Source organism: Furipterus horrens, unplaced genomic scaffold, assembly GCF_987537825.1.
Source record: "Furipterus horrens unplaced genomic scaffold, mFurHor1.1.pri manual_scaffold_17, whole genome shotgun sequence".
NCBI lineage: Eukaryota > Metazoa > Chordata > Mammalia > Chiroptera > Furipteridae > Furipterus > Furipterus horrens.
The window spans coordinates 42,996,437-43,068,525 of NW_028327187.1; the positions used below are offsets into that span (position 1 = coordinate 42,996,437).

Consider the following 72,089-nt stretch of genomic DNA (forward strand, 5'->3'; position numbering starts at 1 on the left):
AGGAAATAGACATACATATCCAGGAAGCAAAGAGAGTCCCAAACAAGTTGAACCCAAAGAGGACCACATCAAGACACATCATAATTAAAATGCTAGGGGTTAAAGATAAAGGGAGAATCTTAAAAGCAGCAAGAGAAAAGCAGAGTTATCTACAAAGGAGTTCTCATAAGACTGTCAGCGGATTTCTCAAAAGAAACTTTGCAGGCAAGAAGGGGCTGGAAAGAAGTATTTAAAGTGATGAAAAGCAAAGACCTACAACCAAGATGGTTCTATTCAGCAAAGCTATCATTTAGAATGGAAGGGCAGATAAAGTGCTTTCCAGACAAGGTAATGCTAAAGGAGTTCATCACCCCCAAGCCATTATTACATAAAATGTTAAAGGGACTTATTTAAGAAAAAGAAGATAAAAACTAAGAACATTAAAATGGCAACAAATTAACAACTATCAACAACTGAATCTAAAACAAAGAAATGAACTAAGAAAACAACCTGAACAAGAACAGAATCATAGATATGAAGATCATTTGGAGGGTTATCAGCTTGGAGTGGGAAGGAGGCGAATGGGGGAAAAGTTACAGAGATTAAGAAGCATAATTGGTAGGTACAAAATAGACAGGAGGATGTTAAGAATAGTATAGGAAATGGAGAAGCCAAACAACTTACATGCATGACCCATGGACATGAACTAAGGAGGGGGGTTGCTGGAGGGAGTGTGGTGCCAGGTGGGAGGGGACAAAGGGGAAAATTGGGAGAACTGTACTAGCATAATCAATAAAATATACTTAAAAAACATGAAGAGATAACTTATGGGTCCTCAAGCGGTTTGATCTTACTATCATCAGGGCTAACACCAATACTTTGGGCTCAGGAAGTTCATGGATTTTTGAGAGCTTTGATAATTATAATTTTAGAATTCTATTCATTTTCTTAATTTTTTTTGAATCGGAATATGGTAATATGACAATTAAAAGTTATAAAAACTTATTCTTATTGTCCTTTCTTTTGTAAGATTGAATTGCAAATCTTTATATTTCTTAATGTCTATTTCAGGAAACCTAGATAGTTTAGGCATAAAAGACACCTTAATATTGGGTTGGCCAAAAATCTGTATGGTTTTTTTCTGTAAAATAAAAAGCACATTTTCCATTTTCACCAATAACTTTATTGATTTGGATATTTTGAGTACGTCAGCTCTCTCCAGTGTGGTATAATGCTGATTGTTCTCAATTGATGTCTCATTTGGATCGCTATCAACTTCAACTGGTCTACCCAACTGTGGAGCATCATCCAGTGAGAAATCTCCAGCAGGAAACTTTGCAAACTATGCTTGACACATTTGATTAGTCACAGCACTCTCTCCATACACTGCACAAATCTTTTTCCATCTCAATTGCATTTTTCCCTTTCTTGAAATAATAAAGCATAATGTGCTGAAAATGTGGCTCATTTTCTTCCATGTTCAATATTAAAATGGCAACATGAAAATTCACCAATTTTGGTTTTTTTAAATGCATGCTGAATGACAGCTGTCATAATACAATCTAACAAAATTGTTTCCAGTGAAGTTAAAGACAACTAAGTGCTGCTACTAGAGCCGTCTTATGGGAAAAACCAAACACACTTTTTAGTCAATCCAATAGTTTTATTCTGAATTTGTAGCCTGGGGTTGGGATAGGCAAAATCAAGAATAGTTATTAAAGGAGAGAGCATATAAGTTATAATATCTAAAGGTGAGATGCATTTACAATCAACACTGCAAAACTATGCTAGATAACACTGGGAAGGCAGCAGCGGTACCTCATCTTAACCAGTAGAGGGGGATATTTGTTCATGTCTGAGACTTGGACAACATTTATGCTTTGTATTCACACAAGACAAGGCACTGACCTTGTTTTTGTCTTAACTTTATCACTATCACAGAGGAGCCTTGTTGGATGTTGGTGTTCTGTGAATGTGTTTATGTTCACAGGAGAAGTAGAACTGATAGGGAAAGTAATTGCCATGTTCTTGTTACAGAGTAGGGGGTCTCCAAAAACCCCCAGAGCCTGTGGGTTAGGGGATGGGGCAAAGGGAACAGTTTTTAAGATGCCTTTGCATAACTATGGCTAGTGCCTTAGTTATGCAAATGTCCTTGGTTCTTCCAAGGCCCCAAGGAGATGGGAGGGTTTTGACCATGGAGTGGTGCAGAGAGAGCATACAGAGGCTGCACAAGGTTCTGTGAATGGCCAGAACCGGTTACCACACCCACTGCATCACAGGATGCAGTTAGGTCAGATATTTAAAAATAAGGTGGCAACCATTTTAGAGGAAGAGAGGAGATCCATGCGGTTTGCAAGGAGGGCAGAGGAGAACTCCATGCGGCTTGGAAAGGAAAGAGAGAACTCCATGCTGCTTTGAAAGGGAGAATACCTTGTGGCTTTGAAAGGGCAAAGCACATGTTTTCCTAGACTGTTATATGGAGACTGATGACATCGTACCCCAGATCCTGAAGGAGACAGCTGACAGATAAGAGATGGGGAACTTCTGGGCATGTTCTTGGCTTATAGTCTTTGGGGGTGCAAGGAAGTGCTGGGTCCTGTGGGAGAACAGGGCTCTGAGCTGAAGTGCTCAGTGCCTTCCCCAGGTTGGAATGCTGTAAATAAAGAACTGTTTTCCTCAACACTAGTTTTTGGGTTTTACACCAAGGCGCCACGTGAAAGAACCCTCTTTTCATCTGTAACATTCTGTTTCTGAAACTGCTTGTATATTTGCATCAGAGAAAGGCATAGCCGCCATATTCTCTCTCTGTAACTGTGCTTGTGTATTTGCATCAGAAAAAGGCATAATCACCATGTTCCGTTTCTGTAACTGTGCTTGTATTTGCATCAGAAAAACTTTTTCAACAGTTTGCCTGCGAACAACTCGCCAATGCACAGTTTGCCCTTGAACGATCTGCCAATGAGTATTGATTCCCACGCTTGCTGGCAAAATGCCATAAAAACCTGTAAAATGTGCAGCCTGGGGCTCAGACCTTTGGAGACTACTCCTCTGGGCCCACATGCGTGAATAAAATTTGTTCCTCCGCCTCTCCCAGTGCCGCTTGAGTTTCTCGCCACCGGTGATTTGCTGCAACAGAACTAGCTGTGAGTGCCAGGCTAACTCTCATGTCGGGCTAGTTTCTTCTTTCTCACCAGTAATATTGGACTGTGAGAGGGGAAATTGGTGATGCTGTTTAAATGTCTTACATATATTTTATTTATTTATATCACCTGAGGACATATTCTGCATTGCTTTTTACAGAGAGAGGGAGGGAGAGAAACATCAATGTGAGAGAGAAGCATTGATCTGTTGCCTCACATACGAGCCCTGACCAGGTATTGTACATATATGGATCACGGACTGAATCTGCAACCCTTTGGTTACTGGAGCATGCTCCAACCAACTGAGCCACAAAGGCTAGGGTGAATGTCTTAATGTATTTTAAGTCTAAGCTGTAGTGTTGAATATGACCGTGGACACTGAGATAAATTCAGCAAGCAGGATGACTGGCCAGAAATGAACAGAGGACTGTGGCTCACTTTTGTCCAACAGCAAAGCGCGGGAAACCTCACTGTCCTTTTATTAGGATTTCAAAAGTTACTAGAACAGGGGGTGTGACATTCCAGCCAACAATAGAAGAATTTTACAAGTGAAAGAATTCTTACAAAGTATCATTAATATATAAAATACAGCCAGGGTAACTCATGGTTTAGCTAGCACCTATCGGGGAAGCAAAGCAGACCCACTAATCCTTAAGGCCAGCTCCATTTTAAGACTTTATTAACAAGGAGGCAGATGGAGTACACAACAGAACTCGCTGTTTCCAGGATTCCATGACCCAGTGGCCTGAACGGCTTAAGGCCACAGACGGAGACAAGATTAGCTCATCATCTCCTGGGTCATGGGACGACACCTGGGCGGAGGAGCATGAGAATGCCCCTACCCAGAGATCTGTGTTCCTGCAACACTAAGCTGTCAAGCTTTACAGGGAACCCCTTCTATGAAATCTAATGAGCATAGCACAGTTTTGGAATAGGAATAAGAGAGCAGGTATAGGTCAAATCTGGATCTCAAGAAGACTCCTGCAAGATTTAAAAATATCTGCCTGGGCTCTTTTATCTCCAGTCACACTTGTAAGAAACTATTCACTAGCTAAAGCATCACTTCACATTGATGGTTTTGCTGACCATGTTCCATCAACTAACACACATTCTGCCTACCACTGTTGAATTTACCCTTTGTGACTGTGCCCCTCCATGATACAAATTCCCACTATTACACTCTATTTTATGACTGTTTGTGTCCCAAATACACAACCATAGAGCTTGAGGAAAATGATGCCTCACACATCTTATTCAGGACTTAAACAAAAGCCAGGGATAAAGCAGGTACTCAATATGGTTTATGGTTTAATTGATTAATTAATTATTAATGGAAACCATTTCAACAGAAGACTCAACAGAAAATCTAATTTGAAAACTTCATCCAAAGGAAGTATGTTGAATAAAAAGTGACTAGAGGAAGACTAAAGTCCTAAGCTTTACTGAGGGACATTTTACAAAGTGAGCAAAATCTGATAACGTCCTCATCGTGAGTCACTGCAAGTCCCTGTAGCTATTTTTACATAAAAATGTTTGACAAATACTAGTTGTTTCCCAGTAAGTCGTTGCCATCTCCACTTTGTTGGGTCTTTGAGTATACGTTCCCATGCAGTGTTCCAAGGGAGGTATACACAGATGTATAAAGGACAGAGGCCCACTTTCCATTAAATTCACAATGATTATTTTTGTCTTTTAAAAAAAAATTACTTTAGTGTGATAAGAACATTTAACATGAACTCTAACAACTTAAAAAAATTTTTTAACGTTACTTTTATTTTTATTTTTATTTTATTTCTCTGTTTTTAGAGAGAGGGGAAAGGAGAAAGAGAGGGAGAGAAGTATCAATGTGCGGTTGCCTCTCACATGCCTCCAGCTGGGAACCTGGCATGCAACATAGTTATGTGCCCTGATTGGGAATTGAACCAGTGACACTTGGTTCACAGGCTGAGAGCTCTAACTTCTTAATAAGTTTTAGATTGGAAGAGAAGAAAAAAATTCCCTGTTTGGAGATGACTTAACTGTGCAGACAGTCCCAAGGAATTTACAAACAAAACAAAACAAAACAACCCTACAAATAAAATGAAATACTTAGGTATAAACTTAAAAATATATACAGACTCTACTTAAAAGTTTAAAATCCAGATTAAAGAAATCAAAGATCTAAGTAAATGGAAAGATATACCATACTCATGTACTAGAAGAGTTAACATAGTAATGATGTCAATTCTTCCCAAATTGATCTATATATAGATTTGACACAATTCCTATAAAAATTTCCACAAAAAGTTTTGTAGACATAGAAAAGATTAAGGACCTAGGACATCTAAAACAATTTTGAAAAAGAAAAATAAAGTGGGAGGAAGCTCTCAATCTGATGTTAAGGCTTATTAAGTAGTTACAGTGATAAAGAGAGTGTGCTATTGGCATAGGGATCGTTGGATTCATAGAACAATGGAACATAATCAAGAACCCATAAACAGACCCAGGGGTTCAGAATTAAGGGTGGTAGCTGTGGCTATAAGCAGAGCCACTAAGGAGCATTGATTGTGGTTGTTCCATGAAGCTACACATTATAGTTGCACAGAAATACACACAAATGAGTGCAGAGCGCATGTAAAACTAGTGAAATATGAATATGCACTATGGCTTGTACCAGTCTATTTCCTGGTTTTTTGAAAGTAAAAGTATATTTTTTTCTCAGAGGTTCAGTTTTTAATTTTCATTTTTTAATTACAGTTTACATTTAGTATTATTTTGTATTAGTTTCAGGTGTACTGCATAGTGGTTAGACAATCATATACTTTGCAAAGTGTTCCCCTGGAATTTCCAGTACCCACCTGGCACCACACATAGTTATTACAGTATTACTGACTATTCCTTGTGCTGTATTTTACACCCTGTGACTGTTTTATAACTACCAATCTGTACTTCTCAATCATTTCAACTTTTCACCCAGTCACTCATCCTTCCTGGCAACTATCAGTCTGTTCTCTGTATCTATGAGTCTGTTTATATTGTTCTTCAGATTCCACGTTAAGTGAAATCATGGTATTTGCCTTTCTTTGACTGACTTATTTCACTTAATATAATACCCTCTAGGTCCATTCATATTGTCACTAATGGTAAAATTTCATTCTTTTTTTATGGCCGAGTAATATGCACTGTATATATCTTCACTTTTTTAATCCACTCATCTATTAATGGGCACTTGGGTTACTTCCATATCTATTTTAAGTAACACGTGATGAACCCAGGGGTGCATATATTCTTTTAAATTAAGTGTTTTGGGTTTCTTCAGATATATATCCAGAAGTGGAATCTCTAAGTCATTAGGCAGGTCCATTTTTAATTTTTTGAAGACCCTTCATACTGTTTTCCACAGTGGCTGCACCAACAGTTCATGAGGGTTCCCTTTTCTCCACATCCTCTCCAGCAGTTTGTAATTTCCAGAGTTTTAAAAATCACATTTCTCACTGTTTACACTTTTTTATCTTGTTTCTTAAACAGAGGTATAATTGACATATAACATATTAGTTTCTGATGTACAATATGATTCAGTATTTGCATATATTGTGAAATGATCACAGTAAGACCAGTCAGCAGTTACAAATTTTCTTCTTGTGATGAGAACTTCTAAGATTTACTGTCTTACCAACTTTCAAATATGCTATACAGTATTATATAGAAAAGGCGAAACTATGTAGACAGCAAAAAGATCAGTGGTTTTCAGGTGTTAGGGAATAGGGAGGGATCAATAGGCTGAACACAGAGGATTTTCAGGGCAGCGAAACTATTCCCTTTGATGCATACATTTGTCAAAACTCGGAATGTACAACACCAAGCATGAATCCTAATATAATTATGGACTTTGGCCCTGACTGGTGTGGCTCAGTAGATTGAGTGCTGGCTTGTGAACCAAAGGGTCACTGGTTCAATTCCCAGTCAGGGCACATGCCTGGGTTAGCGGGCCAGGTCCCTCATTGAGTGCGCATGAGAAGCAACCATAGTGATGTTTCTCTCCTTCCCTTCCCGTCTCTAAACATAAATAAAATCTTTTAAAAAATTATGTACTTCGGGCAATAATGATATATAAACATAGGATTATCAATTGTAACAAATGTATCACTCTAGAGCCAGATTTTGATAGTGAGAGAGGCTATGCATAGGTGGGAGCAGAATTTATATGGCAATCTCCATACCTTGATTTTCCTGTGAACCTAAAACTGTTCTAAAAATAAAATCTACTTGCCCTGGCTCCACTGGTTAGAGCGTTGTTCCGTAAACTGAAAGGTTGTGGGTTCAATTCCCGGTCAGGGCACATACATAGGTTGTGGGTTTGGTTCCGTAAGGGCATGTGTGAGAGGCAACTGATCAATGTTCCTTTCTCTCCCTCCCTTCCGTCTTCTCTAAAATCAATAAGCATGTCCTCAAGTGAGAATTTAAAAAAATTAAAATAAAATAAATAAAGTCTACTAAGAAAAGAAGGGCAGCTGTTCTTGGTTGGTTTAAATTCATAACCCTCATTACTTTTGACAATCAGCATTCCAATTTTATGTTATTGGTTAATTATAAGTTTTTTGCATTGGATATTCATCACCTTTGCCCATTTTTATAATGGAACTTTCTCTTTTACAGATTTGTTAGACCTCTTAATATATTAGTAATTTTAGTCAATTATTTGGAAGAAGGAAGAAACGGTGTGTTTTATACAAACACTTAATTATCCTTTACACAAACATTTAAAGTATAGCTCTATAGACTGCAGGCCTTGTACAGTGAATCACCCAAGAAATCAGCTCCCTTTTTGAAGGGGAAGATGGAATAAACCTGTTGTATCTTGCTTCAAAGCCATTAGCTTGAAAGCAACAAATGAACAAGACAAACAAAACTTATGGACACAGACAAAAGTATGGTGGTTACTAGAGGAAAAGGGGTGGGGTCGGAGAGGCAGCAAAGGGTAAAGGGGATCAAATATATGGTGAAGGAAGATTTGACTTTGAGTGGTAAACACAGAATGCAATATACAGGTGATATAGAATTATACTTGAAACCCATATAATTTTGTCAACCAATATCACCCCAATATATGTAATTAAAATTTTTTAAAAAAGGCATTAGGACCATAGTTAGTTGTAGAGAAGTGCTTTTGTACTTGGAAAGAGACAAATGTGGATAAGCTTAAACAATACAAGGTAGAAGACAGGTCATAAGATGTGATTGTCCTTTCCTCATCAGTTTCCCTAGTACATGTATCTGTGCAGAAAGACTTGTCTTTTATTTATTTATAAACTTTCTTTTGTATTATTAAGAAAATTAGTCCATTATATGGGTACTACAGACCAAATGCTTCCATCTCCCCCCAAATTCCTATGCTGAAACTTAATTTCCCATGTGATGGTGTTAGGAGGTGGGGCCTTTAGGTGATTAGGTCATGAGGATGGAACCTTCATGAATGGGGTTAGTGATCTTATTCAAGAGACCCGAGTTCCCCTGCCCTTCTGCTATATTGGGTTACACTTAGAAGACAGCCATTTATGACTCAGGAAGCAGGCCCTCATCACACACTGAACCTGCCAGCACCTTGGTATTAGACTTTCCAGACTGCACAACTGTGAGAAATAAGTTTTTCTTGTTTATAAGCTACCTATTCAATATTTTGTTATAGCAGCCCAAATGGACTTAGACAATGGGACTAAACTTTTTGTCTTGGCCATCTATATTTTTATTTATTTATTTATTTATATACATCTTTGCAAAAGCAGAATTGTCCAATTTATTATTCTTTTATTTTATATCTTTGGGGTTTGTATCATACTTAGAAAGGTCTTTCTTACTCAGATTATAAATACAAAATATTTTATAACATTACCATGCAGTTCCTCAGAGGACTGCATTTCATATTACTCATTCACACAAAGCTGTAAAATGGTATCATAAACCACCAGATGTCAACTAGGGATGCTTTTGCCCACCATGGAACATTTGGCCATGTCTGGAGACTTATTTGTTTTCACTCTGGGAGTGGCCTACTGACATCTAGTGGGTCTAGAGGCCAGGGATACAGCTAAATCTTCTGCAATGCACAGAATCACCCCCTGCCCCCATTAACAAAAAAATTATCTGGCTCAAAATGTCAGTAGTGATAAGGTTGAACAAACCTCCTATACACCATCTCTCTTTCCTGGTGTTTCAGCATTGTTTTGGTCTTCTGAATATCATAGAACATTGAAAAGGTTGAGTGAGATGGGAAAGAAAGAAAAAGGGAGGAACTGGATAAATACATTTTTGTAAGCTGGAAAAAACCATCTTTCCTCATTGGTATTATCCTTCATCCAGTCCCTGTAATTCAGCTTCAAAAGCTTAAATTTAACAAACATTATTTTATATAGCACTCCAGAAAAAGTCAAACTATTAGAGGAAAAAAAGCCTGGCAAATAGTATTGGCATAGTACTAAGGGACAGAAGCATGAAGGGACTAATTATTGCGTAAATGCCTTTATTTGAAGTAATACACTGCTATCAGATTACATAATTTTTCAGAGTTAGAGTAACATTACGTTCTTGAAAGCTATAGCAAACAGCTTGACAAAGCAAGAGTACATAAGTCTTACATACATATTTTTATTTTTTAGTGACCTTATTTCCTTGTCTTAGGTGTAAAATTAGAAAATCTATTATACACTTAGCATACTTGGCCTACTGTATCCCACCTAAGTTCTGAGCACACTCTCTCTTTGAAAGTGTCATATGCAACAGCATTTTAAATCTAAAAAGAGAGTTTGATGATACAGGTTTTAAAACAAATAAGCAGATACTGAACCAAGTGTTTTAAGATAAAATATGTCAACTGTTTACAGCTTGGGTATGAGAGGGAAGATGCAAATTTAAGGTATATTTTGCTCTACCTATAATGTAAGTTTTTTACTTACTCTTGAAGACCCCTTTAAAAAAGTAGCAAAATCAGCATTCTTATTTACTGTAATCAAAATATTCTTGAATGTACAAAAAAGAATTATGTAGAAAGAATACTGTAAAAAGATACTGATTTTAAGAATAAAAGAATATGAAAAGCTTCTATTACTTTCTGCACAGCCAGTTACTTCTGCAAACTTCTAGTACTATAAAGATAAGCAAAGGATACTCATAACCAAATACCCTCTGACCACAGTTCTTAACTACGAACTATCATACTGGATGGAAAGCAAAATTATTGCTTAAGAATATTCATATCCAATCATCTCTGCAAGTCCCAAGAAGTGGACATTCTAAGAGGGAAAAAGTATACATAGAGAGAAATAACATACAGGAATGAGAAATGTCAAGGGCAGCAATCTAGAAGGAGAGTAAATGATTTGGCTATGAGCACATTTTAGGTGTGCCTGATAAATCCAACTATGACTATGGGAAAGAGTTGTTTTTATGAAAACTCTTTCCCCTGAGGGCTCTCATGAGGAGCTAGTCTTGTTAATCAATCAAAACTGAAAGTCCTTTAAATGACCAACAGTTCCTTAAGCAATGAGCACTTCCCTTGGAAATAGCTGACCTGCTTGCTAATCCTGCACCTGGGAGCAAGGCTTTTTGAATTCAAATTGGTTCTTTTACACTCTCTTCATTCCCCTGCCCATCAAGCATGCAAACACGGTCATGACCATCTTGGGCTTTACTTCCACAAGATCTTCAGGGAGAGCGTACACCCTGGCTCCAATTCTTCTAGCCATTGACACTGCATACCTATTTTTTTTAGGAAACAAAAATAAATATGAAAGTCTTGTCAGTTAAGCATACAACACAAGACATCTCTTTTATATATAATCATTTGGCTGGGATGTAAAGTTTCCATATTGTAAGTTCAAATTGGAACAATTTCACTTTTTGCTGTTTTATTTTGCTTTTTCAAGTTACTCTTTTTTTTTCCACATTTCATTTTTATTCATTTTTATTTTTTTAAATTTATTTTTATTGTTTCTCTATTACAGTTGTCCCATTTTTCCCCCTTTGCTCTCCCTTGCTCCACCTATCTCCCCCCTCTCCCTGAGGTTACTGTTAAGTGATACTAGGTTTTTAAGCTCTACTTTGGGACTGATAATATCTATTCACTCCTTTTATCCAGTATGACATGAAAATTCATTTTGGAGCACTGACTTGATATGAAAATGAAAAAAGTAAAATAAAATGACCCTCATTGGCTCTATAATCAATGTTGATATTCTTGTTGCGCATATAATAAGACACAAGACAGTCTCATGTGATCGTAAGAGATATGGAGTGGAAAATTATGCCAGATGCAAAATCTAAGTTGCTTTGGTAGATGTGATGAATACTTCCAAATATTTAAGGGAAGGGAGAGAGCCTACATGGCACATGGCCAGAGTGGCCAGAGCAAGGAACAGAAAGGGTACACAAAGGAAGGCAAGAAAGAACTGACATGCCCAGCTAGGGAAGTTTGCAGGAGCACACCTCAGTTAATACATGAAGCATTTCTAGGTGTTTTATTAACATGTTTTTTCTTGCAGTAATGCTTCTTAGTTATCTTATGAAGTCCGTTCTGGACTGTTTTTCAGTGTGTACTAGGCTGCCCATGAAATCAGATCACAGTCAAAGTCTTCGGTGAAGAAGAGAAGAGATGGGTGGAAAAGACCTACTCAATATTGTTGAAATGCAAGAAACTTACAAAGAATATTTTCAGTTGAGGGATAAGCATCTTGCCCATTTAGGGACCAAGGTGATAAAGCTCAACATATATAGTCAGGGCAGTCTACAGTAAAAAAGACATCAGAGAATAGTGTGTTTTAAAAAAGTGAGACAGAAGAATGCTCTTATCCTTAGCTCATTTTCCCCTTGTTGTAAGTTTGTAGCTGAGTTGCATGAAAACATACACTACATTATTTCTGTAACCCACTAAAGCAACAACTGATTGAGCACCTACTAGATCAGGCACAACCCTAAGCTCTTATATATTATGCATTTCAAAATCTGTAAGGTAATTAATATTGTTCCCATTTAACTGATGAGGACTCTCAGGATCAAAGAGATTTCCCACAGGTGACACAATTCTTAAGTGGTAGAGTCTGAATAAGAATGATCTGCTTGACTCTTGCTCAGATATCATGCAGTATCCCTTACTTGGCATTATTGTGCTTGTCATCTTCTGTTAGATTGCCGCTCTTAACAAGGTCATAATTTATGCAGCCTGGCTGGATGGCGTCAATTAAATCCACAACTGCCAAACTAGAGCTGATCGTCTTGTCCTAGAGCAAAAGGGGAACAATCTGAGAATTTTAATACAGTATGTACAAACTTCAATATATAAAACACGTGATTATGTACTTACATAAAGTTGCCACAACAAAAGCCCAGAGAATTGAGAAAATCTTGCCATTAGTGCAATGATAATTCTCACTCACAAAGAAACCAAAGGTTGTCCTTCCAAAATTCTAGGTACTGTCTAGCAAATGTCGTCGTCGGCAGCCGTCCGTCTCGAGAGACGATGGCGTAGCTTCCTGAGAGTCTATCTGCACCGCCGAGAATGGCTGTGCAGTCCGACTCGGGAGTGACAATCCCTGCCACACTTGTTACAGGTGAAGGCAGATGGCCGTTGTTGCTGCTGTTGACGCTGCTTCCGCCTCGATCTTTTCTGGACCGCCTCCTCGTTGCGCGCAGCCTCTGCACGTGACGTACCTTGCCTGACCGCGAGCCTCCAGGCTAGGCGGTCGTCTGCTTGAACTTCCCATGTGTTGAGATTGATGGAGCATTGTGTCATGTCCTTTTTGCAGATGTCTTTGAACCGCAGTTTTGGGCGCCCTCTCATCCTCTGGCCTTCTGCTAGCTCGCCGTAGAGGAGGTCTTTGGGAATACGGCCTGCATCCATTCTTTTGACATGGCCGAGCCACCTGAGGCGTCTCTCACTAAGAACTGCATGCAAACTGCTCATATTGGCTCGCTTCAGCACCTCGGTGTTGGGGACCTTATCCTGCCAGGCGACATGCAGGACGCGTCGCAGGCACCTCATGTGGAAGCTGTTGAGTTTCCTTTTGTGCCTTGCGTAGGTGGTCCACGTCTCGCTGCCATAGAGGAGAGTGCTGAGTACGCAGGCTTGGTAGATGCGCAGTCTGGTTTTCTCAGTGAGGCTGGAATTGTTCCACGCTCGCCGGTTCAGTCTGGCCATAACTGTGGCTGCCCTGGCGATTCTCCGGTTGACCTCCAGGTCGACTGACAGAGAGCTCGAGATGGTGGACCCGAGGTAAGTGAAGTCGTTGACAACCTCCAGGGTGTATCCGTCGATGGTGATGCATGGGGGAGTCCCCGTGCCTTGAGCCATAACGTTCGTCTTCGTCAGGCTGATGGCTAGTCCGAACTCCTTGCATGCGTGGGAAAGGCAAGTGACTAGCTGCTGGAGTCCCTCTTCGGAGTGCGATGTCAAAGCTGCGTCGTCGGCGAAGAGCATCTCACGGATGAGCACCTCTTTGACTTTGGTCTTGGCTCGTAGACGGGCCAGGTTGTAGAGCTTGCCATCGGATCTGGTGTGAATGAAGACACCCTCGCTGCAGTCCTTAAAGGCGTATTGGAGGAGCATGGAGAAGAAGATTCCGAACAGCGTAGGCGCGAGGACGCAGCCCTGCTTTACTCCGCTGCTGACTGGGAAGGCCTCAGAGGTTGCGCCGTTGTAGGACACCGTGCTGTGCATGTTGTCGTGAAAGGACATGACCACAGCAAGCAGATGTGGTGGACAGTCAATCTTCCGTAGCAAGCTGAAGAGACCGCTTCGACTGACCAGATCAAACGCCTTCGTGAGGTCGATAAAGGCGAGGTAGAGTGGTTTATGCTGCTCGTGACACTTCTCCTGCAGCTGGCGTAGGGAGAAGATCATGTCCACTGTTGATCGGCCAGCTCTGAAGCCACACTGGGACTCTGGGTAGACGCGGGAAGCAAGGGTCTGCAGGCGGGCAAGAGCGACCCGGGCGAATACTTTGCCGACGACGCTGAGGAGAGAGATGCCCCGGTAGTTGTTGCAGTCGCTGCGGTCTCCTTTGTTCTTGTACATGGTGATAATGTTGGCATCTCTCATATCCTGGGGGATGTAACCCTCCTTCCAGCAGCGACAGAGTAGATGGTGGAGCGGCTGTAGCAGGACTGGTTTCCCGCTCTTTAGGATTTCTGGAGGGATTCCGTCGCTTCCTGGTGCTTTCCCGCAAGCGAGGCGGTCGATGGCTTTGCCGAGCTCTGCCGCAGTAGGTGGGGTGTCTAGCTCCTCCATGACTGGTAGATCTGGGATGGTGTTAAGAGCAGTGTCTGTTACGGTGTTCCTCGTTGCGTACAGCTCGAGGTAGTGCTCGGTCCACCGCCGCATTTGCTGTTCCTGGTCAGTGATGACCTCACCTGTCTTGGACTTAAGGGGGGCGATCTTGGAGGGGATTGGGCCTGTTGCCTTCTTGATACCCTCATACATTCCTCGTGCGTTGCCTATATCGGCGGCTTCCTGAATGCTTCTGCACAGGTTTAGCCAATAGGTGTTGGCACAGTGGCGGGCGGTCTTCTGGACTTTGTTCCTGGCAGCCCGTAGAGCTTGAAGTGTACTGGGAGTGGGCGTGACCTTGTAAGCCAGTAGGGCCTTCCTCTTAGCCTCGATCACGGGTTCCATTTCTTCCCAGTGAGCCTCGTACCAGTCAGCGTTCTTCCGCTCTTTCTTCCCGTAAGCAATAATGGCGGAGTTGTATATGGCGTCGCGGAGACGAGGCCAATTGGATTCGATAATGTCATCTGCCGCCACTCCCTCGCCGAGTGCATCTTCCATCTTGTTGATGAATTGCTGGGTCTTAACTGGGTTGCTGGCACAACTGGTGTTGATGCGTGGGCGACCCTTCATCTTGGAGTGGTGCAACCTCTTCGGCATTATGTGCACCTTGCTTACCACGAGGGCATGGTCCGTGTCGCAGTCTGCACTGTGGTAGCTGCGGGTGAGGAGGGTGCTGCCAATATCCGTTCTTCTGGTGATGACGAGGTCAAGCTGGTGCCAATGGCAGGAGCGGGGGTGCCTCCATGACACCTGGTGGATCTCTTTGCACTTGAAGAATGTGTTTGTCACGCACAGGCCGTGGTGACACGAAAGCTCAAGCAGTCGCTGACCATTCTCATTGATCTTTCCTCTCCCAAAGTTTCCGAGGCAGGTGGGCCAGGCCATGTGGTCGGCTCCTACTCTTGCGTTGAAGTCTCCAAGGAGATAGAGAGCGTTACTTCTGGGGATCTTGGATAACGCTTCGTCCAGTGCATGGTAGAACTGTTCTTTCTCTTCGATGGTGGCGCAGAGGGTTGGGGCGTATGCGCTAAGAATGCTGACTGGGCCGAAAGTTGTTGACAATCGGAGGGTAAGTAATCTCTCTGTGCCTCCTGTGGGTGGTTCTATGGAGTTAACAAGCGTGTTCTTCACAGCGAACCCAACACCGTGCTGTCTTGGTTGGTCCGGAGACTTCCCTTGCCAGTAGAAGGTGTAGTTGGTTTCTCTGATAGTTCCGTTGTCGGCCAACCGGGTCTCCTGTAGAGCCGCAATGTCGATGTTTAGTCGTGCCAGTTCCCTATCGATGACAGCGGTTTTCCTGGCACCATTGATCCACGGAAGGTCTGCAGTAAGTCCGGGGCACATGGTCCTGATGTTCCAGCTAGCGAGACGAAGAGCTGGAGGCTTCTTTCTTGTTGTTTGCTTGGAATTAACTGGTGCGGGTGTTTTGTGGCCCACTTTTCGAGAGGCGCCTCTCTGATCCCCACGCACCCAGTGGGGCAGGCGAGCCATGGCGAGACGGCACCTAATTGGCTGGGGCTGCCCAGCTTGAGGCGGGCGGTAGCTGTCCAGTGAGGTGCGATGACCTCTCCCACCGTCAGAGGAGACCCCTGACGCTCGTTTCCTTCGCCAATCGGATGAGCTTATAACCCGTATCTGTCTCCTCCCGTGTTGAGTCGACATCTTGCGATGACGCTGGAGTGTCCTCTCCAGTGAAACTGAAGCTACAGAGCCTGGGCAGGGTGATATGGAGGGTCTGCTGTTGCCCATGCAGCAGACCCCCCCTCTCTTCGCAGCTGAAGGGTCCAAGGGAAAGACGAAGTCAATACAGCTTGGCTTCAGGTGCGCCACAGGAGTTGCTGGTGTTGACTACAACGTCAAACCGCCTTAGGGACTCCGGCTCCGGATTTTCTGTCGGAGTTTACTCCCTTAGCCTTTCCCCTGAAGAGGTATGCCGCAAGGCAGCGGAGGTTTTTTGGAGTCAGAGTTTTCCTTCTCTGATTTTAGAGATGTCCTTCCTCTTTCCTGATTTACAGGAGTAGATTAGAATTATAATTTGAATATTAAGAGATTAGAATATAAAGTGTAATAGGGAGAGAGAGAGATTATGTATAGGGAGAGAAGGAAAATAAAGACATGAGATGAGAGAAAAATGAATGTAGACTGAAGGGGGACAAAATAAAGAAAGAAATTTAATAAAGTTGAAGGTGCGTAGCGCAGAGAAAGGAGAGGGTGAGAAAGGGAGAGAACTTAAAATTATAAAATTAACTGAGAATAGGATGCAGGGGAGAATGCTAAGGGGAGAGAAGGGAGGGAAGGGGAGGGGAGAAAAGGAGCGAGAATAAGAAGGGACTGACGGTAGGGGTAGGGGTAGTTAGAGAGAGAGTGAGAGATAAAAGAATGAGGATTTTAACTCAATTCAACTTTTATGCACAGTCTCTGGGTATTTTTGGTTTGTTTGTTTTTTGGTTTTTCCTTGCTTCCTTCCTGAGTCCGCTCCTATTCAAAATTCCATGAGTTTCAAATCTTTTCTGGTTGGTTGGCTGGCTGTGGGAGGGTTCTGCTTGATTCTGGGGTTGCTAGTCTTTTTTTCGTGGGCCTACCACCGCTCTGCTGTGAGCTGCGTTTAGTTGTCCCCTCCTGAGGCAGCCTCAGCCCTCCTCAGGCTTGTCCAGCTACTCCTTCCCACTGTTGGTCCAGCCTGTGCCTGCCAGCAATCCCCGCCCTGCCTCCAGTCCTGTCTCTATTCCCAGGCTACAGCTTCTGCTCTCTTCCCTGTCTATATGCCTGCGCACCCTACCTCTCTCCCTGTCTCAAGACCGTCCCTTTGTTCTACAGGACTCTGGCACCGTCGGTCAAAGCGCAGGGCCCAGTGGCACTTTCCTGCCCAGGGCCTCTCCCCTAGTCTGGAGCTTTGCAGTGGCTTTCCTGCGTGTGCTCTTCTCCTTGCCCCAAAACTTTCTCTATTCCAAGCTACAGCTTCCGCTGGCTTCCCTGTCTATGGGCCTGCGCGCTCTATCTTTCTTCCCGCCACAGCACCGTCCCTTTGTTCTGTGGGACTCTAGTGTGGTCGGTCAGCGCAGCACTCTCCTTCCCCGGAGCTCTCTGCCGGTCTGGAGCTCCGCAGCAGCCCTTCCCTGCGGGCCCTTCTCCTTGCCCTAAAACCGTCTCCCCTCCAGAACCTCCGCCTCCGCTCTCTTCCCTACTTACACACCCTGCACGTCCTATTTCTCTCTTAGCCCCAAACCTGCCTTTTGTTCTGTGGGATTCTAGCGCGACTAAAGAGCAAACACTGATTTCAAGAACACAGTTCTCCCCCGGTCCGGAGTTCCGTAGCAGCTTTTCTGTGCGGCCCGTCTCCTAGCCCCAAAACTGCTCCTTTGTTCTGTAGGGCCCTAGCGCAAGTGCTGGGCGTGCCCCGGATGCCGAGCTTTCCGTCGGAGGTTGCAGCTGAGGATGTTTCTCTCTAGACACAGGTCACACAGTTTTTCCCAGTCCTGGTTGTTCACTGTTCTCTCCCTCCTCTGGCTTTTTCGGCCAAATCCTCTCCCTAGCTCCCTACAAGAATTCACTCCCAGCTAGTGAGCTCTCCGGCTTGATACTGCAAATGCACGGAGTCTCAGAATGACTCAGCCTGCAGCTAGCAAATGTAATGTTTAGTAATCACACAAATGGAAATTGTTACCTTAAAACTCTGAATGGAAGTTGATTTCCCAGCTTCACTCAGTGTTCTGTTCACCCAGCTGACAATGATGTCATCATTAGCTTTCTGACCATCTCCAAGATCTTCCAGGACATTGAGGGTATATCTAAAAGAAGAACAGAAGAAAAGGTCCCAGTGTACTTCATGAGAAAAATTTAAACATTAGGAAAATGTTTTATCTTTCATTTCTTTCATTGCTTAGGTTTGAAAAACTGAAGATTTCATGGAAGAGAATCATACTATATGAAAAAAAAATTCAAGTAGAAGTGGCTCACTACTAATTTATCCTCTGTAGTAGTGGTGGTGGTCATCGTGTTGGGGTTTGAGATTTTCAGCACTTTAATGAACAAGCCCAAAAGTATAGAGCAGGCACATTTTGTACTAGTTCAATAGTGGTAATGTCTTAAAATAAACTATGCTTTGGCTGGTACCCAGTCACATAATAAATGCTTTTTAGCATTATAGTTAAAGAGATCTTTTTCAAATGGATACATGAGATGGTCATAATTTTTGCTGATTATTTTTTATTCACTGACACTAAATGATGCTCAAGTCTATGGGTCAGGTTTCATATGAGAAAAGTAAATATTCACAGTTCTGTTGCCTAACTTTCAAGAAGGCATCATCTCCCACAGGACATCCAACACATATTCATTACTTAAGCTCATTTCAGAGTCTAAATACAAAAATTTCAAAAGTGTAGTCATTGAGGCCCTGGCTGGTGTGGCTCAGTGGATTGAGCACCAGCCTGAGAACCAAAGGGTCACTGCTTCAATTCCCAGTCAGGGCACGTGCCTGGGTTGTGGGCCAGGTCTCCAGCCAGGTCCCCAGTTGGGGGCATGCAAGAAGCAACCATATATTGATGTTTCTCTCCTTCCCTTCCCCTCTCTCTAAAAATAATAAATAAAAAAAAATTTTTTTAAAGTACAGTCATTGACATATTCGCTTAAAAATAATAAGGATGAGATCACAGACCTGTACTAGAGTGGAGCTTAAACAGGAAAATTGTGTATCATACCTTCTCATCAGCTGCCAGACTAAAGCTAACGTCAGGGTTTGGTTCCCATCATTCAGGTCCTGCCCTCCAATGCCAACCAGGGAGAATTTGGCAGGATGCTTCCCTAATTCAACAGCATAGTTGCAGTTTTCTAGCTGCAAACACACAAAAGTAAATGGCAAAAGATTTTCATTTGTTTAATCTATATATATGTGTGTGATGCCAGATGCTTAGCACCCAAGAATAAATAAGACAGAGCTCCCGTCCACAGGAAGCTCAGAGTGAAGGGATTTCCAAAGAAAAGAAACAAATTCAGTAGGACAGTCTGTGGCAACTGAATTATCTACCTTTTTCATGTTGGCTCCAAGTTTCGGGTATGGAGGTTTATTAACCTTACTCCAGTCAACAGGAACTTTAATTCGTTCATACAACTGTAAGATTACCAGGGCATCTTGCAGGTCGCTAATGATTTAAAAATAATTTAATTTTAGCGCTTTCAGACAGTTTGGCTTTTGCTTCCTTCAAAACAATAATGTGACACTGTCAAACAAGAGTATAAAACCATAGACAATACCCAAAACATGTATTTACTCAATCTTTGCTGAAAACGGAGCTAAGACCATCTGATTCACTTAAAAGTATTTATTGAGAGCTTACTGTTTGCAAGGTACTGTTTAGAAGCTGGAGAAGAATCCCTGGCTTTACATTAGAGTAAGAGAGAGAGAATTTAAACAAGTATATGGACAAATGGAAATGATTTGGGGACACATGTAAGTATTATGAAGAAAAAAAGAGCTAGCGTTACGGGTTAGAGAGTGGCAGGTGGTGGATAACACCTGAATCAGTGTTGATTTGAATCTGTGGTTTGAATACAGTAAGGGAGTGAGGCATCAAATGTGGAAAAGAACAGTCTAGGCTAAGAGCACAGTGAGCACAAAAGCCCCCAGGCATCATGGGTGGTCTGCTTAAAGAATTTCCTGATCTTTGTCTCAAATTATAGTGTCTGCTCCCCAGAAAGACATTTATGTATTCTTATCCCTTATAGTTGATGATTGTGTAAAGAAATAATCTAGGTTTTTGTGTATTTGGAAATGGTAACGGAAGTCATGACTCAACATTTTGCAATAAAAATAATAACCACAAGCTAACATTTAGAAAATGTTTAGAGCTGTAAGTACAGTATTCCTTCACTTATCGCAGGTATTATGTTCTAGACCGCCCCCGCCTCCCCCCCCGCGATAGGTGAAAATCCGTGAAGTAGGAATCTTACATTTATTTTAGTATTTACATATATTTTAGGGCTTTATAAACCCTTCCCACACACTTATAAACCGTTCCCAGTCCCTTATTAACCTTTTCCACACTTTTATAAACACTACTTATGTTCTTAAACATATTCTATACTCTTAAACCTATGTAACTAACATATATGTGGTACATATACAGTACTGCAAAATCCTATGATATAGTGGAAAATCCACGATAAATAATTAAGTATAATATTTTTTAAAATCCTGCGATACAGTGAGGCCGCGATAAGTGAACCGCGATATAGAGAGGAACTACTGTATTTGTGTAGCACCCATTCATGATGTTCATTACTGTTTACAACAGTAGTAGGAAGACTTACGCATAGAGATGGTTTACATGGGGATTAACACCAAGAGAGTTCATCCAGTTACGGAAGGTTCTTTCTTCACGAGTTTCTCCTATTAAGAATATTTACAAATTTTATATGTTCTTTAAACACCTTGTAAATGTGCATACAATGTCAACCAATATATAAGATTATTTCCTCTCTACAGATCTAGAGGATTTTTCCAATATGGATCTCCAAGCAGTCTGTCTAAATACATCTTCTCTAGACACATGCTTATTTTTTAAAGTTGTTAATTTATTTTATAATTAAAGAATATAACCTTATTATAACCAGTTAAGCAATTTAGACATTTAGTAACTTTTTATAATCTCTTACCTGCCTCTAATTCTTCTCCAGGACCTCCCCAAGTACTCATACTTCAAAGTAACTGATATTAGCAAGTTTAGTTTGTATTTTTAAAAAATTTCTCTGGTCATACAAACCTATACTCATATTAATTGACACATTCCCTCTACCCATTTTTCATTTTTTATTGAATTTATTGGCATGACATTAGTTAATAAAATTATATAGGTTTCAGGTATAGAATTCTGTAATACATTACCTATATGTTGTATTGTGTATTTACTAAACTACATGAGTTCTTCTTTTACATGCATATATTAGAGCAACACATTACTTGAAACTTCAAAAACATACAATTGAAAGATTTTATAGTAATGCTAATGGATATTCTACAACTACTATTTATAGCTGTTAATTTTTAAATACTATACTTTATACATATACAACCTGGAAAGGATAAACTGCCTTCCCCAAACTTAAATAAATAATTATCACACATTATTACTACTGTTTGAGTAAGTAAGTGTGAAAGGAATGAGGGGCTAGTTCCATTTAGTCTGACTGTGGAAGAATGAAACAAATACTGTAAATTTATAGGTCAAATTTTATGCAGATGTGCATTTTTCTGGTGAAAGGTTGAAAAAGTGACCTAAGATAAAATATTAAAACAAAACATTGATTTACTAAGGGGCCTTAAACTTAAAAAGTTCCCCCGTATCATCTCTTTCTTTAGCTGCCATTTTTTACTCAGTCCTTGAATCTATCTCTGGAAGATATTTGCTAAAGGAAAGTGGATAAGGAAACCTACCCAGTGAGGATTATGAAACCATCATGGCCTGTATATTTCTTCTCTGTAGCCTTACTCAATAGAATTTGAAAAATCTTTAGTTACCTTCTAATAGCGTCCAGTCAATATCCTGGTTCTGTGGTTTAGTTAGTGCGGGATACTTATTAAACAGGTTAGCCACAAAGGCTAAATTCAGTTTGGGGTTTCCACTGACAACATCAGCGGGAGTAACAAACTGTCTGCAACCTAATTTGTCTGCTTGTTGAAGCATACTCTCAGCTCTCTTCAAATCATCTGTTTCCTATTGAAGTAAAAGAAGACATTTTTAAAGAGACCATACTAAGAATATAGAAATGCTTCCTTACAATGATAGGCTGGCTATATAATTCTACTTTCTCTTAGCCAACATACAGTACTTATAAAATTGTGTTGAATGAAAAAAAAAGTTGGCTGTGCTGAACTTGCAGTACCTTGAAAATACCCTAGATGGCACCAGATCATAACTCTAAGGAACTCAATTGGCATGCTAAACCCCATCAAGTGAAAGTTAAAAATGTTTAGATTTTGAAATTAGGTCCTAAAGAAGGTGTAAAGCTGAAAGATGAAGGACACTGAAGAACAAGGGAAAAGTGTGAGAAAAGGCTTCAAGGTAAATAAAATGAGTGTTTGAGGGATACAGACTAGTGTGAAATAACGCTGGCTGGTAGAGACAGCAGCCTTAAAATGGTCTAAGCAGAACATTTCAGACAGAACTCTAGAGTCGATGGGAATCCTAGAAGGATTCTGAGGACGAAAGAGACAAAGGAGTGGTTTAGGAGCATCAATCAGGGAGGACTGACAGAAGAGCTTTATTAGAATCAGAATTAGTTGGTTTACTGGTGCTGTTTACCCAGACACCTGGCTCCCTTAGTGCACAGGACGACGATGACTCATTTGTACCAAGAGTGACCTGAACTGAAGAGTTTCACATTTAACATACAGACAGAAATGTAAGCCAACAAGTTAGTTACAAATTCATTTCTAGTAAGGGCAGTGTAAACGGTTTAGCTAGTGTAATCCACTCATTCCTATTGCATAATAGGCTAGAAATATCAATTATTAAGGTTAGTAGAATGTATTCCATATCTTATAGATATGAAGAACGACGGGATCCTAGAAAGTTGACGTTGATCAGTCTAGTCCAACTCCTTACTTTGTGAATGAACAAAGTGAGATCCGATTTTGGGAAGGAAATAGTCCTAGATAATTGAACAGATTAATAATGTAACTAGGGAACATAGTGCATGAGAGTAATTCCCCAGACTTATTTCATGGATCATGAGTTTGTGTAAACACAGTCACATTATTCTCAAAACAGGAGTAACAGATACATATATAAATAAGTAGCCATTAAGTCTATCACTGTGATTACAATCTAAGTATTCAAAGGTCAGTCTCTAGTACTTATTTCCCTGTACTTTCTTTGAATATTTTATGACATCCATTATCACCATAACTATGGAACTCAATAATGAATTCTGAAAATAAATCAAAGCTAGTCTTTCCGCCTCTGAATGACAACTATAGCAATTTTAAAATATTTTTAAATACTTAAAACTGTCAATACCACTACATATAATTGTGAAGATCCTCGTATATATAAGAACTTGATAATAATTTTGTAAGATTGTAAAACTTAAAAGAAACTCCTGTACGTACATTGAAACCTGACATGTTAATATCTATCCGTGGTTCACCTTCCTTTTGTCCTTTTGGTGCAATTTGATGTAGAAGATGGAAATAAGCTTTGGAATCCTACAAATGAATTGAAAATGTCAGTGAGATCACATTTACAAAGAATGAATGTATCTTATTGTCCTATTTTTGGAAGGATATTTGCACTGAATTTTATGAGGATATATGGCACAAATCTCTATCTTCTAATTTAACAGATCCTTTCCCCAGAAAAGTTCATCTATTTGGTTTTATGTCTGCCTTGAAAATGAATATATTGGATTTTGTCATAATTTTACAAAGTTATCAAGACAATAATGTTAGTAAACACATAACTAGTTCTGTACCTTCACTGAATTACTGAAGTCAATAAGCTTGGTAGATAAAACGAACAAGAAAAATCAGTGGGAGAGGAGAAATCCAGGAAGCAAAAGGAAAAGAGAAAATAAACAGGTTATATCATTACACAACACAATACATACCATACACTATAGAGAAGAGATTAGCTGTGTTAAAGATGTATGTCATTGTAAATTTAAACGAAAAACATTTTTTAAATGAGCAGCACTTCAGCTGGTGAAATCACATTTAACCCTTTATGATCTGAATATACTTAACCAAAAACAAGCTTCTCTTTTTGTTTTGAGCTCCTGAACTCTTTCAGCACTTGAATATCTTTACTTGAAATCCCAATTCTTAAAACAAAGTGACATTGCTCATATTGGAGGTAGGCTGGATGAATTCAGGCTGTGTGGACACTCCACAGAACATAGCTTAAAAACTATTATACTAGCACCAACACTTATTAGGGGTCTTCAACACACATATCAAGTAAATTCTGCCTCCCTGGCATACCAGAGGACAGGAACTAGAGTCAAGATGTCTTAATCTTGCTATGTCTGAATAGTACCTTCCCAGCTATGATAGTTTGCAGTTACTGGGCCTTGACAGTCCAGACAGGCTATGCAGGACTGTTCCTCACAGTAAACTCTACAGATTATGTACATCCTGATTCTCTGGGATGTTGTTTAAAATGCCGATTATTGGATACAACCCCATCCCTACAAAATAGAATGACTCTCTGGGAGCTACCCAGAAAAGCTGCATCTTAAACAAGTTGCACAAGTGATTTCGATACCCAGGTTCTCTAAATTATCCTAAGCATGGGGATAATCAGGTGAGTCAAAGTGATTTCAAAGCAATTCATGAAATGCGAACCCAGATCCTACCATTAGTGGGCACAGGATTTTCCTCCTTCTAGTAGTGTACGACAGCTGTGATAGTGCTTTCATTTATAGTTACCTACTAAAAGCGCAGGAAGAATAGAGAATCTAATCCTATGTATTTGAGAAGAACAGGTAAAGAACAGATCCAGCAGAGTCTGTATTTACTACACTGAAAAGTGCTTTGCAGGTGAAGACAGATAAATTGGAAATCCATTTTCACGTTTCACTTTAAAAATATTCAAAGCAAGCTTCATTTTTAAATAAGATTTCCTTAGTACATTTAAAATGCATTTACAAGAGGTCTTTAGAAATACATCTAATGCATAAAGCATAATATACTGGGCCAAACACATTGTGTGAGTTAAAAGAAGGGGTGGGGCCAACTGGTCTCATAATTTGGGGGCCATCTGTAATTTTCACTTATGAAATCAGTAGTGCAAATAGCCTATTACTTCCTCTCACCACTGAACAAATTGATATGATCACCGCATATTGGTCAGTGATACATGGTCAAGATTCTTGAGTTTGTTCCCTGTGTCCCAACATCTGGATTTGGAAGAGAGTCCAGTCAGTTAATGAGAACTCCATGATATTTCCTATGATAATTCTGGCCCTCTCTCCTTGAGAAGCCAAGGACACCATGCTACCAATGTCTCCTTCCCTTGCTAGTTTTCCCTTACTTCTCATGATGAGCAGTGAGCTCCAGGATTCTATTCAACACAAGGCATCTTTGTGGGTCATTTATGTGGCAGGTGTTATGTCAGAGGTAGACTTAATAGGAGGGCACTGGGGCAGGGGTTGAGGTAGGAGACACAGGTATATATAATAGCTCATCAGTACACTCAAGGACTAAATGTCTAAAGGTGGGAGCAGATAATAGGAGATGAGGCAAATAAGAAAGGAGAAGGGGAATCTTGAGGCCTTCTTTCTCTTCTAGGTCTTTACTAACATGTACACTGTGGCGTGGGAAAGGCAGTTAGGAATAGAATCGTCATGGCCCACTTTTTTTTTTATACTCAATGTTTAACAGTAAGCAAACTATAAAATACTAGGAATGTAATACTTTTACCTTTTTCCACAAAAGAGAAGTTAGACTTGGTGTTCATGCTTCTTACTTGGCTCCACCTCTTTACTGAAATCTCCCATTGAGGCCAAGAGGCAACAAAGCTTGGTGATAAACCAGTGGGATTTTCCCTCTGTTAAGGTGGGTTGAAATCTCTCAAGTCATTACATCCCCCCAAAATGTTACGGTTCTTGGTACATTACCTTGATGTCAGCACTAAAGTTGTTGATTTTTTGCCAGCCCGAGTTTTCCAAATGAAAGTTTGCCCATCTAAGCAGAAGCTCTTCTGGAGACAATTTCATAAGCTCCTCCAAAGTCTCACCATCACGAAGTAAAGCAGCTAAGGCTGTAAGAAAAAAGAAAACAAACACATGACCAATATATTATATGGCAATGATCATTACAAGGTCATTCTGTTAAATAATAGAGGTCCAAATACCAGCATGACCTACTTCCAGGTTTACAGGTATTCAGTCTAATAGAAGATAAATATATAAGTAGATAATTATAAGATGATACAGATAAAAAATTGTCTTATGAGAATACGCAGCAAATATACAATATAATTTTCCTTTCCTTATTATTTTTTCACATTCCAAATACCAAATAAATTATAGCTTTTAGGATGAGTATTTTCACATTATATTACATATTTACATAAATTGTCTTTGTTTAATGATAGTAAAATCACAGATTTGGGGGATAATGTTTAAAACAGTGGAGACTTTTACTTAACTTTGTGTTTAAAGGAACATAGAAACATTATGGTATTTACATTTAAGTATAATTAATTAGCTCTTGAAGTGTTAAACCTATTTTTAATGGAATATAATTCAACTGTACATTTTCTATAGCATCTAACATGTAAAGGCTGCTCACTAGTTTTTGTTGTTGAATGTATGGCAGAAGCAGAGGGGTGGTTTTTGGTAAATATTCCTACAGAAAATAAAGAGCTTGGATGTTTGCATAGACCAGTGATTTTTAACCTTTTTCATTTCGTGGCACACATCAACTACTTACTGAAATTCTGCAGCACACCAAAAAAATTTTTTTTGCTGATCTGACCAAAAAAATAGGCATAATTTTAATTCATTCACACCAGACAGCTATTGTTGTGTTGGCTGTTGTCATTTTTTAATCTGACAATCTAAGGGGAAAGCGGCCAGTCCCCTGACTAAATAGTCAGGTATTGCATACTTTAAAAATTCTTGCTGCAGAGAGGACTTGAAAATTGCTGGCGTAGAGGACTGTCTAAATTTAAGCATTGTTTTATGAAGAAGTCATGCAATCCTTATGCAATATTAACTTCCCATAAAATAAGAGATTTATATTGAACAAGACTGGAAGTGCCTGATTTCTGAAGAGGTATAAATAATATGTATATCAGGCAGATTTCATCTTTCATGGACTCCACTTCATGCCATGTCATTTTGGCACTGAGATTTAAGCAAGAGAGACAGCATGATCATTTGTACAAAACCCTCCTTCTGCTCCTCATCTCTGCTAAGTCAAAGACTAGAAAGGATCAAACAGCCTGACAGCTATGCAGCTATGACCTCGTCAAAGATAAATCACTTGATTTATTACATGAGCCAATGTAATTTTATCTTGTGGTCTCCTTTTCCTTTCCCAATGGACTTCTAACTCCTTTAACAAGACAAAACATCACTGTGGAGGAGAAAGCCAACAATTAGAAAAACTGCATTTGTTCAAATATAGGCACCTCTTAGTGGATTGAAAGTGTAAGTACAATAAATTCTTGAAGTGCAAAAGTCTTATAATGGATAAAAATTGTGCAAAATAAGACTCTTGACAGACATTATGAGACCTTGAAATACTGAGAACCCCAAATATATATTCTTTCCCAAAAGTAGCTGAGGATTGAAATGGTGATTTCTGGAATAAAATATGAATATTTGCAGTGGTGTTTACAGGGAAAGAACAATGTAGTACTTCCTAGGACCCCATGACAATTGCATTGCATATGCTTATACATTCTACAAATCCATGATGTGATTTAAAAATCTATGCTCTAAGAAGGATGATGCTTCTGCTGGTTCAGGAAATATGAGACCATAAAGGGCAGGATAGAATATTTTTAAGAGGTTTAAATCTGTGAAAGAATATAAAAAGAATTAAAGATGATAGGAGATGGCGCGCAGCAGTAGAGTGTGAAGGGGTGGGGTTTGTGTGGGCAAAGGAGAAAATCATAGATATCAAGTTTGGGGACCTTAAGAGAGTTCCTTAAACTCTCTGCTTTTGTGTCTTTATGGCAAAATAAATTCTAAAGTGCCAGACAAATGTTAAGGAAGAAAGTTATAATTAGGCTGCTTTCCTGAATGACATTATAGCATTACTTATGTTAATTTTAGTTATCAACTAATCACCTCAATTAAGTGAAAGCATGACAGTCTGCATGACTAGCAAAAAAAAAATTAAACAATTTTCAAAATAACAAGTGTGTTCTGTTACCTTCATTCCTGCTTAATTCAATGTCGGCGAACAAACCGATCTTAATGATCTGCCAAAGCAGTCCCAAAACCAGGTGAGGTTTCCCAGCCCGCAAATCCTCTGCACCAATGTTTACAACGTGACACCCAATGGCAGAAGCGGAGTTCAGTGCCAAGTTCAAGTTTTCCTGCAAGACAGCCAATTTACACATTTGCTTTTTGACCTTTCCATTTTTTAGGAGTTGACTTCTCCTTTCACTAAAAATAGCACTCAACACAGAAATTAAAACCCTATATTAGTTTCAGCCACGCATGATCGACAGAAAACAAATTGCAGACACTGGTATTAAAAGCATAGCTGAAACAAATCTCAGCCTTATTGCTATTGTCTTTTCTAGAATTTCACGGGAAGTTAACCTGGCATTTTTATTTGGTCATTTTGGAAATACTAAATAAAAAGGCTGTGACTAGGGTAGTGTATCCATGTACGTTAAGTGTTGTGTTTCTAAAACCGTCTAATGGGAGGTCTATCGCATGTAGATGAAAGAGTTCTAGAAGTTCTCAATCTCCACATCCTAAGAGGTGTTCATGCTTGAGGAAACTTTGCTATCTAATAGTCTAATACCCATTTAAGGAAACAGACAAATGTTCTATTCCTTAAATATACTAAGTAAGTGTTTAAACACAGGGTGGGACAAAAGTAGACTTACAGTTGTGAGTACACTTAAATTTCTCCTTGTATTATTTTCCATAAGGGCAACCATAAACCTACCTTTGCACCATCTTGTATATTTGCTTATTTTTGCATGTTTGAACCACAATACGTAATGAAAAGAACATAGGGCTTTGGAATTAGACCTGGATTTGAACTTCAGTTCCAATATCAACCTCCGGCAAGCTCAAAAACCTTTCTGAGTCCCAGCTCTCTTCTCTGTAAAATCTGCATAACAATCCTGAACTCAGAGTTGTTGTAAGAATTACATGAGAAGATACAAGTACAGAGCCTATGGTCTGTAGCACAGATCCTCAAATAGTTTCACAGAAGACAGTGGGGAGAACAATGCAAACCTGAATGATGAAGGGTGTCAGTTTCTTCTTGTTGATTGCTCTTTCATCAATTGTATCAGGAACTGAAAGGTTGATCATTTTGCTGAAACAAAATTTTAAAATGAGTGGATTTACTTTTTCTTTTTTTAAATTTAATTTATTGGGGTGACACTGGTTAACAAAATAACATAGGTTTCAAGTGTACAATTCTATGATATAGAGCTGTTTTATTTTTAAAGAATGTAAATATTCACAAATATTTTAAGGTTTATTATATCATTCATGTAATCTGAAAAATGCAATATATGGCTTTTATCATGTTGATCACACACACGCACACACAGCAAATTTTAAAAAGACCAAAATATTTACAGTAGTTGGGTACTTCTGAGTTGGGGATTGGGGTACATTCTCTCATTTTATTTTGTATTTTCCACATTCTTTTATAAAAATGAACATGGATATTGAAAAAAACTATTGAATAAATGTTAAAATCAGAACACTCCCACACTGAAATTGAATCTCTTCTAGATTATATAGTTCACAATTAAAAATGCCATTTATCCACAAAGAGGTAAAATTAGTTGAGCATGAGATTCTTTCATATACCAAATATTTAATGAGTGCCTAAATGATGAGCTAAGAGCACTATATTTGATGCCGGTAATACAGCAGCAAGAGAAAGAAAGGCTATGTTGATTAGGCTAGAATCTGTAATATATCAGGAAAAATCTCATTTGGTAAAATTTGGAGTTAAAATTTAAAATTTTAGATGTTTATAATATTGCCCTAAAACATGTTCTTCTGCATAGGAAAAATGATGCTTCTTTCCATGCAAAATTGAAATATTAAATAAGTAGTACCACATTATTATTTCTCTCTATTAAAACACATGGGGAATTATTTTTTTTAGCACTCATAAAACACAAAATAGGGAATATTTTACATTTTTAAAATCAGTTTTTCAAACAAGCAAAATGACCTTATTACAAAAAAGTTTTATGTATTGTATAATGTCATATTAAATATATCCATTGCACTATTCTAAGCACTCTATATGTATGTAATCACTTAACACTCACAACACCCCTGTGAGGAAAGTACAATAATAGAGATCATAATAGATGGAAAGTGAAATGCAAAGCAGTTGGAATCTTGATTATAGCTCCACAGCTATTGAGTGGCAGAGCCTGAATATGAATCCAGGTAGACTGATTACAGGGCATGCTTTTAACCCTGTGCCACACTGCCTTTATAAATAAGAGTGTCAACTGGCAAGGTGTTGATAATCTCATGTCATGTCTGCCAAGATACTGTTGGCTCAGGGGCAGCAGCAGTGGCAAACGTATTTTTTTTCAGAAATAAGTAATTGGAGAGTGAGAATTGAAGAGTTTTTACTTTTTCTTTTGGAAACTATGGTACTTTAGAATAAAAAGATACTGGCATACTGAAATTAAACAAAGTTGTCATGTTCTATTTGCTCAATGATGAGAAGAAATCTGAAGTTGAGGGCTCCCTTATAAAGAGACTCCCAGGCTAAATGAGACTGCATTTTTGATTCAGGTCTTGGTAGTACTTTCATGGTTAGACCTAGAGATGAAATGGGCAGAACTGAGATAATTTTCAGTTCCAACTATTTCTCAAGATGATGCTGTCAAGCATCCAGAACCAAATACATCAATTACATGGAAAATAACTTAGGAAACTTGTATATAAAATAAGCCAACATCTTACCAAAGCACAATTCCATCACCAACAGCTTTGAACAGGTCATCAGTATTTGGGTTCATTGGTATAACATGTCGGCAATCAGGATCATTTTCTAAAGCTTTGTTTATCCAGTTAACAAAAGCATATTTTTCTTCCTCTAAAATTATGTTGAATAACAAGAAATTAGTTCATACTCTAGGTTAAATATAACTCTAAAGCCTAACAGAGTTTTTTAGTAATGCTGAACATTAATGCATCACAAACATGTAGTTATCCTCTCTGGAAACCCAGACACTTGACTACAACCCAGTGGCTACTAGGAATTACAAAGTTAACCACAACAACTACAACAAACAAACAAACAAACAAACAAACAAAAAACAACCAAGGAGAGTTAACTGATCCTTAGAGAATTTAGTTAAAAAATTTTTTAAAAAAGTATATTGTTGGAGAACTCTATTATAATAAAGCTTGTCATTGCACATATTATATCACATCTCTTGCAAAATAACAAAGCCATACAATAAATACTTACAAATGCTTTTAAGGCAAATATTAGTTGTAAGTCCAAATACATGTCACAAAGGACTTCTGTGTTTTTAATTAAGAGGTAATGTTTTTCTAGAGACCCTCCTTGACATTATAGCATGCAGTCTACTTAGTTCATTGTGTTAACTTGATGCACACGAAACTATTACCTGAGTAAGAATGCTGTGTTCCTTCACTGGAGAGCTCTGAAGTTCCTCCCAGAGCACAAATCCCTTCTTTCCTGTTGATTGCTTTGCGGAAGGTTTTAGCAATATCACTGCTTTTCACCTCTGCAAAAATCTATTAATTAAAATATGTTGTTGACTCACAATTAATTTTGTATCAAGTAGAACAATAAGCATGTTTATTTCCTTTTATACTTTGATCACTTAAATTTTAGCCCATATAAGATGAGCGTTAAAAAAATATGGAGAACTGGGCTTCAGTTTTTAAAATGGCAATCAAGTGCTACAATACTGCTACTGAAAATGAAGTGCCGGAAAGTAACCTGCACACACTTGTCAAAAACATTAAGTGTCACATGCAGTGAGTGAATCTGCTTTAAGCCGAAAACTAGTGTGGTTCAAAGGCATAGGTAGATTTGTTAATATTCTATGAACAAGAGAGGCTTTGTTCTTTTTCTGAAGAGAAGTTGAAGGATTTCCCCTTCTTTAACCACAATTCTTAGTGCAAAGAAAGAGGAAAATTTATGACTGAACCCAAAATCCCATTTATTGGTGTCATAGGAGTTGCTCAGTAAGAGTTTGTTCAATCAAAATGTATAGGATAATAAGGTGAAAAAATGTGTTAAGTTGGCAGTAATAGATGACTATTGAGAATAAACACAGAAGAGGCTTTTCAGAGATTGTCTTGTTTTTGCATATACAATGTCCAGTCTCTCTGCACAACACACAACATGGCCAACTAAATTAACTTGCAAATTCTAATCGTCCAAGAGCAGGTTGTAGCAAAGCGAATGTCACACCCTACTTGAACCACTTGGTTGAATGAACTGACATTGTAAAGGGCTGTCTGTATATTTCTTAAATACTAGAATTTGCTTAAACCTAAATTTGTTCCTGATCTGCCAATTTGATGGCTAAATTAACCACTGCCAGTAAAACGAGAGCAAGAGGTAGCACCTCCATAAAAATTTCTTTAAAAGGTGTTGAGAACATGTAAGTGCACTTATCAAAAGAAACTTAGGGCCCTAATGAAAAAGTTGCTGAACACATTAGAAAATAACTTGAAGGTCTTTAGCATTACTGGTAAGTACATACTCTCTCACACACACACTCATTTCAGGAAGTGCAGCCTGCGTTTGAAATTCATAGAACAGGGTCAGTTCAGGCTGTATCTAGGAAAGCAAGCACGCCAGTAGAAGCTGAAATACAGGTCATGCTCCACTAAACCTGGCCTGCCTTGCGTTTTGCACCTGACTGTGGAAGGCAGAAGCAGGCGTGCCTTTTCACATTTAGCCTCTCTTATGGGGGCACCTTTTTGTAATTAATCCACTTAGGGAGCAACTTTTTATAACAGAAAAGTTGCTATTGGTGTTATCAGTGGCCCTATCACAGAGACTTCTTTTCCTGTTACCTTTCTTATATCCTGATTTTCCTTGGATTTATAAAGCCAGTTTTATATAGAAAAATAGTAAGCAATAAGTTTTACAAAACCAAGCTTACTAAATTTCTATAGCTGAGATTTTGTGCTATACCTGTAATTTCAAAGTAGAATTTTAGAATGGATGTGGATGTGTGTGTATACAGATATAGACACCCCCATACACACTGACTACTCTCGATACTGCACACAGCCAGTGAAAGCACCCTCCTTTCTCTCTGGCTTCCTCGACTCCTGTAGTGTGAAGCTGCCCCATGCACCCTGGGTGATTTTCAAATTATTAAAATTATTTTTACTTATACTCTGATTTGTTTTAGTACAACTTTAATTTCATTCTATTTACCTTAACTTACAAGATTATAAAATAAAATGGTTACCTGGGAATGTAGCAGTCTTAACTGATGCATTTTATTCCCATAACACCTCCTTTGAAAACTATTACTTAGGCTCAGTGAAAAAACAATGTTCAGCCCCGACTGATGTGGTTCAGTGGTTGAGCATCATTCTATGAACTGAAAGGTCCGTGGCTCAATTCGTGGTCAGGGCACATGCCTGGATTGGGGCCCAAGCCCCCCACCCCCCAGTTTGGGGGCACGTGAGAGACAACCAATCAGTGTTTCTTTTCCTGTCTTTCTTCCTCCCTTCCCCTCTAAGAATAAATAAAATCTTAAAATATATATTAAAAAAAAAGAAAAAACAATGTTCACTATTCTACCTTATTCTGAACTCTAGTAAACACATTGTCCAGTAAATTAAAATCTAAAATGTGTACATTTCCTCATGACTAACATACCATCAATCACTGGAATGACAAAAATGTCCAAAATATTACTGCTTCAGAATGACAAATAAAGTTATTTTTCTTACTACAAATACTTTTGAATGAGGATCACTTTCACAATTTCCGCTGAAAAATAAATCTAAATTTATATACATTATGGAAAAGAGGAACGATACAAATAGTAATAATAATAAAGAATGCTGTGCAATATTGTAATGCAATTACACAGGTCTAGTTAAACTCCCAATGCTCAGGAATGACATTCAAACTTGCAATTAAATTAGTTAATTTTTAATTGTCTTAGAAAAGTTACATGACCTCCATTTTCTAAATATTTTAAAAAAATTATTACAACCAAGCTGAATTTTCAACTCTTTAATATTTTCCTGTTCTTTAGGTTTAAAACATTAAAATATAATTAGAGATTTATGTATATGTCAAATTGATTCACTATACGAGAATCTATTTTATTTGCTACTTCAGAAAAGAAAATTGTTGGAGCAGATGACAAAGCTATTTGAATATAAGCCTCTGCTAACAAGGATCTCTGAAATCAGAGATAATACAAGGCCAGCTACTGTGCTAGAGACTTCTCAATGAATATTTTCAAAGCTGCCCATTGTGATACTAATGAGCTCACTGTTTTGTGCTATTTTCCCTAAGAGGAAGAACTTGTTTTAGCATGTGTGAACAAACTTCTGGTGTGCACTGCTCACTCCGGGTCTATATATCTTTTCCAGTCTCTTTTGCGGAATATATATATGTTTCTTATTCCTTTTAAAATTTCCATCTCCTTTCTAGCTCAGCACAGAACTTAGTGGCCAAACCAAAAAAAATCCAGAGAGGTAAAGAATTTAAGAAGGAAGTATTTCCGAAAGAATTGCAAAAAAATATTGACCGGCTTCCAGTGTTTGAGGCTTGTTTTCAAAATAGCAGGTTTAAATGTTTACATTTTTTGGAAGGCGGGGGGGAATCTGTTGTAGGCCTAAACTTAGTAATAACATGAAAAGAACACTGCTGTAAAAAAAAAAAAAAAAGGCAATTCCTATGGGCCCTTATGGGTGACTGGGAGTCTCCATTCTCCCTTCCTTCCCCCAATAAAAATAAATAAATAAATAGATAAGTAAATAAATAATAAAAATTAAAAAACAAAAATAAAAAGAAAGAAAGAACTACCAACAACCAACACCTTATATAGGTGTTATATATATGCATTTGATATATGCCTGGCACTGTTCCAAGCACTTTATTTGGTGGTGTTGCTATTAGTAAAAGTTCTCAAACAGGTCAACAACTTGTTACCATTATGCAAAAGCAAGCATCTCATTGTGAAAATAAAAGTTTAATGCACACATCTCTGCTGAAAGACCTTATTGCCTTACCAGTCTTTTTACAGATGCAAGGAAATAAAACCATTATTACCTTAAAAAAATAACTTGTTAAGTATAAAAGCCCAGTAATTTAATTCTGAAGTACAGGAAACAAAATCAGTGTATCAAATTTAATTTTAATATTTGAAGTTTACATATAATTTGGGGACTCTGCCTCATATATGTTCTCCAAAATAACAAAGAGCTATTGTTTGTAGCTTGGTTTGCAATTAACACCCCTTAAATGAAAAACAAAATGCTAACATGCAACAGCAAGTTTATTTCTATTTCGTTATGTTAATACCTGACAGGAATAGCTTCATCTTTCTCAGGTATAACTGAAATTTAGCCATATGACAACCCGTAAGCTGTTTTATTGATGACAAATCAGATGGGAGTGAACAAACATTTGGTTAAACGCCCATCTTTCCTTCAGTACAGTCATGGTGGTATCATTCTGAAACTTCAGGCAGGTTATTTTTACTGTCCTTCATATTTCAGATTTCTTGAATGGAAGGAAGACAATTGGAAAAAAATCACCAATTCCCTGTGTAATGTTGGGCATGTCACTTCCTTCAGGAACGCAGGTTATTTTTTTCAATTTGAAAAATGAAGTATAAATGTTTTGATTCCTTCTTATTCTAAAATGGACATTTAAACAAAAATGTCCTTATTACTATTTTACTTTAAAAATCCCTGGTGATTAGGAATATATTAAGGTAATCACACATCCTCTCTTAAAGACCACAAACAGCTGTGCAGAATCTGCAGCATTTCAAAGTCTATAAAATTGTTTCCTTAAGATCGTTTTTCTCAAAGACACTTCCTTAATAGTACTGGCACACTGCAAGTCTTAATGATTTAAGTCTGTTCTTTCTAGATTCAAAAATTCTAAGCAGCAAATTATATTAAAAAAAACTCAATCACAATTAACTACTGCTTTAAGCTGCTTTAAATTCACAATTAAACATGCAGTTACAAGGTGAGCAAGTTATATATCAAAGGACATGCAAGTGCTCATATTGCAAGTCAACCGCAACTTACTATTGAACACAGAATTCAAAACAAAGGCTTTGGCAATAACTGGAGACAAAAACTGTGGGGAGGAAATCAGTATTTCAAAAGAAGATGGCAAGAACTATATCATTATATTTATGACACATGTTTGCATTTTTAAAATAGTAACACCTTTCCCCAAAATGCTAGCAGCTGAGTACACATCATTCCTTAGTGTATTTGTTTCTTGAACTCTTACGGTGCTCTTAAAGGGGTTAATTCTGACTGTAGAGAACAGAGAATTTCAGTTGCTGCGGTTACTGATGGGGTATATGTTATCATTTCAGGTGTCTCAGGGCAAAAATAAACCATGAAAAAAGGAGGATAAGAAGGCTAGGAAGTTTGTGACAAATATTCGGCACTAATTAGCTATTTGCAAATATTGAAAGGAATGCCCAATTAGATCTAGTCAAACTTGGTCTTAAATTAATAATAAATAAAGGTAAAATGCTAAGGGTGTTCTTTTTTGACATTCAATATTATTTTATATTAGGTTAAGGTGCACAACATAGTGGTTAGACAATTATATAATTTACAAAGTGATCCCCTGGTAATTCAAGTACCCACCTGGCACCGTATAAAATTACAATATTTTGACTATTGTTAAGGATATTCTTAATTGAGGAAAGAGGCAACAGCTATTCCTTTTTTTTTTTAGAGAGAGAGAGAGAGAAAGAAAGGGGTGAGATAGGTAAGATAGATAGATAGATAGAGAGAGGGAGACATCAATTTGCTGTTCCACTTATTTATGCATTCATTGGTTGATTCTTTTTCTTTTCCCTGTATATAGTGTTTTATTTTTATTTACTTATTTATTTTAATTTTTGGTTTTTCAATTACAGTTGTCCCCTTTTCCCCCAATTTCTCTCCCCCACCCAACCCACCCCCTCTCCCGCAATCATATCCCTCCCCGTTGTCCATGTCCATGAGTCATTTATACAGGTTCTTTGACTAAACCCTTCCCTTACTTATCCCCCTTCTCTCCCTCCCAGCTCCCCCCTATTGACTGCTATTCTGCTCTTTGTTTTATTTAGTTCCTTTGTTTGTGTTCTTTAGTTTCCTGTATTAGGTGATATCATATGGTATTTTTCTTTCTTTGCCTGGCTTATTTCATTACGCATAATTCTCTCTAGTTCCATCCATGTTGTTGCAAATGGCAGGAGTTCTTTCTTTCTTTCTGCTACATAGTATTCCATTGTGTAAATGTACCACAGTTTTTTCATCCACTCATCTACAGATTCTTGTATGCGTCCTGACTAGGATCGACCTGCAACTTTGCCGTATCTGGATGATGCTCTACCAACTGAGTACCTGGCCAGGCAACAGCTATTCTTTAGCACGTATCTCAAATGCTTTGTCAGTGAATATGGACTGAAAAATGGAACATATACAAAAATTTATAACTCACTTGCTAGTACCTAAAATAATTAGGCTTCAGTCGTGAGTGCTGCCCTGATCTACTGGTCTGGCTCAGTTGGTTGAGTGTCTTCCTCCAAAGCGAAAGGTTGCTGGTTTGATTCCTGGTCAGTGCACATGCATGGATGTGTTAGAGAGGCATTTATTTTTCTTTCCTTTTCTCCCTCCCTCCCCCTCTCTCTAAAAATAAGTTAATAAAATCTTCTTTTAAAATAGTGAGTGCTACACATACACTCTCCAAACACTGAGTACAGAACAATAAACCAGGTGCTCAGGGGGCAAAAAATTAAGAAAACAGGCCATAACCTCGAAGAATACTATTTTATGATACTAGAGAAGAACAGAAGAATTTTTAAATGCCTCTTCCAATGAACTAAAAAGATATGCTTCTAACTTTTAATTATCAAAATTATCACCCTAGAGAAAATGGTACAGCTAGGTACTACCACAAGAGTAGCAAACATCTTTTTAATCAGAATGTTCAGCTCAGGAAACTTCCAAGACTGTGAGTCAGGGTGTATCATTAAAATTTGGGAGCACAGTGTTCACTGAGGGAGAGAGAAAAGGGCACTTCAAGGATTTCATTTAGCACCTTGAAAAATGCCCTTTCATGAAGCTCTAAAGGAGACTGTTCACCTTACAAAGAGAGCAGTGTGTTGTATCTTTAGGTCAGTGCTCTTTTTTCTCAATTATTTTGTTAAGATATTCTAACGGCTAAAATAACTAATTAAATTTAGTGGATAGGATGAGATAAATTTTATCAGTTATAACAGTACTAATATGATATACTTCGGAACTTAAGATCGTACTTATGACTCTACGATCCCACTAAACAAAGGAACAATCATTACTTGTAAAAATGGTGGATTTTCACATACTTACATAAACAAATTCGTCAAAACTTATCTTTCCATCTTTATTTCTGTCACCATCCAGCATGAGCTTCTGAATAATTTCTCTCACTTTATATCCCGGTAAGGGCATATTAGCTTCCTTGAAAAGCTCATGAAGTTCATAGTCACAAATGAATCCATTGCTGTTGAGATCTTTGTAAAAAGGAAGAGTAAACAAAAAAGGAAAAAAAGGTTAAAAAAAAAAACTTGTTGCTTTTTTTTTCATTTGAGGCTCAGTTCGTGAGCCTACCTAAATACAATTTTTTCCCTTCTAATTGTTTGGTATTTAAGGTTGTTTGAAAGGGAAAAGCAAATTTTAACAGAGGGAGTAAGGTTTTATTTACATCATGTATCTTGTATGTTAAACAGTGTATAAGTAGCTTTGCCGATAATAGCAACCCAAATACTAAGAAAGCATAGTTGTTTAATAAATCAGTATTAAGTCATGAAGCTAACAGAACTTTTAAAAAGAATAAATAGATTGTACACCAATAAAACACTGACATGGTATAAAACAATTTATACTGTAGCTATATGGGTCTTTTATGTTCCTTATTCTTCCATTAGCCTAATAGAATAGTTTTCTGAATTGATGCTGATTATATTACAAAGCATACCTGAAATTAAGCCACCACCTTCAATGCCAATTTCTTAGGAGTTAATGTAAATAAACATTAGTCCAAGACAAATAGAGAGTTCATAAAAATAATTGGAGTTCTGAGTAATGCAAGTGTTTAATATGACTCTATATATAACCTTTGTGTGTGTGTGTGTGTGTGTGTGTGTGTGTGTGCTACTAGAGTTTTAGCAGAGTATGTGTATCTCAGTACTGAAGATGCTCAATCTGAAACTGTTAAATGATAAAAGAACTGACCAATGACCAAAAGTTAGTTTAGAAGAAAAGAGGGCTAATGCGCTGAGGGCTGTAATCACTTGAGCATATTATTTTTTTAGTAAAGGAAGTTGGAATTTCACCAGCAATTTCACATACTTACCGTTCAACAATGTTTTTTATTCCTTATGTTCCAAGTCATTTTCTTATATAAATTTAATTATTATAATAAAAGGAAAAAATCTGAGTAGAAAAATGACCGAAGATAATCAGGGCACTGTTAAAAAACATGTTCTATATTACTTAGAACTCACTAGCAGGTACTGTTCTTAAGACTGGGGATACTGGAACCTGAAAGAAAGTCTTGCTGTCAAAGAGCTCACATTCTAATGACAACAGGTAAAAATAACATGAAGTATCACTATAAAATATAAGGCCACCCTCCCCTCCACACCCCCACTCTTATTAGGGTTTTCTGGACCCAAGGGTAGGTAGGACGACGACCATGTCCAGCTTGAAGCAGCTAGAGGAGCTTGAGACCTTCGCCCATTGTCCTTTACAAGATTACAAAGGGTCCTAATATTTGAGAGCGGGGGGATAGTTAATTTTTACGAACCAGGGGTATGGACTTGGGGGGGATTGCTGGGGGAGGGTGGTGCTGGGTGGAGGGGAACAAGGGGGAGAAAATTGGAACTGTTGTAACAATATAATCAATAAAAAACATTAAAAAAATAAAATATAATGTAATGTAAGTGCTACAAAGAAAAACAAAGCAAGGGATTAGACTGGGGGCTAATTTGCCCCTTTGGCACCCCCCCCCAGGGCACATTCGGAAACTTCTGGAGACATTTATTTTATTTTATTTTTGTTCTAATACAGTTGTCCCAAGTTTTCTCCATTGCTCTCCCCTGCCTTGCCCCTGCCAGACATTTTTGATCTCCAGTTTGAGGAAGTTGTATTTGAATGAAGACTTATATGAGGTAAGGGAGCAAATCATGTGGATATCTGGGGAAGAGATTGCAGGTAGAGGGAATAGCAAATGCAAAGTCTGTGATGTATTTGTGTCTGGTGTGTTTAGGGAACAGAAAGATCCAGTATGAATTGAGCAGAGTGAGCAAAGGAGAAAGTGAGAGACAAGGTTAGGGAAGTGATCATAAAAGCTCTTAAAGGCCATGAAAAATACTTTTGACTTTATTCTAAGTATTATCTAAGTGTACTTCATATTGGCCAAATGTTGCCAGTTATTAAAATATTAAATATCCTATATGAAACTATTTCCCCAATGCTTTGAAGGCTGAAGAAATTCTATGTTTAATTTTAATGCCGTATATTCAGAGTCAAACAAATATTCTTTAAAATATTTAAAATATTCTTTTAAATATTTTTAAAAAATAATTGTTTGTTTATTTATTTTTAAAGAGAGAGGAAAGGAGAAAGAGAGGGAGAGAAACATCATTGTGTGGTTGCCTCTCACTCACGCCCCCAACTGGGGACCTGATGTGCAACCTAGTCATGTGCCCTGACTGGGAATCGAACCAGCGACACTTGGTTCACAGGCCAATGCTCAATCCACTGAGCCACAGCAGCCAGGGCTTCAAACAAATATTCTTATAGATGATTACATTTTAAATCTATCAGATAAAATCTCTATGCTCTTAAAACGTCATCCCAAACTACTCAACACTTCTGAAAATCACTCACATTTCCTTCAAGGTAAAACATTTAATTCCTCTAGGGTACATCTTCATTTTCTTTGATTTGAATTTATACAAAGGTAATACATCAAACACTACATTAGTTAAGCTTTTATATGTAGAAATCAATTCAGCAACATCTTCAGTCACTGAAAAGAACAAAGTGATCCATAGGGCAATACAGCAGGATTTTAGCAGCTTTTGATGAATGAAATTCTTGGGTTTCAATCAATACACCTTCTCCCATGCATACACTGACCTGTTCCCCCTATTTGTTTAAACAATTAACATTGAGCTCACTGCTAGTGTGGCACAGTGAAAGATACACAGCATGGTTGAAAGGACACAGCAGTGGGAGTACTGTGATACAAAACAGAATTTCATTTTGGTTACTAATTTGCACAATTTATCTCTCCAGGTCTTAGTTTTCTCATGTGTAAAAGGAGTGCTTAGGATCAAATGATCTCTAAGGTCCCTATTTGGCTCTAACACACTCTGATTCTAAATTCAATATACACATCAACTTCACAAACCACACACACACACTCTCACACTTTTTTTAAAAAAATGAGGCAAAATCGTAATACATATTAAAAACAAATATAGGGTAATATTCTCAAATATAGAGTAATGATATAGTATCATTACAATACCTCATTATCTAAATAAATAGTACTTTATTTCTCTGACAACTTTATTGAAGGAGATAGCTTATGCCTTGCAACTATCAAAACTTTGTCCACTTTAACAATTTCTTACATAAAAATACTTTCGAATGTATTCTTCTTTTCTCTGACTTCTGAAATGACATATCTGAGCATAATTTAATCTTGTATTGACTCAGTTTAGACCTAGCATGTAACAGGTACTTAATTGTTCTTTTTGTATTATCAGTGCTACAATAGAAGTAGAAGGTAGAGATGTTTAAAAATAAATTTTGGAAAACTATAATGAATTCAAAGCTACATCAAAACCAAAGTCGTGAGAGTCTAGGTTATCTGGCAGTTTATTAGCAATAGAAGTGTAGGCAAGATGGAGAAGCACCACTTGTGTGAGCCCCCTCTGAAATAACCTCTGGTGCACATTAATAAGAAACTCACTCATGTGATTAAAAGATGCTAAGAAGTAGCCACCTTAAAATATAACTAACATAAAATAATAACACGTGGAAACTTCATTTTGAAGTAACAGTAGTAATAACAGATACTTTTAGTAACCAACAGGAACACTTTAAAGGGGGTAGGGTCGGTGGAAAAAGAATTTGATTACATGACAATCTTATTAGGTTGCAAATCCCTTGATAAAGACTCTTCTAAACTTTAAAAGTCTCCCAGTCCAGTTATGTCATGCAGTACCTTGCATATAATAAGCAATGGGGAAAATGCTTTTTGCAGAATCACTGATTCTCAAGTATTAATCAAGAAAAGAATGTTCCAACCTAATGAGCATTTTAAAAACAAAATTAAACAATGACAAACTATACAGAAATAGCACAAGACTGAATGGCAGTTCCATCAGGAAACCATAAGGACAGAAATATCCCTTAAATAACATTCAATCTCATTCACTTTGTTCTAATCCTGTCCCCACCCAGCAGCCTTCAGATCTGTAATTTGGTTTTCTAAGTGAGCACACCCACCCAGGAGCATCCGAGAAGGCAGCCAGGGATGGTTGTCAGGGCAGGAGCTCTCTCATGTTCTAAATATACAAACCTGCTTTACTTTATTAAGAAAGACCATGTGACAAACTGAGCACTTACTCTGTGGCAGGCACTGGGCTAGAGACCAGATACAGAAACTAATCAGACAGAACATCCTGGTTTTTACTTAAAACCATGATTTTAAAACCCAAAATGAGTCACCTGGAATATCCATCTTATATTTTTGCTGAGATGAGAAAAGAACCATTGAACATGTGTCATTTAGTTTTACAGATTTTAAAAGTTTTACCTATTCTGCTATTTTCCCCTATTTTATCAGCAGATCTAGCTTTTACTACCTCTTGTAAAGGCGTTTTTTTTACTGTTCATATTTTACTCTTTTTTATTGAATTTATTGGGGTGACATTGGTTAATAAAACCGTACAGGTTCCAAGTGTACAACTCAAGAAAACATCATCTACACATGGCATTGTGTGCCCACTGGATCAAAGGCATTTTAGTGTTAGTCCTAGTTAATTATAGCAAGCTTTTTTTGGATTTAAATTGTTTTATTCATTTATTCACTCATTTTTAATTAAATTTGTTAGGGTGACATCGGTTAATAAGATCATGATGTTCCAAGCATACATTTCTATGATGCATGATCTGTATATTGCATTGTGTGCTTAAGCTCCTAAATCATATCTTTTGAAGAAAACAATTTCACTAAGAAGGCAGAGAGCGACTAATAAGGTGGCTTGCAATTAATTTTACAAAATCTCCCAGCTGGCAAAGTACTTAAAAGACAAAATTGGATGCAATTATTATTATTATTTTTTAAAAGATGAGCATTTTTTAAAAAGATTTTATTTATATATTTTTAGAGAGAGGGGAAGGGAGGGAGACCTAGAGGGAGAGAAACATCAATGTATGGTTGCCTCTCACACACCCCCAACTGGGGGAGCTGGCCTGGAACCCAGGCATGTGCCCTGACAGGGAATCCAACCAGCAACCTTTTGTTTTGCAGGCTGGTGCTCAAGCCAGGGCTGGGTGCAATTATTTTAAAAGAGCTTTATGCTTATTTTATTTACAATCTCTAGCTCCCTACTCACCCTTAAACAACATCCCAGATCTAATGTGTTGTGCTTTGAAAGGGCAGAAAATGAGATAGCGCAGTGGCATTTTAGAAAGCTTCCATCTTATCAATGACATTATTAGGCAGGAGCTCAAAACTATGTTTGATGATGACCTTTTCAATTCCTGAGTTTGACATAAATGTGAGAATTTAATAAACTGACCCAAAACACACAGACGTAGATTGAAAACAGTTTTAACAACTGGAAACTAGAATCACAACCTCCTGGCAGGATGGCAATCCTTGATTTTCTCAAGGTACAAATATTCTGGAACTCCTGACTAATTTGCCATTTTTTCATTAACTATATATTGGCATGGGGTGAGACATGAAGACTTCTGTTCCGGCAACATATATTCAACCACCTGATAAAGAAGATATTATCATGCAACCTGTATTATCTAGAGCATTCTCAATGTTTCTGCAAGCACATGTCTCAACTTAATGGTCCAGAAAATATGGGCAGTACAAATAGACATTAATGGGAAGCAGGAAAAAAGAAACTCCACCTACCTAGTGAACAAAATTTCCACAGAAAGTAGGGACGAATTTCAATAAATTGACCGTGTTCTTATTTTTAAAGAAAAATCACCATACTTAGAAAATAATCCCTAAGAGGCTCCCAATGCTGAACCAGAGAGGCCCTTCTTTCATACTGGTTATTGCATTATCAGGAAGGAGCCAGCTGTTTGTAACAACAGGTTCTCTCCCTGGTGTCTCTTCTCTCTCTCTCTCCCCTTCTCTCTCTCTGTCTCTCTGTCTCTCTCTCTCATGACACAGGTAGGCTTACATCTGCATTCTGTTTTAAAAAAAAACCTCACTATGCTCTTCTACCAAGTAATATTTTAAATGCCAGTTAACTCTCCCAACACCCTCTCCCAAGTAACCTTAAAGTAGTAAATAAACTTATTATGCAGCCATGTTCCTGCAGAAGTTTGAATCACACCAAGAATGCATATCCTTAAAAGGAAATGTTTTCCCTCCCCTCGCATCCTGTTATTTAAGCTATTTTAAGTACTTGTCTGGAGAAAGCTGAGCCAGAATTCAAGTGGTTTTGATTTTAGCTGCTGTTTTACACTGCCCATGTCCAGGTGGCATGTGGAGCAATCTATCACTTCAAACACATCTTTTGGGGTGCTTACTGTCTTATAAATCTGACAGTAAGAAAGACTGGGATTTCCTTTGACCCCAAGATTGTGTGTGTTTGTGTGTGTCTGTGTGTGCTTTGCTTTAACAGTCCTTGAATCTGTCTAAATCTAGTGTTTTTCTTTATATAGTGGTTGCATGTGTGTTCTCATCTGCAACACAGATGCAACTTCTTTACTAACCCACTCTGGACAGTGCTCATTAGGACTTAAAGAAGAAAACCAATCAAGTGCAGATGCACTTCCTTTCAGAAAAGGTGGTTTAAAAGTTCCATTTAGTTTAATCAATATATTCCACAACATTTTTGCACTAAAAAGGACAAAAGGAATCTAACAATAATGGACTTCCACACGTACACACACGATCTTGAATGCCCATGAAAGCACACAGTATACTGACTTTAAATACTCAGCTAAAAGACTCATGCAGAAGAATTTAGATTATATTCCATCCTAAGAATTAAGCAGTAAAGTCAAGCTTTCATTCGCATTAGAACTTTAGAAAAAGCAGCTGCTAACCATCTCCAGATGCTTAGCCGAACATAGGTTTTTGCCTTTCCCAGCTTATACCTTTTGAGGTAGCTCATTCTAGCAAATATAAGACGCACTTTAGTGGGTTCCAGATAAAGGCAGAATGAAGGTTGCTAAGAGTTCATACTAATAGTGGATCCCCCCAAGGTGAAGGTCAAGTACAGCTGAAGGCTGAAAAAGCTTAGAGAGCTGAGACCAGGTAATCAAAACTGTTGTCTAGCAATCCCTTTCCAACTCAAAATTTCCAGCAGTTGGACCACCTGCTGCCATATTTCCCACCTTAAAAATATGCAGCTACACACACGCTCACACGAACGCATTCACACACATGTGTGCTCTTACTCTCCCCTGACACACCCACACACTTCTACTCCATCTTCCACACCATCAATACATGGTTTTCAGACTATTCCAAGACCTCCATTTCTAATATTCTATCCATAATTAACCAGATGGCACAGTGAAAGAGCATTGGGCTGTTTATTTTGGGGGGCTATAGTTTTTATTTTTAAGTCATAATTAAACAAATACACACTAAACTGCCATGCTTCTTGTGGCATCACCCTGATGTGGTTTTTATATATGACAGAATATCAAGTAATTTGAAGCAACTCAACTTCCTGAGATGAAAAAATCTGGTACAGCTACAATCAACATAACCAACATTTTTTTTGCCTTTATTTGGCAGGCAACTTCAAAAGAATATACCCACATCATTCTCAGTCATTTAAAAAACTCTGTTATTCTTTTATTTAAAAACTGCTGGATTCATGTTAAAAAAATATGGAGGGTGATAAGGTGGAAAGAAGGGGAAGGGAGTAGTCAAAGAACATGTACGAATGATCTGTGGACATGGACGACAGGGTGGGGACTGACTGTGGGAGCCGGGGTGATGGATGGAGGATGGCAAAGGGGGAAAAACTGGGACAACTAAATAGAATAAACAAGAATAAAAATATAAAAGTAAATAAAATTAATCACAGTAGCGATTGCTTAGGAGAGAAAGTCAGATGTGTTTGCAGGACTAAAGACCAATCTGAAAAGACTTATGTTACATGAATTTATCTTTATTACAAGTAATCATCCAAATGATCGCTAGTTTCCATAACAAGATTAGAATGTAAAAGACATATTCTAGTTGGTAAGTATTTATTTCCTAAGTGTTCTGAAAGTTTGATTTATTCTTCTTCAGAAAGAACTCATGCAGCATTGCAGCATTTAAATTAAATGAGAAACACTATGAAGTAGGAAAAAAAATGAAAGCCAAGATTTCTGCTATCCAAGTGGGAAATACTGGAAACAAATGTTAAGAAAATTTTAAAAATTAAACAAAAACATACTGCTTGAAGCTTGACACTAAGCAGGTGCAGAAAATGAGTGAAAGGAGAACTTTTAAATCCTAATACTTGATTTATTGTTACTAAAAGAGTTTCAAAGCACTATTAATTGATTGAACAAAACTTGTGATTAGTGGTAATTACAGTGATTTTTCTCCACACACTATCATTTTGCTTAATTTCTAAAGAGAAAAATCAAGGCTATTCCTGTTAACAGATGGGAAAAAAAATCACATAATGATTTCTATCTTTGTCACAATTGATTGAGACCAAGTAGTCCTCACTACTCCCCAAATAAGAAAGAACTGTCCTTGACAGGAAAATGAGTTATGAACCTTGTTTTAAAAATCAAGTTTCCCAGAATGAAGAAAAAAATAAAATAAAAGGATTTCCATAATACCTTTGACAATTGCCCGAGGGCTCTGCAACTAACAGCTAAAAACTACGAAGATGTTAAAAGAAAATTAAAAGATTCAGCTGGATCTTTAAACATTTTTCTAAAAGACTACACATTAGCCTTTATTATGCTGAAAAAATATATAAATTTTATGTGCTATCATGTAATGGCCAAAACCTTTAGTAATAAATTCCATCATTATGAAAATCTTCATAACAAAGACCTTTTTGAGTTTATAGTTGATAATGACAAAGTCCCAGTACATGAAAAGACTATGGGTAATTCCTTGTGATTCAATCAATTAAATATTTATCGAAAACCTAACGTGTGTAACACTGAGCTAGATACCGAGGGAGGGATACAAAAAACCAAAATGCGGAACAGGAAGAAATTTTGGACTCCAGAATTCTTATGTACAGCATATAGAGTAATAAGAGTCTGATAAGGACTCCAGTAAGGCATATGGTCCAATTTACTGCCTTTGGGAAACTGTTTACCAACCCTAAATCCTCCAAAATGTATGATTTAAAAATAAGACAGCAGTTCCAATAATCACCCTTGCTTGTAGTTCAAGCTCTAATAGATCCTTCACTTAGTGCAATTTAACCCTGTTTCCTCTGTGGAGGTAACCTGGCAAACACTTTTTATATCATTCAGCTTTTAAAGAGCAATTAAACTCTTCCCGATAAAGGTATTCCAGTCCCATCAGGTAAACATATTTGAATCATCTTTAAATTAAAAAAATATTATTCACACAAATATTTCCAAGATACTGTTCATGAGAACAGGGCCTGTATTCAACAATAAACATTTATCTGGTGAAGCAAGGCCTTGAAGATTAAAAAACAGCAGTAATAAGTCATGGGCTCTACCCCAAAATTATATTCATAAAGCAACAAATTAGGCTGTGTGAAACACTGAAAGATAAGTTTAAATAAAACAGAAGGTTCCAAGGGAATGTAATCCTAAAACAATTATAAGGCCATTTCTACAGAATAATGACATTTTTAAATCTCGCAGCCAAGGATTCAGCTCCTGCTTTTTCATAACTGTTCTAATATCAGACTGGGTAGTAGGCTTACAGTAAGTGGTATCTAAGAATTGCCTTTTTTTTGTATTAGATTCTGAACTATCTGATTTTTTTCTAGTTAGGATTCTGACGGGATTATGAATAGTCACTCAGGCTGGGGCTCATTATTCTTTCCAAGGCATGCCATTAACTAATAAATGCCCTCACAGAAAATGTTGATCAAAAATGTATGGGAATAAGGATGTACATGTTTTCATTTTTCACTAATGGGATTTTCAACATAGGTCAAAGACTAGATTCTGATTTAAGTAACAAATCATTTTGATCGAATTTTATATCCTTTAACCAAGGAGATACCAAGTAGTAACAATGTCCTCTCTGTACATGTTGACTCATGTGAGTACATAGATCAATAATCGGTTCCTACCAGTTTCTCATTATCTCTGCTGACTTGACCTGAGCACTGAAATTTGGAATGTAAATACTGTAAACTGCTCCCACAGCTGCTAAATTCTAGGACTTGTTATATAATATTAAAAGTAAACCAAATGGCATGCTATGCATTCCCATCTTATACTGATGCTGTAATTTAATGTGAAGGCAGAACAGTCTGCATTATGCAAAAGCAGTAAAGACATACGAAAAAAGCAATAAAGCCAAGCGAATCAGTGAAAGGTAAAATAGCATCTAAGAATTCTTAACACTTTGAGGGTCACTCATCCCTTCAAGGATATGGTAAAAGCCCCAAATCCTCTCCTCAGGAAAACAATTCACCAGCTATGATAACATCATAAAATTTGCCTAAAAATTTCAAGAGCCACAGCCAACACCAGTTATGGACTCAGTCCTTGAACCAAAAACCTCTGACCAGATTAGATATCACATATACTTAGAAACAATATGGTTTAAGTGTAGCTTTTAAAGCTTTATCCCATCAATTTTTAACTATCTTGCCCTAAGGTTCATAATTAACCATTCATATAATTTTTAAGAGAAATAACTTCGGTTACGGCCAAATAAAGATTGCTCTACTGTAGTTATACTGCAGAAAAATACTTACCAACTTTTGCAAAGGCCTCTTTGAGCTCATCAAGCTCATCTTTGGAAATATGAGTGGTAGCCATCTCATCCATTTAAAGATCTGAAGAGAAACCCAAAAAGTTTCAGACTTTAAAAACTTTTTGTGATAAATATATTATAAGCACTCCTGTGAAATTCTCATCTTAGGAATAATTTAAACAGAAAACCAATGTCATCAGAATAGTTTTCAAGTAGCTACAGCCAAAGTAAAGAAAACAAACAAATGAAAAGTCATCATTTATCAAGTTACTCAGAAAAAGGTATTCCTGAATCTTATTTTCAAGGAAAAAAAATCTTATATTACACTCACAGTTAAGGAAGAACCTAGGTACCTGGTAATGACAGGAAACAGATACATAACAGAAATTCTAAGTTTTATATGCCAAAACTAAAAGTCAAAATTACATGACCAAAGAGTCATGTAAAATATAACTTTCCCAACAATCCATTTATTTTTAAAAATTTACCTTACTGTTTATTTCTATTTTTCAGCTTTATAAAGATATAATTGGCATATAATATTATGTAAGCTTAAGGTATACAACTTGATGATTTGATATATGTACATACTGTGCAGTGATTACCACAGTAGGATTAGCTAACATGTCCTTCACTTCACAGTTACCATTTTTTCTATCAAACTACTTTAAAATCATTCACTGTGACAACACAGATTTTTAAAAATTTTTATTGATTTTAGAGAGAGAGAGGGAGAGAAACGATGAATTGTTGTTCCACTTATTTCTGTATTCATTGGTTGATTTTTTTTTTAATTTTATTTTTTGGTTATTCAATTAGTTGTCCCATTTTTCTCCCATTGCTCCCCCCTCCCAGCCCATCCCATCTCCCACAATTATATCCCTCCCCGTTGTCCATGTCCATGAGTCATTCATATACGTTCCTTGACTAGACCCTTCCCTTACTTATCCCCCTTCTCTCCCTCCCCCCTCCCCCCTAATGACTACTGTTCTAGCCTTTGCTTATTTACTTCGTTTGTTTGTGTTGCTCTTTAGTTTCCTGTATTGGGTGATATCATATGGTATTTTGCTTTCTTTGCCTGGCTTATTTCACTAAGCATAATTCTCTCTAGTTCCATCCATGTTGTTGAAAATGGCAGGACTTCCTTCTTTCTTTCTGCTACATAGTATTCCATTGTGTAGATGTACCACTGTTTTTTGATCCACTCATCCACAGATGGGCACTTAGGCTGTTTCCAGCACTTAGCTATTGTAAACAGGGCTGCTATGAACATAGGGGTGCATAAGGTTTTTTGATTTAGGGTTTTAGGATTTTTCAGGTATAATCCTAGCAGTGGACTCACTGGTTCAACTGGCAGTTCCATTTTTAGTTTTTTGAGGTAATTCCATACTGTTTTCCATAGTGGCTGCACCAGTCTGCATTCCCACCAACAGTGCAGTAGGGTTCCTGTTTCTCCACATCCTCGCCAGCATTTGTTGTTTGTTGATTTGTTGATGATGGCCATTCTGACTGGTGTAAGGTGGTATCTCATTGTGGTTTTTACTTGCATCTCTCTAATGGCCAATGATGTTGAGCATTTTTTCATGTGCTTATGGACCTTCTGTATGTCCTCTTCGGAGAAGTGTTTGTTCAGGTCCTTTGCCCATTTTTTAATTGGGTTGTTTGTTTTCTTGATGTTGAGTTGTATAAGCTCTTTATAAATTTTGGAGATCAGTCCCCTGTCTGTGGTATCATTGGCAAATATGTTTTCCCACATGGTTGGTTTCCTTTTCATCTTGCTGATGTTTTCTTTTGATGAGCAGAAACTTTTTAGTTTGATGTAGTCCCATTTGTTTATTTTTTCCTTTATTTCTCTTGCCTTACGGGATGTATCCATGAAGATATTGTTACGTGTGATATCTGAAAATTTCCTGCCTATGGTTTCCTCTAGGACTTTTATGGTATCACGGCTTACATTTAAGTCTTTAATCCATCTTGAGTTTATTCTCGTGTGTGGTGTAAGTTGGTGGTCTAGTTTCATTTTTTTGCACGTCCCTGTCCAGTTCTCCCAGCACCATTTGTTAAAGAGGCTCTTCTCACTCCATTTTATGTTCCTTCCTCCTTTATCAAAGATTAGTTGACCACAGAGGCCTGGGTTTATTTCTGGGCTTTCAATTCTGTTCCACTGATCTATATGTCTGTTCTTATGCCAGTACCAGACCGTTTTGATCACAGTGGCTTTGTAGTATTGTTTGATGTCTGGTATCGTGATTCCTCCTGTTGTGTTCTTATGTTTCAAGATTGCTTTTGCTATTCGGGGTCTTTTTTGATTCCATATGAATTTTTGGAGGATTTGTTCTAGGTCAGTGAAATATGTCATTGGTATTTTAATAGGGATTGCATTGAATCTGTAAATTGCTTTGGTTAGTATGGCCATTTTGATGATGTTGATTCTTCCCATCCAAGAACATGGTATTTGCCTCCATTTATTTGTATCTTCCTTAATTTCTTTCTTCAATGTTGCATAATTTTCAGTGTACAGGTCTTTTATCTCTTTGGTTCAGTTTATTCCTAGGTACTTTATTTTTCTTGTTGCTATAGTAAATGGTATTTTCTTTTTTGATTCTGTCTCTGATATTTTATTGTTGGTGTACAGAAATGCCTTAGATTTCTGTATATTTATTTTGTACCCTGCGATTTTGCCAAATTCACTTATTATATCGAGTAGTCTTTTAGTGGAGTTTATAGGGTTTTCTAGGTATACTATCATGTCGTCTGCAAATAGTGATAGTTTTACTTCTTCTTTCCCAATTTGGATGCCTTTTATTTCTTTGTCTTGTCTGATTGCTGTGGCTAGGACTTCCAACACTATGTTGAATAGAAGTGGGGAGAGTGGACAGCCTTATCTAGTTCCTGATTTCAGGGGGAATGCTTTCGGTTTTTGTCCATTGAGTATGATGTTGGCTTCAGGCTTCTCATATATAGCCTTAATGATGTTAAGGTATGCTCCCTCTATTCCCATTTTGCTGAGTGTTTTCAACATAAATGGGTGTTGTACTTTATCAAATGCTTTTTCTGCATCTATAGATATGATCATGTGATTTTTGTCTTTCATTTTGTTTAGGTGATGTATTATATTTATTGATTTGCGAATATTGAACCATCCTTGCATCCCTGGGATGAATCCCACTTGATCATGGTGTATGATCTTTTTGATGTATTGTTGGATCCTGTTTGCCAAAATTTTATTGAGGATTTTAGCATCTATGTTCATCAGTGATATTGGCCTGTAGTTTTCTTTCTTTGCTGTGTCTTGACCTGGTTTTGGGAATAGGGTAATACTGGCTTCATAGAAAGAGTTTAGGATTTCCCCCTCTTCTTGGATTTTTTGGAATAGTTTTAGGAGGGTAGGAGTTAGTTCGTCCCTAAATGTTTTGTAAAATTCACCTGTGAAGCCATCCGGTCCAGGGCTTTTGTGTGCAGGGAGATTTTTGATTACTGTTTCAATTTCCTTCTTTGTTATTGGTCTGTTGAGACTTTCTACTTCTTCTTGATTCAGTTTGGGAAGGTTATATGTTTCTAGAAATCTGTCCATTTCTACTAGGTTGTCAAATTTCTTGCCATATAGTTGTTTGTAGTAATTTCTTATAATTGTTTGTATTTATGGGGTATCAGTCGTGATTTCTCCTCTTTCATTTCTGATTTTGTTTATTTGGGTCTTCTCTCTTTTTTTCTTAATGAGCTTGGCTAGAGGCTTGTCAATTTTGTTTATTTTTTCAAGGAACCAGCTCCTACTTTTGTTGATTTTTTGGATTGTTCGTTTAGTTTCTATGTCATTTAATTCTGCTTTGATCTTGATGATTTCCTTTCTTCTTTTTGCCCTAGGCTTTGTTTGTTGTTGCTGTTCTAGTTCTTGTAGCTTTATGGTTAGGTTTTTTATTTGAGATTCTTCTAGTCTTTTCAGATATGCCTGTATTGCTATGAACTTCCCTCTTAAGACTGTTTTTGCTGTGTCCCATAGGTTTTGGGCTGTTGTGTGTTCATTGTCATTAGTTTCTAGAAATTTCTTGATTTCCTCTTTGATGTCATTGTTAACCCATTCATTGTTTAATACCGTGTTATTCAGTCTCCATGAGTTTGGGTGTCTTTGATTTTTTTCCCTGAGGTTGATTTTTAGTTTCAAGGCATTGTGGTCTGAAAAGATGCTTGATACAATTTCAATTTTCTTGAATTTGTTGCGGCTTGTTTTGTGTCCTATCATGTGGTCTATCTTTGAAAATGTCCCGTGTGCCTTTGAAAAGAATGTATATTTTGCTTCTTTGGGGTGAAAAGTTCTATATATATCAGTTAAGTCCATGTGGTTTAGTGTGTTGTTCAATGCCTGTATATCCTTGGTGTTTCTTTGCTTGGATGATCTGTCTATTGTTGATAATGGAGTGTTGAAGTCTCCTACTATTAGTGTGTTGTTGTTAATATCCTTCTTGTGATCTTCTAGTATTTGCTTTATGTATTTGGGTGCTCCTATGTTGGGTGCATATATGTTTATCAGTGTTATATCTTCTTGATGAATCGTTCCTTTAAGTATTATGAAATGTCCTTCTTTGTCTCTTTTTATTGTCTTTGCTTTGAAATCCGTTTTGTCTGATATGAGGACTGCTACCCCAGCTTTTTTTTCAGGTCCATTTGCTTGAAATATTTTTTTATATCCCTTTAATTTCAGTCTATGTAAATCTTTTGTTTTGAGGTGTGTTTCTTGTAGACAGCAAATATGTGGGTCCTGTTTTCTTATCCATTCCGTTACCCTATGTCTTTTAATGGGAACATTTAATCCATTTACATTTAACGTTATTATTGACATGTATTTATTAATTTCCCTTTTGTATCTCTGTTCCTCTACTCTTTTTTTGTTTTTTCTCTTCCTTTTTCTTAGAATATTCCCTTTAGCATCTGTTGCAATGCTGGTTTTGTGGAGATGTATTCTTTTAGTCTTCCTTTGTCTGAGAAACTCCTTATTTCGCCTTCTATTTTGAATGAGAGCCTTGCTGGGTAGAGTATTCTTGGTTGTAGGCCTTTGTTTTTCATTGCTTGAAATATTTTTGACCATTCCATTCTGGCTTGTAATGTTTCTGTTGAGAAATCGGTTGATAGCCTTATTGGAGCTCCCTTGTTAGTTATTTGCTGTTTCTCTCTTGCTGCTTTTAGGATTCTCTCTTTGTCTTGGAATGTTGCCATTTTAACTGTGATGTGCCTTGGAGTGGGTTTTTGGGGGTTCCTCTTGATTAGAACTCTCTGTGCTTCTTGGACTTGCATAACTTTTTCTCTCATCAGGTTCGGAAAATTTTCTGTCACTATTTCTCCTATCAGTTTTTCAATTCCATGCCCCTTTTCTCCTCCCTCTCTTATTCCTATGATCCTGATATTATTTTTTTTAATACTATCCTGTAAATCCCTTATATCTTGTTCATATTTTTTCAATCTTTTTTCATTTTGCTGTATCATTTGAGAATTATGACCTACATTATCCTCTAACTCACTAATACGATCCTCTGCTTCGTTTAGTCTGCTTTTGACTGATTCTACTGTGTTTTTCAGTTCGGAGATTGCATTCTTCATTTCTTCCGGGTTCTTGTTGATCGTTTCTATGTCTTTTTTTATGCTGGTGTAGTTCTCTGCAAGTTCCCTGTAATTTTCTTGGAGCTGTTGGTAACTTCCTTGGAGGTTGTCATAGTTGTTTTTGAGGTTTTCGAGCATATTGAGCTTCTTCACCACCATAGTTTTCAATTCCATGTCTGACATTTGGGCTATGTCTATTCCATCTACCTTTCTTTCTGGGGATTCCTCTTTTCTTTTCATTGAGAGGTTGTTTCTGTGTCTTACCATGTTGGATTCTTCTTGTTTGTTTTTGTTATTTGGATTTGTCTGCTTTGCCTTCCCACCTTTGTGGTATGAGATTCTTTATGCAAGATTTGGGGGTTTCAGTGGTGCAGTCTCTTTGACCTCCTGAGCCTGATGTTCTTGGGGTACCTTTTATATTGTTTGTGTATGCTGTCGGGTTATATTTCAGATTTTTTTGCTAGAATATTCCTTCTGGCTTGTTGATTGAGAGTCACTCTATCCACTTTATCTCGAATTCTTTTGTGGAGATGTCCGTTTTAGCCTTGGTGTGTCGCCTTCTTTTTCTGCGTCCACAGCTGGTCTAGTGTGGGGGTTCAGAGGTTCTTGTTTCTTGCAGCAATGGTGTGCGCCCGCGGTTGCCACAATGGTGCGTGCCCGCGGTTGCCTGCACGGCAAGCTCCCTTGCCGCCCTCCGGAGCCAGTTGAGGTGTCCTTGCGCGTGAGCGCCTGCACAGGCGGGGCAGCCGAGAGCTTGCCCCGCAATTGGCACCTATTGTTGCCAGGCCAAGGTGGTTCCGCGTTGGGGCGGAGGTGTCCGTGCGCGCGTCCCTGCCCGCGCGTGAGCGGCCCGAGAACTTGCCCCGCGATTGGCGCCTATTGTCCCTGGGCTGAGGTGTTTTCGCGCTCGCGTGCCGGTACCCTTAGTCCCGCTGAGCAGAGCTCCAGGAGTTGGTCTCTTCCCTCTTAGGGCAGGTCCGCGGACACTTGTGCTCAGTGTAAGTAAGCGTCTGTGAGTCGCTGCTGCCCGCTGTTCTGGCGCCGCAGCTGACTGCCTTCCCTCACCACTCTGGGCCAGCACGAACAGAGCCTGAGCTAGTGGTCTGCTTTCCGGCCTGGGGCCCGGCGCCCACGGGAGCTGTGTAGGGGTATCTGCGCACGGTCCTCTGCGTGTTCAGTGGGCCTTCCCTGTGCCCGTTGGGGCACTGATCTTATGTCTGTTGGGGAGTGTCCGAGGGACGCCTGGACTCACGGCCCCGCGCACCTGGACCAGTGAGTGAGAGCACTTCCCTATGCGCCCCCCGCGACCCAAGGGTAGGGTTGGGGAGTGGATGAGCGCACCACTGCGCCTGCGCTCCTCAAGAATGGCCTACCACCCCCAAACTTTCCTCCCCCCTCCACCATCCACTAGAGAAAAATATAAAGGAAAATTATGTTCTCACTTGCCTGGCAGCACGCTGTCTCCTGTCCTTCAGCGCCAATGCCACTTGGTGGAGTCCCGTCTCTGCCAGCAGGCAGAGATCCGCTCTCCTCCCAACTCCTCTCCCGGATAGCCTGTGGTCGCCAAAAAGCCTTTGTGTACTTCCAGCCACAGCTTGGGCAGTCGCCCCAGTCAGGAATCCCGTTTCGTCCCCTGTTCCTCCGCTATCCTCACTAAACAGGTTGTTCCCAGATGGATTTTCTCTAATCCAGCAGTGCCTTGGCTCGACTCCTGCCAGTGTCCAGCTGCTCACTGAGATGTTCTGTCTGCAATTAGCCCAAACTGCAGATGGGTCTCGGGAGCCTGAAACCTCAGCTTCTCTTCACTCCTCCGCCATCTTCCCCTTCCATTGGTTGATTCTTGCATGTGCCCTGACTAGGGACTAAACCTGCAACCTTGGCTTATCTGGACCAGAAGATGCTATAACAAACTGAGCTACTGGTCACAAAAACACGGATTTTAAAATAGCACACTAACACCTACCAGTCACTCTCATTAAAGGAAGAATCAATTAAAACAAATTACATTTGTCCTTGATATAGGAATAAACAAGTGTGTGCTAATAAACATATGTTTATGCACATCACATTATTTGAATTTATACCCTTTCAGATTTGGATCTATTTTACTTATTTCACCAATAGAGCAGGGGCTGGCAAACAATGACCTTGGGCCCAATCTGGGCCAAGTATACTTTTAATAGAAAAACAAACATTTAAGGTTAATTTTGATGATAAGACACATTAAGTTTGAACCCCAATTAAGTGAAATGTATAAATTCCTTTCCTCTCATCAGTAGACCTGAATTACAAAAAAGTGTTCAATTATTATTATATTTTATATTTAATCGGTAAAAATTTGTGGAAAAAGTATGTTATATTCTTGATATCAATTATATAATAGTCTTCATTTTGCCTCTTGGCTCACAATATTTCACAATACTATTTATGATCTGGACCTTTGCAGAAAAACTGCACTCCAGAAAAGAGGTCAGTACCGCAATGGTTCATCCCCAAATACAAATCTATTAACAATTTTTAGTGTTAAGGAAATGAAAACAACTGTGTGTTGCTTTTTTTGGCTTTTTGTTCCCTTTTAATCTTTTTAGGGAGTTTAACTTTTAGAATACTTATTAGGGAGTTTAATTTTTAGAACACAGCAACCTTGAACAGAAAGTACAGTTCAGTTCCCTCTACCCGCCTTGCCCCCACACAGAAGCCTCTTTTATTATCAACATCCAGCACCAGAGAGGTACATTTGTTACAACCTACAATGACACATCATAATCACCCAAAATCCATAGTTTACATTAAGTTCACTCTTGGTGTTGTACAGTCTATGGGTTTTGACAGATACTACATTTCATAATGACATATATCCATCAGTAAACTACCAAGAAAAATAGTTTTACTGCCCTAAATGCGTTGCCTTTTCAAAAAAGTACGCTATGTGTTAAATTTTACAAACTATATAGTACAAAATACAAATTTTAGATCTTATATTTATTTCTTTTAGACAGTTTTATTAAAAGTTGAAAAAACAACTCATTTTTTTGACATTAAGCATAATCAATAGAGAGAAGCTCTCAAGAGAGAGCTGGGCCACATCTGTCTTTTTCAGAGCAATAGTTGTCTTTTCTGGAACCCATCCCAGTCCCAGGCATACAGGAAGGCACTGAATAAAAATAGTACTTCAATGAATTCATCCATGGAACAGCTATGAACCAAGTACTACATTAGATAAATTCATATTCATATTCATTCCCTGAAGCCTCACAATAACCTTGGGAGGTAAATATACTTACCCCTTTTTTCTTATTAGATAACTTAAGCTCAGAAGAACCACAGAACTGGAATTCAAACCCAGGTTTCTCAAATTCCTGGGAAGTTTTAAAATAACTGTACTATACTATTAGCTCAGTTTCCATCATAATGCAATACACATTTATGACTGCTTTAAAAAATTTTTTATAAATAAAAGCCAGCTTTTAAAGAACGTAAAACAGAACTTGTCTGTTCACAAACTTTTCTTACCTGTGACGTTAAGATGTCACAGAAGACTGACAACTTCTCTGGAGACAAGTTGGGTAAAAACACTTTTCAGAGTGGTCCCGGAAGCTATAAGGTAAAGAAAGATCTTCAGTTAGATATGAAGTCAGGCATTTTGAAGATTAAGCATAAAAAGCAATTTTTCATAAGTTTAATTGCAACCCAATGATAGTACTTTTTAAAAGTATTCTATATTTTAGTAACATGATGTTCAACACTTCTGATTACAAAAATACTATCTAAGATTTATTCAAATTTTCTTTACACATATTTTAAGTAATCATATTTTCAATACAGAATTAGTACCCATCTCCATGACTTATGGCATGAAGAACAATGGCACCGAAAGTCTGAAAGTGAGACTGCCTCAGAAAATCCAAAACATGTGGCCTCTCCTTTATCTCTAAAGGTCCTTTCCAGTTTGGGCAATTTGTGAGTCAGGAATAATCTAAAGTATGTGAGTTAAAAAAAAAAAAGACATTTCATTTTATTCTCACACTACTATGTCACTTCTATACAAAAGAAAATCAGACAAAGATGGTTCTGGACATAACCCTGCCTGTCCCACCCTTCATTACTGTTGACCAGTGCCTTTTGACTAAATCCTGCTGCTTCTTGCCTTTGCAGGCAGCAAGACTGAACAGGGCAGAAATCTCTTTCTCTCTTCTTCATAACCACCCCCCAACACACATAGACCTCTGTTGTCATACAATTTTACCAATATTTTAGTCATCTTTTAGATTCCGAGTTCTACCCTCAACGTATGTACAGTCTGAGGAAGGCAAACATGTCAATAATTATAATACAACAAAATTAGTGGCGGCAACAAAAGATCTAGAAGGAAAGAGCTTCAGGAAACTGTAAGGGTTATTAACTCCTCAGGGTAGGACAGGAAAGCAGTATTTTTGTTCTCCCTTACACAATTAGGAAATACTTAGATCTCAGAAATCATTTGAAGGCACTCGTATACTTAAAAATACATTAATATAATGCAGCATTTAAACAACCTAAATATACTTTCAAAGAAAAAATAAATATACTTTCAAGTTTTCTAATTTCTTATTCCTGTCTAATTGTCTTAATAAAAGCCTAAAGTGACTTCTTACACCTGTAACTCAGGTTTCTTTTCTACAGGAGATGTTAAGAGGCACACCTGAATAAGAATAAAATTGAGAACTGGAACATGTATATATCCCCAAACAATATTTCCAGGCAAATTTGGTAGTACAGAACAAGACGATGTTTAACTTAGGAGCCTTTCACTTAAATATACTCAATTTCATTTATTTATAATTATTCAAAAGGAAATAAATAAATGCTACTCTGAAGTATGTGAGCTAAAACTAAAAAATACAAAGTCAAATCTAAAGGCTCACAGTATGTGTTAGTTGATAAAAACCAGTTTTTATTATAATTAGCTATTTAATCCAGCTCCCCGCCACTATGAATTTTTTAAAAAGGCTTATCCTTAAGATTACTCATTGATTTTTGATGGCAACTTTAAAGAAACAGAGTGACTAAGTACTCTCTTGAGAGAAAAGATCACATTAAAATAATTTAGGAAAGACTGCCAGGTAGGTAGCATCAACAGATTTTTAAAAATTAAAATCTTAGAAATTATGGAAGCTCTATTGCTCTTCATGGGGCATTGTATTTTAGGATCTCTTCCTCTCAAAGCAACAAAAACATTCCAGACTGGGGCTTAGAAACAAGACATGTTTTGACATGGTTATTTCCCTTTAGAAACTTCATTCAATCTTAAACCCTTTAGTACGCTGTTGTTCCTCACCCAAGGATGTAGTATGTTTTAATGAAAAGACCATTGATTGTGGAATCAGAAGACCTCAATTAGTGCCCTGGCACTGTTATTTCCTATCACTGTGAATATGAGCAAATCTCTCTGAGTCTTAGTTTCCTCATTTGAAAACAGCGGTAAATAATACCTACTTCCCCAGGGTCCTTGTGAAGATTAAAGATGATATAGGTGAGGGCACATTGTAAACGATAAAGTATTACCCAGCAACTTCAAATCTTTGATGAAAGAAAATGGAGAATAAATGAATGCCTAATTGTGCGAGGCTATATAAATACAGGGTGGGGCAAAAGTAGGTTTACAGTTGTGAGTATGCAAAACAGTTTATGCTTGTATTATCATTGATTAATCATTATATTATTTGCCATACAAACAACTGTAAACCTTCTTTCTGCCCACCCTGTGTTAAGTCATAAGAATATATGAAGAATTATCTCCTCTGCCCTGTAATTATTGATTAGAGAGTGTAACAGATCTCCTTCATATTTAAAATTATAAGCCTTTTAGTCAAAGTAATTTAAGAAAGATAGGCCTAAAGAAAATCTGTCAGCTACTTTTTACTCATGACTCAATTTGGTTCCTTCACCAGGTGTTTCTAAACACAACTTGAAGAGCAGTAAAAAATGGACAAATTTTACTTTAAATATTTCAAGACCACTTTAAAAAATAGCTATTAGCTTGTCAATAGTCACATTCCTCGTAATTTGCACATTTTTTCACAAGCAATGAAAAATAATAGATGAGGAGGTAAGAAGTAAATGTTATTCGCCAAATAAAAAAGTTTAACCTCAGGGGAGTCCTATGTGCCCACGAGGAGGAGGACCGGGAGTCCCCATTCCCTGTACCCATTCCTCGTTCCCCATTCCTATTCCCGTTCCACATTCCTCTTGCTCCTACAGGCCCTTGAGTTGGTCCTGGAACTGCCTTTCCCCTTCCCTGTTCTCCCTTTTCCCCCCAACAAACCCACTGCCTAATCACCCCCACCAAAAAAAAGTTCAACCTCAAATTCACAGTATGTGATTTACAGGCAAAAAGAAAGTCTGACTTTTCCCCCTGTCTCCCAACGAAAGTGAACTTTATTTACATGGAGAGACACATGGAAACAGAACTGATATTTAAAAAAACAAACGTATTTTCCCTCCATTTAAATGTACCAAATGAAATACTAATCAGAAGTAAAAGCTCCCCGGGTCTCTGCATTTTTCTGAATTCACTCATCTGCAAAGCACTTTAAATATGTCTCTAGCTCCTAAGCCTACCTCCTCTCTAAAGGGCAAAGCAACAGGGAAAGAGCAAACCCTCTCTCTCCCTACCCATCTGAAGCACAGGAAAAGAGATTTTCAAATAAGGGAATAAAACAAAAGCAAACAAAACCTTGTTTGTTTTTTTCATAAAAGGATATGGTGTACAGCAGGGTCTGAATTCAGGGCGTCGCCCATAGAGGAATCTTATGCCTATGAAGTCATCCCTAATTACGGAGTTTGACTAACAATATGGCAATTATGAAACCACTCCACTGGCTCATTTGACTGCACTTAACCCTGAACACAAATCTTTGTTGAGAAAGGTGTACCTGCAAATAACTACCTGAAACTATTACTCAAATTCTGAAAGGTACTGGATGGGGATGAAGGGGTGCCTGTTTTCATCCCCAGAGATGCTTCACTTTAGGAAATGGGGCTTCCTGAATAATCTGTTCACTCATCTGTGTCCTTCAGTACGCGTGGGACATGAGGCAGGGCACACACATGGGGAAACCCATCCGTGGGTAACCAAGAGTTGATAATGAACTTTATATTTTTTCCTTAAAATTGAAAGGCAACTAAAAGAAAATGGCAGGGGATATGTCACCGTACACTATCTCAGCCACCAGTATGCCAGGTAAATAGAATTGGGAAAGCAAAGCAATCAAGTTAAATCACAGATTTGGCAACACATACTTAAGATAATATCATGCTGAAGAGAGCAACAAAAAGTGGACAAAACATGGAAGAACGTATTATTTTATAGTATAAATGAAAAGAGGAACCACCAGAGACACTGCTATGTGTGAACAGTTCAACAGTGATCAACAGAAAAGGTGTGTCTTTATCCCCTTCCTCCAACCAAAACGGGCAGGACTTTGGCACGTCCACACTTCACATACCTTCTTGTACCAACAGAAACTGACACCCTGCCTCCTCCCTAGTTAGGCAAGTCAACAGCACTAGTCTCCAGGTCAGATGGGTGTGCAACACTAGGTGAGCTACAGCTCACCTGCTCTCACTATGCTTACTCAAGCTCCAGCCCCATGTTTCCGAATGACTTTAGAAGATTTCAACTTGAATGTCTACCGCATTCATTCACCCACTTATTTATTTATAGCCAAGCCTTAATTAAAGGCTTAGTATGTACCAGGCAGTGTTGGGTGCTGCAGCTATAGAAAGTAAGAACCCAAAGTCCCCTTTTCTCAAAGCGCTTACTGTGTAGTGGAAAAACAAAACATAGCATTAGTGCTATCTGCTATTTTAGTCATATTTACTGAGAGGTAGGCATCAGGAAAGGTTTTCCAGACAAGGTAACTTTTGAACTTTACCTTAGAACATAAGTAGGAATATCTCAGACAGATATCACCGGTAAAGACATTCTAGGCACAAAGACATAAAGAGAAGACTATATTTTGGAGCTGGAGAAAGACAATGCAACTGGAGCATTGTGCCTAGGGTTTGTGACAGACACAACTGGAGCAGAAGGTCAGGGTCCAATTCAGAAGGGCTACTATCAAAATCTGGACTTGAGTCCTGACCGGTGTGGCTCAGTGGGTTGAGCATCGTCCATCAAACTGAAAGGTCACTGGTTCGATTCCTGATCCCGGTTGCGGGGTGTACGAGAGGCAACCGAGACTGATGATTCTCTCACACAACTATGCTTCTCCCTCTCTTTTCCTCCCACCCTTCCCCTTTATCTAAAAATAAATAAATAAAAGCTTTTTAAAAATCTGGACTTGATCCTCTGGCCAAGCAAGAAGGAAGTTCAGTGAGGAGGATTCCAGTCAGGAAAGACTGAGTGTCTACAATTGAACTTATTGCTACATTATTTCCTTCCCTTTCAAGTATCTCTCCTGGTAAATCAGGTCTCCTTTTCAACTTCCCTACCTTTCTCAGTCTTCAGGTTTACAAACTAGGGACTGAAATTTGGCCACATGAAACAGATGGACGGGTAAAGTCAATCACTAAACATTCTGGTTTCTTCCCTCATACCCTTTTATCATCTCATGCCTGGCTTACTCCAAAAGCCTTTTATAGCTTGTCTAGTCTTGTCTTCCTCTAATGTATTCTTCACATCACTAATTTCCTGAAGAATAGATCTATGATATATTCCATACAAAAGAAAGCCTCAACTTTTAAGCATGACATTCAAGGCCCTACATTTTTCTGCACTGATACCTGCCTATATTTCTAATGTTACTTCCCATTACAGCACTGCACCCTTGAATCACACTCCATAAAGATACCCAACTCCCCCAAGCAGGCCATATATTTCCTCACCTCCAGTCCTCTGTGTAATGCTCCTCACCCACCTCCTATCTACTCTTCAAGAGCATTTACAAAAATTTATTTATTTATTTATTTTTAGAGAGAGAGGAATGGAAGGAGAAAGAACAACATCAATCGGTTGTCTCTTGCACATGCCCCGACCAGGGACCAAACTGCAACCCAAGCATGTGCCCTGACCAGGAATCAAACCGTTGACCTTTCACTTTGCAGGATGACGCCTAATTAACTGAGTCACATTGGTGAGTGTTTTCAGGAGCATTTAAAAAAAGTCAGACTGTCCCCATCTGAGACAAAAATTCTCTTCCCAATACTCTCACAGAACTCTGTGTTTTCTTCTATTACAGTCAATGCTGGATTCTTTCAGACAGCTCTAATTTTAAATATTTGTTTTAATCTCAGACCATATGTACCCATTTTAGAATGGGAAATATAGTCACCACAATGATAGCGTTTAATACTATTATACTAAGTTCTTTTATGGAAGGTACCATATCCCATTCATCCTCATATTCTCAGTTCCTATCACAGTGTCTCTCTAGAGTAGGTAATAATTAAGGTGATATAATAACATAGTCCCTGGCTGATTTGGCTCAGTGGATTGAGCGTCGGCCTGCGAGCTAAGTGTCGCTGGTTCGATCTTCCAGTCAGGGTACATCAGAGAAGGAAAACTCTGACTCCAAAAAACCTCCGCTGCCTTGCAGCATACCTCTTCAGGGGAAGGCTAGGGGAGTAAACCCCGACAGAAAATCCGGAGCCGGAGTCCCTAAGGCGGTTTGACGTTGTAGTCAACACCAGCAACTCCTGCGGCGCACCTGAAGCCAAGCTGTATTGACTCCGTCTTTCCCTTGGACCCTTCAGCTGTGAAGAGAGGGGGGGTCTGCTGCATGGGCAACAGCAGACCCTCCATATCACCCCGCCCAGACTCTGTAGCTTCAGCTTCACTGGAGAGGACACTCCAGCGTCATCGCAAGATGACGATTCAACATGGGAGGAGACAGATACCGTGTCACTCCCGAGTCGGACTGCACAGCCATTCTCGGCGGTGCAGATAGACTCTTAAGAAGCTACACCATCGTCTCTCGAGACGGACGGCTGCCGACGATAATAACATATCATTGTAAGTTTGTATTATAGCAACTAACATTTATGGAGGACTTATTATTTACATGGACTAAGTGCTTTATATACATTGTACAAGTTACTTCTCAGAAAACCTATATGAACTAGGTGATAGTTATTTCAATTTCACAGAACCAACAGGCTTAGAGAATTTGAACTTGTATAATGTCATATGGTGAGAGAGAGGTAGAGCCAGATTTCAAACCCAGGTCTGCCTGACAGCAAAGTCAGTATTTTTAATAATTAATGCTATATAGCCTCCTCAACAAGGATTTACTGAATGAATTTATCCCATCAACAAGACTACAAACTTTATTAGAGTAGAAATACAGCTTACTAATTTCTGTATTCACCATAGCACTTGGTATAATGCACAGATACAGTGCATTCTCAATAAATATCTTTTAAATTAAAAATAACCCACAACTAGTACCTACCACCATTTTGATAACATCAGTACCTTTTTAGGAAGCTACAATTTCTTATGCCTAAATAGGTATCTAATCTCTGCCTGATATTCCAAGTTCCTCTAGAGTGGTTCTACTGCTCACATCTAACCAATTTTACCTTTCAACACTCAGTAACTTTTGTTCATTCTGCCCCTTCTTATTTCCCTCTCTCCCAGAAAGAACCCCCTCTGTGTATCTAACTCTCACATTTATAATGCTCTCCCCCCCTTTTTTCTTCTTCTTATCCAAATTCTACTGAACCATCAAGGTTCAGCAGAAGCTTCATCTTCTCCCAAACCATGTTTCCCAATGATTCCATTTCCGCTCTTTTTCTTCAACTTCCACAACATTTAAAATATTGCCACAAAACTTAGCGATTTAATTATAGACTCCTGCCTATAGTTATATAAGTGGATGTGAGGACAGTTGTGCTGGGGACATTCACCATCCTATTGGATTCAGTTCATTTGCCTCCTCCACACAGATCCTCAAACTTGATCAAAGAGGATCACTTTCCCTAATAAAAGAGAACCATTCTTTTATCAACAGCTCATGAATATTTGTCTAAGCACTGCAAGTTTTATTTGAAAATTGTTTCCCAAAGACAGAGTCTAAACTTAATCTTTCTCTCTTGTACTCCCATGATAATCTGTTACTGGGTGCTGGGTACAGAGACATGGTTCAAAAAATACTCCAATTGCCTGCCACGTTTCGAGGGTAGAAATAATTTCCAGCATGCCCAATATCCAATGATTACTGAAATTGTATTAGGGAAGAAACAAGAGTCTGGGGTAGTTAAGGGACTCTGCCCAGGACAAAGCCGTGCAGCAAATATAAAATTAAAAGTGTGTGAGAGAGAAGGCAATTAACAACGCTTACCATAAAAATAAAAACAAAGGGCTACATACACATTGCTTTGTGGAAAGAAGGCTCATGTCTATTAGAGCCTTTGGAAGATCATTTCAAAGCTCCTAACAAACATGACCATACTATTTAGAAATATAAATGGTTATCAGAAAATGTAGACAGTGACCAGTCTCTAGCTAATACTAACCTGTTTTCATTAAAGGATAAGGGATTCACTTAATCCTCTAACTGAAATCACAAAAAACTATAATTGTTCAAAATGGACAGAATGTAGGCAACAGGTTCAGTAAAGATTATATGAGGTCTGTCCAGAAAAAGTCCAGCCATTATTAATATAAAAAGAGCTGTTTGAGTGACATCGATGTGACCTGGCAGCCAAGGAGAGTGAACTGGAATGAGCATGTGTGAACAATGACGACTTCACTGTACTAGTCAGTGGGGGCGGTAGACACCATTGAGTGAGCACGTGTACTGTGTGGCTGTCACATTCAAAATGTCTGAACAAGTAGAGCAATGAATCTGCATAAAATTTTGCATTCAGCTTGAACATTCCTCTGCAAATACTATTCGGAGGATTCAGAAGGCCATAGCTACAGGCAACTAGTGATTGGCAGCTTCATCATGACAATGAGCCTGCTCATGCATTGTGTCTCATGCAGAGATTTTTTGGGAAACATCAAATCACCCAGGTGGCTCAGCCTCCCTACAGGCCAGATTTGGCACCCTACGACTTCTGGCTTTTCCCAACACTAAAACTACCTTTGAAAGAGAAGAGTGGATTTCAGACCACTGATGAGATTCAGAAAAATATGACGGGGCAGCTGATGGCGACTGGGAGAACTGTGTGAGGTCCCAAGGTGCCTACTTTGAAAGGGACTGAGGCATCACGTCCTATGTACAATGTTTCTTCTTCAAGAAATGTCTCTATTTTTCATATTATATGGCTGGATACCTTTTGGACAGACTGTACATATATTCCAAAAGTTCTTTCTTTAAAACATTGGTGTAAAACAGGCACTCACAATAAAACAAGCTAAACTTCTTAAAAATAAGGACACAACTGCTTACTTTCCCTTGTGGCACATTCATTCCTGTATATGACATGCTTCTGCTTCACTGCTTTTAATATTGCGTCATTTCAGACTTTTAAATGCTAAGTACTGTGAATAACCACTCCCACTGTATAAATGCTAATAACTTAGTGTAAACATAACCAAACACTCAGGTATCTATGTGATTTACTTTTTATTTTAGGATTTTTTTTCCATGCATAAGCCATCTCTATGGTGCCCACAGTCTTTTTAGTGATTAGTTATGTATCTTTTTCAATGTAATGATTTGTTATACAAGTCAAAACAAGTGAGTCAAACACTAAGTGCTTTCACACATGTCACAGGTTCCTAGTCTTGAAAGTTTAGAAAAGGTTAAAGCAAAAGGAAGAAGTGGTAGAGGATTTTACTGTTCATTATTCTAGCACCTCAGCATTACTGAAAATTGCTTATTATATTCAATGTGGAGAGCAAACCTTTATGAAAGCAATAGTCAACATGTACAGCACACTTTACCTAGCAAGGATGTTTTTCAAGCCTAGATCTGGTAGTTGTACTTGACATTTCAGCTACAAATTGGTAAAACTAAACAGGGAACTTTGCTAGATACTCCCAAATAAAACTAACAGAATTATTCCAAGAGGCACTGTTATATATAATGTTAGGTTATACAGTATTCATGAGTAAAAATATAAAGCAACTGGGCCTCACTGGTGTGGCTCATAGGGTTGGGCATCAGCTTGTAAGCCAAAAGGTCGCTGGTTTGTTTCCCAGTCAGGGCGCATGTCTGGGTTTCAGGCCAGGCCCCCAATTGGGGGCGTGTGAGAGGCAACTGATGGATGTCTCTCTCATGCACCAATGCTTCTCTCATTCTCTTTAAAAATAAATAAATAATAATCTTAAAAAAAGAATAAAGCAACTGGCTGATGGAAGATAAATCTGGATATATTTAGCAGCTGTGCTTCTCCTACAATTCATTTAGATTAAAATAATACGAACACAAAAACATAACATTTCAAGTTCACATAGCATACCATTTGAGAGACATTTGTGAAGTGACCTGAAAAACCTTAGGAACTACTTCCATGATAAAATGTGTTTCAAATTCCAAAGCAATTGAGAAATAAACACTGGAAGGCTCTCTATGTGAGTGAAGGCTAACTCTGCCCAATCACAAGTAGCAGCCTATCTATAACTGTAATTTTGCCCTAGATTCATCCAAGAACTTTAAGGAGACTTAAACACTAGCTTACTGTTTCACATAACAAAGAGATTTCTACCTCCCGTATGTATGTTGTTCCAACAACATCTGAGGATGCAGGAGAGAAGTAGGAAGGGTTATTATTGTAAAAAGAGCAGGAGAGTTGACATGGCTGTTATTGGCCAAGTCATGCGTAGGGGACCGTATAGAGTTAAACCAAGCTATGTTAGCTGTCTAAATATCTACAACTAAGCCCTCAAATTTTGTGTTTGTAATATTTAGAAGGGGATGTACCATAAAGTCATAGTTGCTAATCAGTAACTCCCCTTCCCCAATTCCTATAGCCCCTTTCAGTGTGTGAAGACAATCTACTTCCCTATCTCCTCCACTGGTCTGTGAACTCCTTGAAAGCAGGGTGGGTACCTTATTTGACTTTGTATCTGGGCTCACAATAAGCACCTATGAAATGTTTGTTAAATAAACTCTGATGGAAGCAAGTAGGGGAAGTGAACTTAAAAATAATGCAGGCTAAATAGTTGTCTATGTGGTTTTAAAAACACATAATCTATTAGAGAAAGTTGAACAAATAGTCAAGACATTATAAAGTTCCCACATTCTTCACATGCAATTGGCCTGTTAGTATGCTTTCACTATCTACTCTTGATTAATACTTCAAGATACTACAAAGCTCTTCAAGATGTTTGCAACCTGCTCTTTGAATTTAGCTGAAAGTCAAACAGAAAGATTGTTTTCAGAAGCAGTTGTTACGTACAACGCTTTCAGCAATCGAGGAGCGCATCTCACCTTTACAATATGTATCATGTACAAATTATGTTTCGACAAACCTGCAATTTGTAGATAAAAATAACATTTAGAAATAAACGTAAATTGCCCCAAACTAAAGGTATACTTACATTTTTTATGGTGAAAAATTTCAATGTACAAAGGTAGGAGAAAATAGTATAACAAATACCCACAAACCCATCGTCCAGTGTGCATTTATCAGGAATTTTCCACAACCGTTTCATCTCTACTCTTTCCTGTTCCCTCTCTTATTTCCCCCCTCCCTTTCTCCTCCTTCTCTATCCTGAATTATTTTAAAGTAAACCCCACAACACCCCAGCATTTCATTTTCTAGAAATACCTCTAGTCTAAAATCTATCATAAACTAGATTCTAGTTGATCTTTTTTTCAAGCACTTATACCTATGAGTCACTTAAATCCCAAAGGGTACCCAAGTCTGTGTCATTTCCTGCAGGAATATCCAATACCTCCATTTTAAGTAAAAGTTTCCTTTCCTTTTTTTTTTTGTATTTTATTTTTAAAAAAAAGATAAGATCTTAAGGCAATGGCTATTTAAAAATAAGTTAACTTTTCCAATAATAGAAACATTCAATTCAATTTAGTCAGACTGAAGACATTCTTTAAATTCTTGTCAGACAGGAATTTTGTAAATATTTAATGTACATATTAGTTACATTCTAAATGCTCCTTTGCTTGTGATGACGAATACTATAGCAAACCCAAAGACAACAAAATAACACCACTTCTTCCTCCTTGTTTACAAAACTAATGTGTATTAAGTGTTTGGATTGAAATAGTGCACTTTCCTTTTTAAAAGGTCCAATCACTTCTGTATTTCCTAAGTAAACCATGACATATTTCAAAAATGTCAAAATAATTTATGAAAAAACATATTGGCTACTAATGAAATTCATTAATCTTCACACCTGAGGGGTATTTCCATCCTCCTTTCCTTAGAAAATTAACATTGAAGCTAAAGGCAACCTGCACACATGCACACACACACACACCACAGGCAAGATCAGACTGGTTAACATGTTTCAACTCAAACTAAATATTACGATGTACAACTCAGAAGCTAGTGGTGATACAATTTCAACTTAGGCTTTGTGCTAAGTTGAGAGCTTATTTATTAGTCACTGAAAGTATGTTCTGCAGTGTTACATACCCTGCTTATATGGCTCTCAAATATAGTACTTGTTAATTGAAAATTAGATTCTTCTGTTTCATATTTCACCTTTTACTCCATACAGGTGTACTAAGTGCAACCACTCTGAGACGTTACCCTTAACTCGGAATTTGGATTTATGTAACTAGCTATATGAAATAAAGAGAAATAAAACTTATAGAATTACCATGTAATGGAAAACCCTCGTGATCTTGTGAGCACCAAAAATCACTTATCACCACTATATTATAAAATAACACTACCAAAATTTCATCACCAATGGTTTTAATTTATTTTGTAAAGCATAAATAAACATTAAGACAACGGTTTGTTGTAGGTCATTTTTTAAGAGTAGAATACTAATCTAATCAGGACATGTCATGACAGTTACCTCATCTTCTATTTCACAGAATATAGAAAAACCACTTAAGGCATTTGAAATTCTATCCTCCCCTCCCCTCCCCCCTCACCCCTGCCCAAAATATAAAGTAACAGTTTCTGTCGTTTAAACCTTTGGTCATCTAACTTGATAGATATGGCTATATAATTAGGATTTCAAAACCAACTTTTAAAAAGTACAAAGTCCCTAAAATAGGCCCCCAAGCAAAGACAAGACAGAATATATAGAGAACAGGTTAGATCTAAACTTCAAAAATTTATCTTAAATTGCATTCCAGTGGAATAAATAAAGTGCCCATAAACGTTTAACTACTTTTGAAGTAAAATTCTGCTTAAATAGTCAGTAACCTAGAAGTTAGAGCCTAGCAAAATAATATTAAAATAGTTACCCTTCTGCAAAGACGAGAGCAAACCTGCTTCTTTCTCGCAGCACTAATAGACGGAACCTCCCACGCTCAGAACGCCAATCTGGAAACCCAACATTCTTCTTACAATTGCAACTTTCAAGAGCAAGTCATAACACTTCCTGCTAGAAAAAGAGAACACCCTGACAAAAGAATGATATAATACTTACGAAACCCCTTCCTGTCTGCCTCACAGTGTTTTTTTTTTTGCCAAGTATTAATGAATTCTACCTTCACAACAGTTAGAGAAAAGCTAATTTTTTCATTCTAGCACCACTAAAATCATGCAGAACACCAGGGAATTTAAAGTTGGTTCAGGTCAAATAGCTACAACCCACATACCTATTTAGAGTTTGGACATTAGCCAAGTAACCTGCTTATTTTAGAAGGCACGGGTGGAACTAGCTTCTTCCCAGTGCCCAAGTCACTAGTACATTACTTAGGAAGGAGAATTCTCAGACCACTTAGGTTCTCTATTATTCATTTTGATCCAAACTCATACCTCCATACAACATTTACCCTTCATGAGCTAGGCATTGTAGCATTTATTGCGAGTACCTACTGCACCTATTTCCTGTTGAAATGTAAGCTGTCAAGGGTAGGAACTCGATTTTCTACCAGTGTCGCATATAGGAACTAAGCCAATACTTCAAATTAATTTT

The 72,089-nt window shown here is 38.1% G+C and overlaps 1 protein-coding gene across 2 annotated transcripts; it reads right to left on the reverse strand.

Annotated features, from left to right (window-relative positions):
• Nucleotides 1-9,598: 9,598 nt before the first annotated feature.
• On the reverse strand, nucleotides 9,599-58,676 carry PLS3 (plastin 3). Of its 2 annotated transcripts, XM_090264394.1 has the most exons (17): nucleotides 58,604-58,676; nucleotides 56,537-56,644; nucleotides 49,500-49,580; nucleotides 38,689-38,852; nucleotides 31,731-31,860; nucleotides 31,057-31,189; nucleotides 29,344-29,425; nucleotides 28,298-28,463; nucleotides 26,029-26,171; nucleotides 23,522-23,617; nucleotides 21,929-22,124; nucleotides 20,722-20,800; nucleotides 19,439-19,553; nucleotides 19,113-19,246; nucleotides 18,077-18,200; nucleotides 12,243-12,367; nucleotides 9,599-10,850 (listed from the first exon to the last, which is right to left on the reverse strand). In XM_090264394.1, exons 3-17 carry the CDS (start codon nucleotides 49,570-49,572, stop codon nucleotides 10,718-10,720), a joined length of 1,893 nt encoding a protein of 630 aa, XP_090120520.1. In that variant the 5' UTR covers nucleotides 49,573-49,580; nucleotides 56,537-56,644; nucleotides 58,604-58,676; the 3' UTR covers nucleotides 9,599-10,717. The 2 variants fall into 2 exon arrangements, with proteins under 2 accessions (XP_090120520.1, XP_090120519.1); XM_090264393.1 differs by lacking the exon at nucleotides 56,537-56,644.
• Nucleotides 58,677-72,089: the final 13,413 nt, after the last annotated feature.

Bases quoted from the DNA above. Each gene is read 5' to 3' on its own strand.
- PLS3 (XM_090264393.1), bottom strand. From the start codon at position 49,572: ATGGATGAGATGGCTACCACTCATATTTCCAAAGATGAGCTTGATGAG. The intron at 38,853-49,499 runs GTAAGTATTTTT...CTTTTTACAAAG, and splicing joins AGAGGCCTTTGCAAAAGTTG to ATCTCAACAGCAATGGATTC. The intron at 31,190-31,730 runs GTAATAGTTTCG...ACATAATTTTAG, and splicing joins AACACAGCATTCTTACTCAG to AGGAAGAAAAATATGCTTTT.